General features: G+C 36.1%; 1 pseudogene; it reads left to right on the top strand.

Moving 5' to 3' along the window:
• Positions 1-32898: 32898 nt before the first annotated feature.
• Positions 32899-33936, top strand: LOC143405798 (ADP/ATP translocase 2 pseudogene; annotated as a pseudogene).
• The last annotated feature ends 38153 nt before the right edge of the window (positions 33937-72089 follow it).

The raw sequence follows: 72089 nt of genomic DNA, 5'->3' as shown, positions 1-72089 counted from the left end.
CTCCTCCAAAGCTTGAGAAGACCTCTAACATGAAGAGAAATCTTACAAAGAGGAAAAAGAAAGCCAAAGAAACAGTCTATTTGGTAAACAGAAATCTTAGAAAATATCCTTATGTAAATGTGTGTGTATAAAGATAAAATTGGTGAAAAATTCCAGAAAGCTAAATGAGCAAAAAATAGGAACATATAGTACAGAAGAGAAAATATATCAAATTAGAGAATCCATCGAGGAGTATCAATTTCAAGTTAAAAAAAAAATTCCAGAAAAACTAAACAAAAGCCCAGAAGTGAAATTATATTTAAAAATCATGCACACTTCTTGTAACCCAAAGTAGTTTCCAGAAAAATTCAAAAGGTACTTTAAACAATGTTTTGAAATTTACATACATCAAAAATCATTTTGTTAAAATTTCACAAAAGTGGATATAAAGCAAGCATTTTAAATTCTTAGGGAGATAAAAAGGAAACATCTCCAAAGGACAAGGATACAGAGTGCCCCAGACTTCCCTTGGAAGCACAGGGAGTAACACACAGCACAGGGAGTGACAGCTGAGAAGGGATGGGTATGTCCATCCTGACCACACACCGCATGTGAAGATGGAAGGAAAGAGCTCACACATTCAAGGTCTTAGTGCAGAAAGGCAGTAGCTTCCTCGGGGAAAATAAAAGAAAGAAAAAGAAAGAAAGAAAATGGACAGGAACCATGGAGCAAGAGAGAAGAAAGAGAAAAGATGGGAATCCTGGAAAGAGTGCTCTCCCACCTAAGGGGAATGACAAGACTTCCCAAGTCCATGGTGAGGAGAAGGGGCATGAAGCCCCCGCAGGCACTGACAGGCTGGGGTGGGGCCAGAGGACGCCAGGAGAAGTGCCTCCAAGAAGCAGCTCAAGGGAATTACATGGATGTGTTCTGATTCATCCAGAAGACCTGTCTAGAAGGTAAGATAATGAGGGCACACTGGAAAGAGGACAAAGGGAAATTACCTCCAGGAGAACAGAGTTGAGCAAAACAGGAAATGTAAAGACAAGATACTGCAGGAAATCTGCCGTGTGACCTGGCTATAAATAATATTTCCATAGTCACAATAATACCAATATTAACTATTAGCTCCTTGATTATAAACATCTACCAGAAAAATGTGTGTGTGTGTGTGTGTGTGTGTGTGTGTCCACGTGCGCCTCTGCAGGTCTTTATGAATGAATGATTTGACAGTTTGACAAGAAGAAGGAAAAACAAGAAACCCCAGTCCTTCTCTTCTGTTCTCCACTTCTATAGATGATACCTATGATTGAATAATCAAGAACGGAATACACATGTGATCTAGAAAACACAGAAGTGAGTAACAGGAGACACAGAAGTGTTGAATGTTGGAACTCTGAGACTGACAATTTGGAGAATGGAAGAGTAGAGCAAAAACCTGTTGCAAGATTCATGGAACTTCTGACGTTTTTCAAGAATAACAATATAATTTTGTTAAAAGTAATTTAAAGAAAAGGTTGATAGGCAGAATATTTCTGAAGACAAAACTCAGCTCTCATTTGACGTCTTCCAAAGAAAAGGAGCAAGCCATTGTGGACACAGTCTTGTTTGTCATTTGCCACTTTTTTTTGTGTCTGTAAAAAAGTATGCCATAGAGAGGTGGGAGGGATTGGGAGGGAGAAAGGGAATTGTACGGAAGATGGAGGGAGACCCTCATCATTATACAGAATACATGTATGATGATGTGAGGGGGAAGAAAAAGAAAGAGAGAAATGTGTCACAGTAGATTGGGTAGAGAGAGGTGATGGGAGGGGAGGGAAGGGGAGGAGGCATAGGAAGGGCCACAGAATAAAATAGACTCTAGTATTGCTGTATGTATATACGTGGCCGTATAACCAATGTGATTCTGCAACCTGTACACGTGGAAAAATGAGAATTCATACCCCATTTGAATCAAATGTATGATATGTCAAGATCATTGTATTGTCTTGAGCAACTAATAAACAAAAAGTATGCCATGTGCTTTTGAAAAATATTAGAATAATATGTAAAGAAAAAAAAAAAGATGAGGACCAGCACCAATTAATCCCTCTGCAAATATGTCATTTTAATGAATTGGTACCTGGAATTTATGACCCAAATAGACATTAAATATGTGTGAAATACCTTGAAGAAAATAACATGTAATGAAGTTTTATTTTTCCATATCATTGTCACTTAATTATTAATAGACGGCTTAGAAATTAAAAATAAATATTGAAATTAATACCTTCAAAAGTTTTACTGAACACTATATGTCCTTTTCTATTAAATAGAAACAAAGGATATTAGAGCAAATGATTATAAAATGGATTATTCTAAAAATCAACGTTTAACACTTGAATATTTTATACAACAAAGGCATTCCATTTTTAAATATTATTTGTATTCTACCAAGGGAGTTTGTAAGCAGAACAAGTATTTATCCCAGGACAGCAGCTACCTAGTAAACAGGTCCAGATGTTTAGGATAACAACTTTCCACCTGCATATCTTTAGGATCCTTTTGCCTTCCCCCTCTCTATCTCCCACCAAGTTCCCTTCTGTCTTATTTTATTTAATATAGCAGATGTGGATTAACTGGGAGCAATACAACAGCTTTTTTAGAAACTGAACAATTACAAGTTTTATTCATTTGATAATAAAATGTTATTGTGTCTTTCAAGCTCAGGAGCCTTTTAGATGTTAGAAAACATTTAAATCAGTTTATGATTTTCACATTAAGATTTGCTGGTTTTTCAGTGAATAGTTCATAAGACAGCCATACAGAATTTTGGCAATGGGGATACCTTCTATCTAAATATAGTGGCAGCATTTTAAAACCAAGTCAGGTGACAGAGAGAGGTTTCATTTGCTAAGTGTGACGTAAACGCAGCCCTTGAAGGTGGCATATGTGCTGTGTTAACACAAGGATCAATGTATCTTTGGGGAAACCTGCCCTCTCCAGATGAAAGCAACTCCGATGATACCTAAAGTGTTCCCAAGGCTGATCTCTTGTTATGCAAATGCCATAACCAGGGTTCTGTGTGGCCAGCACCCCTCCATGCAGGATGCTGGCTTCTGTGCCAAGCCACTGAGGGAAGGAAAACTGATTACCCTATATGTCCAATTGATTTTGCCTCTCTTGTGGAGTGTGTCAAATAAATTGCATTTTTCCTGAGCCCATTTAGATGGAGTATTATCCTGCTGTGTTCCTTTGGATCCTGTACAGATTTCTGATTGCTGAATTGTAACACTAATCATAATAATTATCTATGTAATAAGTTCACAATATGAATTGTTACAGATGGTCACATTTTCTATCACAGAGCAATCAAGCCTATTTGTACAATCTACTTGCTCCTAGATAAAACAAAAGGCGACATGTAAGTTTCTGTATGTTCATCACACATTGTAAGTGGCAATTTAGGTCTAGTACATCAAAGAAAATGAGAGATGATAAGCGAGAGTGCTGAAGAACTTTTCAATAAAAGCATATTTGGATTTTGCTATTAGTTTTACAGATATTACCATGATATAGCCAATTAAGTACTAAAGATTTGTTGTTTTTTCACAGCAAACAATATCTTTTTTTATCTAAAATCTGAAATTCATTTTTGACAATAGATGACTTGCAAATGAACTGTAATTCAAACATAATAACAATATAATTTATTGGAATAGAATGTGAAGTATCTTTATGACCTTCACAAAAATGGTCTTTTAGCATTTGATGCAGCTGGAAGTAGCTCACCTTCTCTCTCCCTTTAACAGTTGCCATGTGGGTTTAGTTAATGAGCTTAATCTGTTCACCATATACTGTTGGGCTCTGAACTGTGGCACTGATTTCTCCTTGCTGATTCATTTACTTGGCCCAATTTTTCTTACCAACATTCTCTACTACATGCCAAAAAAGATCATTACAACAAAGAGAAAATTGCTTCTCCTCTGACTTTTATTTAATATTTCATCTAAATCAAAGCAGACTTTTGCTTTATGAGGGTAAGTGCATACAAGAACATTCTTGAAAAGGCTACAACTCTAGTTGATTGTCTTACATTATATATCTTGTGTTTATTTGTGATCAAATAGCATATATTAATATGAATTCATTATCTAAGCTACCTACCTAGATATCTGTGTATATCTTTTTCTATGTATATCTATACATGTATAATGCACATACATGTATAATTATATGCATCTATAAGTAAGATTATATTATATTTACTTCCCTATCTCTCTGTCTTTCTCTGTCTCTCTGTCTCTCTGTCTCTCTGTCTCTCTGTCTCTCTCTCTCTCTTGTTTTTGTAATGCCTGGAATCAAACTTGGGAACTTGTACATGCTAGGCAGGGTCTCTGAGACTGCTTTCTAGTTTTACTACTGCTTTAACTTTTAGAGACTAAAATTGTACACTGGTCTACGCTGAAATAAAACCAAACTGATCTTTCTATATATTTTACTCTTTGTCTTGCTTTTTCAGTATTACTTATTAGAAGTGTTGGTAGTATAATTGTTCAACATATCTTTATTTATTTATTAGTTATAGAGGGACACAATACTTTTCTTTTATTTATTTATGTGGTGCTGAAGATTGAATTCAGTGCCCCACACAAGCACTCCACCACTAAGCCATAGTACCAGCCCCAATGTCTTTTTAAATACACATATATGAGTTAAGAAATTTTAACCTTTGTTCCAATGTATGATATGTCAAGATCATTGTATTGTTATGTGCAACTAATAAAAAAATAAAAACAAAACAAAATAAACCAACAATAATACTACCAAAGATTAAAATATTTTTTTTAAAAAGAAATTTTAACCTGAATGTCAATATTGATTTGAATTGACATTCAACAGCTATATTAATTGAGAAGTGAAGGATTCAAATAGTCTTCAGAAAATGAAAATGTGGACTTTCATTTTTAGGCTTATCTTATAGTTTATTGGTTTCCCATTAGTAGCCATATGATAAGTTTTCTAAAGCAAATACAATTTTTAGCTTTCTTTCTTTTCTTTTTTTTTTTTTGAGCTAAAATCCTGATTTGTTTATACATCCTAAATGTAAGTTTTCCTCCTTTTGTAAATAAAAAATCTATTAAATTCCAAACTTTCTAATTTGCAAACCAAAGAAATGAAGACATACTCTGAGAGAGTCAGAAAACATTAATTAATTAGTTAAATCTCCAATAGAAAATAACAAAGGTAATGGGAGTCATGTTCCTTTTGATGCCTGGGCCATAGTTAATGAATGATGTCAAAATGTTCAAATAAAATAAATAATTCACATTGATTGCTATTTTTATTAGATAGCAAAGGGTGCACAGTACAGCATAAAACATAAATATTGCACAGAGATTTCCAAAACAATGTGCTTTTTTCCCTCTCTGGCTCCAAAGATGGCTGACAAAGCAGTAGAAACTGTATCTTTGAGGTTATCCTTTCCAATGCATATTTTATTTACATCCCTAGTAGACCATAAAAAGTGAACATGTAACTTTCAAAGACTAAGCCCTTAATTAATAGTAAAAGCTGAACAAAGGTGCGTCTTCTAGATGACGACTTAATCCCGTATGATCTCGCCGACAATATCTCTGCCCTATCTTGACCCTTTTTGAATGTTTTGATGACTTTTCTGTGCACAATTAGCAGTCCTCATTCCTGACTCCTTGCTCAGAGCTTGATGTCACTCACCCTGAGCTTCCTGCTCACTCAGTTTGTCCATTAAACCCTCCTCCCTCTGCTAGCCTGCAATTTCCCTGTAAATATGAAGTATGAGTTTCCATTGTTATTCGGCATCAGGAGAGCACTTTCAAACTGAGACATCACTTGTAAAAAAAAATAACTTCTTAAAAGTTTATATCCATTATTCCTTTGACTATATATTACTCTTCCTTTTTATTTATTACATTTTTAAAATAAACAACATTTTATCCAGATATTAAAATATTGGTTTCTTAGTCTCCCTATAAGTTAATCCTTTAATCTCTTACATTTTATTATTTTGTTTTCTAAGAAATTCCCTCATTTGATCTTTAATTTGCTAATATATCCCTCCTCTGTATCCATATAATTTAATTCTATTTGCTTTTCTTCAACTGTTATACATGTGATCAATATTGCCCCTTTTCTCTTTTAGGGTTTTACTTGGCTAATTTTAAATATTGATAAATATGTTCTAATACTTCTGTTTCTGACAGAATCTGTCATTTGCTTCTTGGATGTCTTGTTATTTGTATCTGTGAGTTTGTTCTGTCTTGTGAATGTAAGCGAGTTTACCAGTGCATATGCAGAAAAGACTAATGATAAGTGTCAATTCCAATGTGCCAAAGCAATTTTAGGGGTAAGGGAATGGACAAGTCCCAGAATAGAAAATGCCAGTCACCAATAAGCCATTAACAATGACTGATCCCCATTACATAATTCCTTAGGTAAATGGTTTCACCCTTCAACTACCTGGGAGAATCAGCATTAGTACAGATGATCTCTAAGATCCATCCTAATTCTCCAACCCGGGAACCTTGGAGTAGGTTTAAGGAAGTGCTTCTTCTTCCTAAGCATGGCTTTTCAGGGTGCTTCTGATGGTATTCTTGAACTCATCCATAATAGACTCTATGTGGTCATGGGGTGGGGCAAGCACTCTCAGCCTGAGGCTTCTGGGAACAACTGAAGCATAGCTCTTAAAGACCCCTCCTGCATCTTACTCTGACAGGCTGTTCTACTCAAGCAAAGCCAACCCCCCTCACACTCACCTGTTCAAACTTCTGTCACCACAAGATTTCTAACATTATTTTTCCAGTTGTTTAACATGTTTTATGATTTTACTTTTATAAAATTTGGTGAAACAGTTCTTAAATTCAAGACACACAAGTTTATGATAAGCAAGCAATACAGGTACACTATTTCACTATCAAGTTCCTTTGAACTGAAATAGCAGTTCTATCAATGGAGATGTTTTATAGTCTAAGGACATTTCTTGGCAGTTTTTTAAGTGCTCTGCATTGAAGAAAAAGAAAAACCCACATATTCTTTTTTTTTTTTTTTTTTAGTGGCTATGACTGTATTATACCTGGGAAATGCAGCAAGAATCTTTCACATTAATTTAGACCTAGTTGAAAGGGAGTCTTCACATCTTGAATGATTTCTTATTCAAACCCAGCTGGAGTTCTAACAGCAGAATGTTCTGCTCTCTTGGATCTCCAGTCAAGGGATCCTTTAATTCACTCTGTTTCATAATAAATCTAGGGAGAACCAGTTATGACAAAACACATGACTAAATGCCCTACTTGAACAGTGCATGGCTTTCAGTTGTGCAATAGTGTATATTTCCCACCCACCGATTTCAGGCAAAAAAAAAAACATGTAAAATAATAGGTTAATGATATGTTCCCTGAATTGACTTTAAATACATTTAAGCTATTCTACGCAATCTTATGGTAAAAATTTCCTTGCATTTTGTATGGTTTATAAACACTTGAGCTACTTGATTATTGTTTCACAGAGTGCATAACTCAGGTTTTTGTGTTAATTTCTTTGGAAGCTATTGTTATTACTTTAACTGAGTCTATATATGCTACTTCCCTCCATTTTTATATATTTTAAAATATTCATAGCATGTGGTTATGTGAAAAAAATATATATATACACATATATATATATAAACATTCATGACCTCTTTTTATGGAAAAATAATATACAAAGGTTAAATATTAGAGAAACGCCATACCATGGCACAAAGATCAATCAAAAACATAGTCATATGGAAATAAGCTGGAAAGCGACTTGTATTTGATGTGAGATGATTACCATGAACTCTGGAAGACTTGATTCTTACTCTCCATAGGATGTCCATCACTGTTTATCAGGATGCTATGCATCAGAGCTGCTAGTTCATTGGAAGTGCTGATGTGAATTCTCCATCTATGCATGACAGCAGTAGGTGTTTCTCTTATATCAACTCTGGCAGAGGCAGAAACGAAAAAGAAAGAAAAAGAAAGTTCTAGATAAAAAGGATGGGAAAGAAAATGGTTTATGCACAGGTGCTTTAGTGACTATTGTACTTTGTGTTTCAGGTTATAATGCATGTCTTTAACACAAATCCCATTTTTCACATAACATAATAACAACTGCTGTTATATAGTGATTGGTATTATAAAATGTGCTGTGAGATAAATGCTGTTATTATGAAAATCCTATTAGCAAGTCCCTGTGTACTGTACATGCAGGGCAGATTTATTAACATACCCTCTGTAGTCACTTTTCTGAAAACAGTTTTACCAGCTATGAAATACTATACAATAATGCCATTAATAAATGTATCTAATTGCAGTATATAAAAGTGAAACATTGAATAGCTTGAAATGGCTTCTGTGAATGAAGAGATTATTTCAAGTAGGTGCACTGAGCAATGGATACACTCTGTTCCCCCTTTTTTATATGGCCACATGTCAAGTAATACATCATTTAAGTGCATAGTCAGACAGTTAGGCTAATGAGAAAATGCCGGTTCTTTTATCAAAAGCTGTCAGTAGATGGCAATGTGACTGTTTTATAAGGCATTTTTATTCCATATGGAACTGAAAACTTGAGATCATTCACATTTGCTACCTAAATTACTGTAATTTTCCCCCCAAAAAAGAGCTCCAAGAGCCCTTTTAAACTATTCTTTAAATAATTGATAGTTACAAATGAAAAGCCAAGCCTAGAATTTCCAAAGTGATCAAAGTTGTTTTAATTTTCCATTGGTTGGGGTTGCATAAAAATAATATTACAAACTATACCATCAATAACCAGGGTTTGTAGAACTTCCACTTTGAACTCGAGCCTTTTTAGCAAATCCATAGGATATCCTCACTTTGGCACTGCAGCCAGCCATGGCCCATGGGTGCCTGTTTATTACAAGACTCAGAAGGATGGTGACACATTGAAAGTCGTTCTGACAGGATTTCATCTTTTCTTCTATCCTCTCGACATTCTCCTAATCCAAATCAACCACTTTTGTTGTTTTAAGTGATATTTAATATAAATACACAACCCATATGCCATATATATATATATATAGATATATATATATATACACACACACACACACACACACACACACACACACACACACACACATCATACATATGATAATATATAGTATTCAATATCCCTGAAACCTCAAGACACACTTGGCACACAGCATATACTTTAAGAGGCCATGCCTTCTGATCTCATTGCAGGTTATTCAAATCAAGTAAGAAAAATATATTCTGAAGAGAAGTCCTGGAAGTTGAGTATTGGCTATTAGAATTTATGGAAATTCCAAGATTGAGGGAAAACCTTTTAAGATTCTTGAACAATTCTGGTAGATAAAAAAAAAAAAAATTCAGCTGTACAGATCTATTTTGTTTCATTGAACCTTAAACTTGTGAATTATTTTTAGGGTATCTGAGAGGTAAAGATATAGGTCTAACTTATATCTTTATTTTATTGGGGATGATATCCCATGAATTGGCAGTAAGGCAAAATGAGGAAACATTGATCAGTTAAGAAATGTGAGGACTAGTCATAGTTTGACCTATGGAAATCAACTAAATCATCTGGGTTGCCATTTTATCTGTAAGATGATACACATACTTTATGACCATATACTATTTCTTCAGCTTTGATCAGCAACTGAAGGTCTTTGCTCATTTTGATCAGTTAAGACACACCAAGGTGGAACAAATTCTGGGGATATAATCCATACAGGATCCCTGAAACCTAGTTGCAGTGCATCCAAAATGAACTGAAACTATTCTATTCAGGTCTCATAAAGTGCAATACAAGGGGTGGGCTCCATCTTTCTTTAACTTCTTAGAAGTCTTCAAGGGATCTTTGAATCTGTATTTAAATGTCTAACATACAAAACAATGGGCAGTGTTTAAAAGTAAGGATAGCATTCCTTGTAGAAATATACAATTTAAAATTTACAGATATAAAAAATTAAAGGAGACAGTAAAGTTATTTTGAAATTTTGATTTTAAAACTTAAAAAATCAGTACTTCTTTTTAAATGATTTACTTAAAATAAATCTTAGTGGGTGTTTGTATTATAAGTATAAATACAAATTAAAAATAAGAGACTTCACTGTTCCTATTTTAAAATGGGAGAAAAGACGTCTCTTTTCTCTTTTCCTCTTTTTCTCAGGGAATTTAAGCTTAGAAAACTTGTAATTATAAGTATTTTCTCATCTCTTTGAAATGTATATAAATCCTTTTGAAGAGAAGATAGGCCATTGTCAGGGACCTTTTGAGTCAGCTTTATGACTCAGGAATATCTTTTTTTTTCAAAAACTTGGGAATCAACTCTTTGAAATGCAAACATCAAGGGAAATAGCATCCCTGGCTACCAGTTTCTGTGAGAGGGTAGGGAGGAGTGTAACATCTCTGGGGGTCACCATTGCTGTTGTAAGATGATAAGAAATTTGGTGTTGTTTGATAAAGCTGTATAGCTGACATAGATGGCCATTCCAATTTCCAGGTAAAGTTAGGATGGTATGTGTCATAAATGGTGTTGTCTATATCTACTCCCTCCCGTTGTGTAGAGGATTTCTGGGTGTCCGGGTTAGATTTTTTTTTTTCCTTTTAATTATGTGTCCTCAACAGTATTTAACCTGAATTTTAATTTGGCTTTCTTGCTTTGGATTTTCTTCTTATCAACTGAATTCAACCTTAACTACAGCCCTGGGCAAGAAGAAACATATTCTTATGCTGCTTAACAATTTCTGTTGAAGACAGTTGCAATTTATCTTCATGTTTTTCATTTTTAGTAATTATACTCCTCACACTATGCCATATTCTTGCAAATAAAGCAATCAAGCAAGAAAAAAAAAGGATGTGAGCTATTAAGGGAATCTTAATACTTTAAAAATAAGAAAGCAAACACTTTAGATGAATTTTCATTAAAAAAAATCTTAAAGTTGTATAGAAAATGTTCTAGTCAATAGGAATAGTTTTGCTTGTTGACATCCCTGGCTAAAACTATCTTAAAAAAAATGAAAAACTTACAAAATACTAGTCAGAATCCTTTCTTTGCATTTGTAAAGACAATGCTATTTATCATCAAAAAATAATTTACATGCATTTATTATTAAAATAGAAATTTCTCTTCAAGAAAACATGAGGAAGCAAAGATTGAAATTCTTTTGGATATAGATATTAAAAATTATTGAAATCTATATATTTTAAAGTATCTCCCTTCAAACACCCTTGTAGTTGCTCTGTAATTGATAGTTTTATGAGACATTTCCCCATCTGCCATCATTACATGAAAATGCAAGTGAGAAAAACCTGTTCTGTGAAGTGATACTTTAATAATTATTTCTAAATCTAGTGTCTAGATGGAAGGTTATAAATCGTCAGTCCTGCATATTTTCTTAAAGATCAATTAAAACACAAAAATATATTTTCCTGTATGAATGATAAGTTTTATCATTCTTGCTATGCTTTTTTTTTTAATAAAATGGTAGGTAGAGACATGACCCATCCTTAGTTTCTTAATAGAATTTGATCATGTTTCTTAAAGTATAAATTTGATTTTTCAAGAAGAGGCAGGAAAAAGAATAGCATCTATGATCTAGGTATTCTTAATATCCAACCTCCACGCCACCTAGGCCTCTTATGTGATACGGTGTTGAAAGTTGGATTGAATGTCATTCAAAAGACAAGTTTCTTTGGACTGGTAATAATATCATAGACTGTCCCAATACCTCAGTCATAGTTATTATCAGCCTGCTTTAAGGAGAGATGTTATTTATAAAAATGTCTGAAGCTAAAGGAGAAGAAAATTTGTATCCATATTTTTTTTTTTTTTTTTACTTTCCTTACTTGAGTAGTTGTCTGCAACATATGTACTCTTATTTGTTCTGGAAGATTCCATGATGTCTCAATGGTGAAATTTACTAATTTTAGGAGATTGACATTTAAACTCTGATTTAGATAATGAATTTTTTCTGCATGTAATCAAACTTCATTGATGTCTATATTATTCTAAACATCATGACAGTAACTATTAGTTGCTAAACATAAATAAAAATTCTGTCAGGTTGTGCTATTTAAAATGAAATCTTCTTGACTTCTCAATCAACATATTTGCTCAAATTTTTTGATGTAGCTTTCTTTTTCTTTTCTTTTCTTTTCTTTTTTTTTCGTACCAGTGATTGAACTACTTAGGGACATTCAGCCATGAGTCACATCCCCAGGCCTATTTTGTATTTTACTTGAGACAGGATCTCAAAGAGTTGCTTAGCGCCTTGCTGTTGCTGAAGCTGGCTTTGAACTCTGGATCCTCCTGTCTCAGCCTCCTGAGGTGCTGGAATTACAGGCATGAGCCACTGCAGCCAGCAGATGTAACTTTCTTATATCACCGAAGAATAAATACCTGATGGATGAAAAAATTCAGCTGGTTTATTCCTTTGGTCACAACTACATTATCTCAGATAGACAAAATCACTCATAAAATATTTTGAAGAATAACAACCTGAATTAATGAGTAGAAATCCTGAATCTAAGGATACTGGTCACATAACTAAAGCTGTTAATTAAGAAAATGTTGTTAATTCATTTTCTTTTAGTTAGAGTGAGATTTACTAAAAGCTTCTTTGATAGCATGTAATACAGTCAATAAATTATAATTCTCACTCTGACTTTCCTATTTAAATGAATACTTTCTATTTTATATAATTTTATCATTTAGAAGGTAAAAGTTTTAATTATTTTTGAAGACCCATATATTTTAAAATAATATCTTGATCTCTAATTCATGTTTAGGTACATATATATTGATTTGTAGGAAAGATATTTAAACATTTTTAGTTGTTTTTATTCTGACCAAAGTCTTTTGTCTACAAAAATATAGTTAGTATCTGTCTCATTAACCAGAAAAATAAATTATACTCAAGCTTAGATATATATTTTTAAATTCTCTAAATTAAGATATTCCTTGAGACTAAGAGATTTTTATCTAATAAGAGTTAAATCTACTTACATAATAACTAAGACTTTTAAATTCATAATTATTATGACCTCAGATATTTATTATTCTTCCACCAATTTGTACTGAGTATAAAGATAAAAACCTCTTTGTATTTAACATCTGCAATCGACTAGATTTTATGTTCTCTTCCTATTACTGTTTGGGGCAAACTTTGTGTTATGTCATCAAGATGTGATAAATGGTGAAATAATTGTTTACTTAGGACTGACTGGCAAAATAAACATGAAGTTGGAATTCTCACACTACAAGAGTGAGCGGTGTGCTGATGTGCTCTGGACTCCAAAGAACCATTGTGGGCCTGGCAAACCCAACAGTATTGGCTCCTGAGTTTGTGGTGAATCTTTGGCTATTCCATGATGCAAGCTTTTAAATATTTCTTTTAAGAAAATAGTTCTGTTTCGTAGTATGTTCTTAAAATAACAGTTGGTTCCTATTGTGCTCAAAGCTTAGGAGGACTTACCTATGACCTTATCCTTCTGGAAGGTTGGAAAAGGAAGGTTCTCATGTACAGGTATTCCTGTTTGCAGAGTAGCTGATTCACGGTGTGCAAAGAATAGTTGTACAGCTGCCTGGTGAACAAGAAAGTGCTGGAAAGACACACTGTAAATATGAAAGGAACACAATATGGGATTGTGAATTTTCCTATTTCTGTATCTGAAATGAGCATGAATTCTTAAATTTATGTTCATCTGAAATGAACATAAATACCAGAACAATATTGGTATGCATAACTGAACAGATACGCATTCCACACATATTATTTACATTATGATTTGATTATTACTTTTAAAGGTCATAGTGTGTGGATTGTAAGATATTTTTATAATTTCCGCATTTGCTAATGCATGTTTATATAGAAGAATGGAAAATATTCTCTCTTGCTGGCATCCAACTGCAACATTTTCGCTATAAAATTTGAGAAAATTAACTTCTATTTTGCCCAGAACTATTGTCTCATTAACTCTTACATCATGAATTTACAACAACTACAGGTACACAATTCATCACCCATAATTTGGAAATCCCAAACAATCAAAATCACAAGTCTTTGGGGAGAATGATTTTGTAACAAAACCTGCCCTGAACTTATTTATTGCTATTTATAGTGTTTACCTATCTTCGAGTGGATATGCATGAATTTCATTGCATGCAAATTAAAATTTGATTACTATGTGAAGTGCAGACCCTACCATGAGAATTACACAATACACAATATATGCATCAAATTAACCTTAAAAAACTGTACAAATTTTGAGTTATGAAATACACCTAGTCCCAAGTGCTTTGGATAAAGAATTGGGACTTGTGTTATTTAAACCAAGGTGAGATCTTAAATCCCTCTGTTCAGAAGTTGCATATATCAAATTATTTTTGCACCATCTATTTTTTATGAAGGTCAACTGGATAAACAAAATAATTGTAAGTCACTTAGAAGTCATCCAGTTTAATACCCTCTATTTTAGCCAAGGAATCTGATAGCCAAGGAAACACACCATTTTTCTTAACGTCATGCAGTTCACGAGTAAACAATGTAGGGGCTGAAACAATGCTGATATTTTCACTTTGCTAGTAACAAAACGTACACAAGCACCCATGAGGCATTCACGTAAAGATGGTAGGTGACACCTTGAACTCTGCAGGTTCAAAGTTTTGCCATACTCCCTCCTCTGGTTCCTAGACCTTTCCTTTCACACTGCATGGGTTAAAGGCATCACTGTCTTCTTGTGTACTCACTTTTGAAACTTTACTATTGCTGTGTTCTCTTTGCATTTTTCAGGTCTGTATCCGTGCAGTTAATGAGTAGACTCGAGTTTATCTTCATTGCTTTCCCCCATTTCATTCCAGTTTTGTGGTGTTCCCCTTCGTGAAGACAAGGCTGAGGAGTTTATTGTTGAGGTTGTTGCAAGACTGTAGGAGCTAACTCTAAAGATTCCTGTCTGCTACCTCTTCTGTGTTTTTCCATAACTAACACTCAGAGAGCAGCATGTTACAATGGTTCCTCTTTTATGAAATTCGTAATTGTTAAAATCCTATGAAAGCAAAGTAGGATTTCACATATTAGTCAGCATTCAAAGATAAAGAAGTCAGAGTCTCTGTCCTTGTCAGAACTGCCTTGGCATTCCTTAGCAAGAGCACCCCTAAAATCAGCATCTAAATAAATAAATAGCTCTCCAAGATGCAGGACATGCAAAGTTGTGAAAGTGAGAACTATTGTTTCATGAACTCCTGTATCATGAATTTACAATGCTACTGTTACACAATCCATCATCCATAATTCAGAAATCCCCAAATAATCAAAATCACAAATCTGACCAGGGGCTTGCTTAGATGGAAAATAGTGGATATTTCCACTGTTGCATTCCTATGTCCAATAGAAAACCCCATTTGAGAAGTTGAAATAACCCTAAAACAATTTAAAATGATTTAAAATATTTGTATAGTGAAAGGGTTCTTACTAAATAATAGATACTTCTGTAATATTTTATATTTGATATATTTTAATGCACACCTTAAATATATACAATAAAAAAAAGAAAAAGAAATATAATATTTTTCTTTACCACAAAGTGTCATAGTCCTATCCTGGGGATGGCATTTATCCTTTGGAAAACTGTGTATGCCACATGTGTGTGTACTTATTTCTCCTACCTCATTCTTACAGAACGACAGGAATGATGAGCCTGCCCAGCTGCTTCCATTTGCTGGCAGAGAAAGTACTAAGAATATATGTTAATATATTTATATTTGATATATATTTAAATTTCTGATGTGAAAGCAGAAAGATGGATGGATACAAACTTCTGCTGTTAACAATGATTATTACAATTATAAAAAATAAAATTATATTTCTACCGTGGGTAGGAGAAATTGGGTAAATTACACTGCAGCTGGAAAATACTTTATGTCTTTTATTTTTAAAAAAGATATTAAATATCTAGTAATTGTGAGGGTATAGAAAAGAGGGAATTTTGTACCCTGTTGGTGGGAGTGTAGATTGATGAATTCAATGTGGAAAACATTATGGAGGTTCCTAAAGAAATTAAAATTAAAATTACCATAGGAACCAGCCATCCATCTCATACTCAGAGGAAATTAAGTCAGTACTTCATATAGATTCCACACTCCCCTGGTCATTGCAGAACTATTTATAATAACCGAGATAAGAAAACAACCAAAGCGCCTTGAGAGGATAAAGTGTGAATTAATGGATTATTATTCTGCCTTAAGAAAGTGGAATACCTACCATTTATGACGACATGAATGAAGCTAAGGACATTATGCTAAGCGAAATAAATCAGACCCAGAAAGAAAAATACTGCATGATCCTGCATGTATGTGGAAATAGTTTTAAAACAAAGCCTGTAATTAATAGTTAACTGTGTAAACTGCAATATACACACTGCTGCCTGAGGGTCACGGATATGGTTTAGATATGAGGTGTCTCGGAAAAGCTCATGGGTGAGACAGTGCAAGAGGGTGTAAAGGTGAGAAGATTGTGTTATGATCACAGTGGTGACTGGAGGCAAGTTGGGTGCAGCTGGGTGGGTGTGCCAGTGTTCCCATAGGTGGCACAGCTAAAGACATTACAGACAGGCACTGCAATCGATGCGTCCATGGGCAGATCTTCTCTAAACACTTATTTTTTGCCTTTTAATTATTCCATGCTGATAGTCATTCATGCTCGTTTATGTTAACATGTTCATTTTCAGTCAACATTTTAGTTCTCTTTAACTACCTCAGCCCTTCAATAAGCCTAATGCAGTCACACAGTCTTTGAGTTTGACATTTGGGGGAATAAAGGAACAGTAGCAAAGTTTGTGACAATGAGAAATAGAAGAGTGCTGTCCTTAAGAGAAAGTCTCCTGTCTGAATTACCTAGATGGTGTTTCACACCTTGATAACCCACACTTTGTTTATGCCTTCTGATTTAGCAATTTACTCTGAGAGATGTAAGAATTGAGATGTGCTGCTAGAAAGAGAAGAGCAAACATCTGACTAATATAAGTGGAGGAAAGTCTGTTATAGCAAGGTGTTATCCTGCCATCCAACGAGGAAAACGGCCTTAAGTCATGAACAGAAATCAATTGAAGATAATTCAGGATCCTAAATGAGAACACTATACTAATAAAGTTTTAAGAGGAAGAGAGAAAGGCGTAGTAGAATGTCTTATCATAGATGCAGTAGGATACAAAAGCACTAACCATTAAAAGATTGCAATGTGACAACTTGGTCTTAAAAAGAGAGATAATCAAGGATTCTACATCTGCAGAATGAAATGTTTTATTAATGTACATTTGGTACATCTGATCTACAAAACAGTTGAACTTCAGTATTTCATTGTAGATTTTTAATCAGGATGATGGATATATTACAAAAATGGAATGTGATGTTCCCAACTCTTATGATACTGTAATCTATCTCTCTTTTGATAAAATAACACGAGTTTTATATAATCGGATGCTCCATTTTGGGGTGAATGTAGCTTAATAATTGTTATTGACCCCTTTATCATTATATGATGTCCTTCTTTGCCTCTGTCCACATTTAGATATACAAATCAATTTTAACTGACACACATATGGCTACTGCTGCTTGAGTTTGGTTTTCATTTGCAATGGATATATTTTTCCAACTCTTTACTTTTAGTCTATGTGTGTCTTTTATGGTTGAGATTTTTGTAGGCAGAACATAGTTCGATCTTTTCTAAAAACTCATTAAGCCTCCCCTATAGGTTTTAACTGAGGAATTTAATCCAATTACAGTCAAAATTATGACTGATAGTAATAACTCATATGATTTTGTTGTTTTCTGATTGTTTTGAGTAGTTTTTCTTCCTTTTCATCTCTTACTGATTAATTTGTGTTTTGATGGTTTTGAAAGTGATAGGCTTTGATTTTCTTTTTCTCTTTTCATTTGTTTATCTGATTTACCAGTAAATTTTATTCTTTTGTGTATTTTCATGATGGTTGTTATCATCCTTTCACTTACAGACATAGGATTTCTTTTAGCAGTTCTTATAGGGCTAGTCTAGTGTTGATAAAATCTTCAGTTATGAAGGATATCTTCTCTGGGTAAAATTTGACAAGAGAAGAAAATAAAAGGCATCTGAATGGAAAAAAAAGACATTGAATTATTCCTATTGGCAGATGAGATGATTTTATAAATTTATTTTTTATTCTAATTGTTACAGCAGAATGTATTACAATTCATTTTGCACATATAGAGCACAATTTTTCATATATCTGGTTGTATGCAAAGCATATTCACAATCATTTTTGTCTTCATACATGTACTTAAGTAATGATATCCATCTCATTCCACCATCCTTTTTGCTCCCATGCCTCCTTCCTTCCCTTCCCACCCTTTTGCCCTATTCCCCCCATGCTCCCACTCCCACCCCACTATGAATCAGCCTCCTTGTATCAGAGAAAACATTCAGCATTTGGTTTTTGGGGATTGGCTAACTTTACTTAGCATTGTATTACCCAACTCCATCCATTTACCTATAAATGCCATGATCTTATTCTCTTTTATTGCTATGTAGTATTCCATTGTGTCTATGTACCACATTTTCTTTATCCATTCATCTACTGATGAACATTTAGGTTGGTTTCACAGTTTAGCTATTGTGAATTGTGCTGCTATAAACATTGATGTGGCTGTGAAAGAAATTAGAGGGGTACAGATAGGAAAAGAAGAACTCAAATTAGCACTATCTGCCGATGATATGATTCTATACATAGAAGACCCAAACAATTCCACCAGAATACTTGTAGAACTAGTAAATGAACCCAGCAAAGTAGCAGGATACAAAATCAACACCCATAAATCAAAGATATTTCTGTATATCAATGACAATCCTCTGAAGGGAAACGAGGAAACCGACCCAATTTACATACAATACCCTCACAAAAAATAAAACCCTTGGGAATCAACCTAATGAAAGAGATGAAAGACCTCTACAATAAAAACTACAGAACACTAAAGAAATAAATCAAAGAAGACCTTAGAAGATGGAAAGAGCTCCCTGTTCTTGTATAGGCAGAATTAATATTGTCAACATGACCATAGTACCAAAAGCATTAGAGAGATTTAATGCAATTCCAATCAAAATCTCAATGACATTCCTCATAGAAACAGAAAAAGCAGTCATGAAATTCATCTAGAAAAATAAGAGATCCAGAATAGTAATAGTAATCCTTAGCGAGAAGAGTGAAGTACATAGCATTACTATACCAGATCTTAAACTATACTACAGAGGAATAGCAACAAAAATAACATGGTATTGGCACAAAAATAGACTGGTAGAGGATACAGAGACTAGCCAAATAATTACAATTATCTTATATTAGACAAAGGTGCCAAAAGATTACATTGGAGAAAAATAGCATCTTCAACAAATGATGCTGGAAAAATTGGAAATCTGTATGCAACAAAAGGAAATTAAACCTCTATCTCTCACCATGCACAAAACCCAACTCAAAGTGGTTCAAGGACCTAGGAATTAAACCAGAGACCCTGCTCCTATTAGAAGAAAAACTAGGCCCAAATCTCCATCATATCAGATTAGGACCCAACTTCCTTAATATGACTCCTATAGCACAAGAATTAAAATCAAAAATCAATAAATGGGATGGATTTAAACTAAAAAAAATTCAAATTCAAAACTAAAATTTAAACTAAAAAACTTCTTCTCATCAAAAGAAACAATCAGTGAGGTGAATAGAGAGGCTACAGAATGGGAGCAAATTTTTACTGCTCACACATCATATAGAGCACTAATCTCTAGGATATATAAAGAACTCAAAATGCTAAACACACACACACACAAAAAAAAAAACACACAAATATCCCAAACAAATATCCCAATCAATATATGGGCCAAGGAACTGAACAGACACTTCTCAGAAGATGATATATCAACAAATATATAAAAAAATGTTCAACATCTCTCTCTCTAGCAATTAGAGAAATGCAAATCAAAACTACTCTAAGATTTCACCTCACTCCAGTCAGGTGATATGATTTCATATAGAGAAAAAAACTAATGACTCCAACAAAAGACAGTTGGAATTTACAAACCAATTTTGTGACATTTAAATATACAATATTAACATGCAAAAGAATAGAATTTTTGTGCATCAGTAATTTATTGAACACCAATAAAGAATTTTTCAAAACAGGAGTTCAACTTATAATATTCATGCAAAAATAAAATACCCAGAAATAAATTTAACCAAGAAAAATAAAAATCTGTCCAATAAAATTGTAGCTACTCATGAGAGAACTTATGCAGGATATAAAGAAAAATGGAAAACTATCTTCATGCACATAACTTGAAAGAACTAACATAGTTTAAGTGTCTATGTTGCCCAAAGTTATCTATAGATTTTATGTGATTCCCATCAAATACTAAATAATATTGGCATTCTTCATAAAACTAGGAAAAAAAGTCACAAAGTTCATATGGGACCAAAGCAATCCAAAGTAAAAAAGACAACAGCATGTTACCAGGAAAAAAAAGAAAGAAAGAAAAGAAAAGAAAGACACAAAACTCACTAGAACAAAAAGAAAATTCAGAAATTAATCCACATATTTGTGGCAAATTGATTTTTGACAAAGCCACCAGAACACACATTAGAGAAATGACAGCCTTTTCAACAAATGTTCCTGGGAAAAGTGGGTATACAGATGCAAAAGAATGGAACTAGACCCCTGTCTCTTGACATGTACAAAAACCATCTCAAAGTGGATCAAGGTCCTAAACATAAAACCTGAAACTATGAAAATATTATAAGAAAACAAAGGTGAAACACTTGAAGACATTGGTATAGGCACATTTATTTTTAAATCTAGGAACTCCCCCTGCCTCAAAGCACAGGCACAAAACCCAAAAGTGGACAAGTGGGAGGACATCAAACTAAGAAGCTTCTGCAGAGTAAAGGAAATAATCAGCAGAGTCAAGAGACAATATAAAGAACTGAAGAATATTTTGCAAACTAGTCATTAATATTAAGGGTTAATATTGCAGGGGTATAACAAACTCAAATAACTCAATCACCAAAAAAAAATATCAGATTAAAAAAATGTGCAAATAACCTGAGTATACACTTCTCGAATGAAAATATACAAATGACCAACACACACACACACACACACACACACACACACACACATATATATATATATAAATGATTATCTAATTACAAGCAAATTCAGATCAAAACCACAATAAAATAATATCTCACGGTTGTTAGGATAAGTATCATCAAATAAAAAACAATAACAATTGCTGATAAATATGTGGAGAAAGGGAACACTGTTTATGTAAATTAAAGGAATACACTCATTATGTAAAATAGTATGAAGTTTACTAAATATATTGAACTAGAGCTCATATAATCCAGCAATCCTTGTACTTGGTATTTATCCTTTAGAAATGAAATCAGGGAGATACCTGCCTACCATGTTTATTGCAGAACTATTTACAATAGGCAAAATATAAAGATGTCAATGGGTGAGTGGGTAAATTAACCGATCTGATCATTATATATTGCACAGAGGTATCAAATTATCAAATTAAGTAATATATACAGATTTACATATATATTATATGTATATAATATATATAATGGAATAGTATTCAGTAACAAAGAGGATAAAATCTTATCATTTGTAGCAATATGCATGGAACTGGAGGCCATTATATTAAATGGTATAAACCAGGAGGAGAAAGTCAAATATCACATATAGCTAAGAATTGCCGCAGTCTGGCTGCAGCAAAATAACCGGGGGTGGTGACGAGCAACTTGTGTAGATTGATACAGCAGGAGTAGGAGCCATTTATTGTAGGATCAGAGCAATATTTATACATTCCACACAGCTTATCTTAATTAGCATAAACTAGATACAGCAGTCAAACAATAAGGAATCTGCACACTTAATGGCTTGCTTTTGTTACTTTACAAACCACTCCCTCTGGCATTTTGCCAGGCACCATCCAGACTTGTTTACAGACTCCAACATTTCTCTGGCAAAATGCCAGGTGCCATCCTGACTTGTTTACAGACTCTAACAAAGAATATTTGTGGAAATTAAGAATGTTGGTCATAAAGAAGTAGAGAGCAGAATAGAGATTACCTGAGTCCAGGAAGAAGGGAGGATAAAGGTATTATTGAATAACAAAACATAGCTTTTTAAAAATTTATAAACTAATTTATTTTTGTAAGGCCAGGAAAAAGTAGTTCTGATGCTAGGTAGCATAATATAGCAACTATATTGCAATAATTAATTATATATTCCCAAAACAGTATAGGACAAGAATTCAAGAATTTGAAGGTACTAAGCACATAAGAATGTGCTAATTAACCGATCTGATCATTATATATTGCATAGAGGTATCAAATTATCATTGTAACCCACAGATGAATACAAATGTTATAGATAAAATTTTAAAAAATGGAAGAACTTGAAAAAGGAGAACTATTTACCTAATAACACAGTAAACTGCAGAATAGGAAAAAAGATCTTCACAAATGTCTGACAGGTACATATCAAAAATGTATACAGGGGGCTAGGGCTGCTGCTCAGGGGTAGAGCATGTGTTTTCCAGGTGGGAGGATCTGGGTTTAATCCTCAGCACCAACACACACACACACACACACACACACACACACATATGTATACACACACACACAACTTATCTGGATATACACTTCACAAAAGCAAATATACAAATGACCAACAAGTAAATAAAAAAATGCTTATTACTAATCATCAGGCAAATTCAAATCAAAACCACAATAAAGTATCATCTCACTGTTGTTAGGATAGCTATTATCAAAAAGACAATAACAGATGTAAAGAGAAGCAGTTGAATTCACCTCACAAAAGAGGGGCTCTCCCTTAACCCACTGCAAAATAATAAGTACATGTAAGACAGCTCAGCAATATCAATCTTCAGGGACAGAGAAGATACTACTGTACCTGCCAGAATTGCTGGCACTTAAAGTGTGAAGAACAAGTCTTGCCAAGCTGATGGAGAAACTGGAGCATCCATTCATTCTGGCAGTAGTTCAGATTGGCAAAGTCACCTTGGAACAGTGTCCACAATATTTCTGCATCTAAATTTGTATGTGCTCTTTGACCTAGTGTTTCTCTTCCTAGTGTGGGCCCAAGAGGACCATGTCAGAGTCGCTGTGTTTTTCTTGCTCCTCCTCTAGTCCAGCCCTGAGCATCTGTCCTTCTCTAAAGGTTAGGGCTGCACCAGGGGTTCTGGTGCCCCTTCTGGTGATGGTGCATTTCCCTTGAACACATATGACTCATTTTACTCCCCAGAGGGCCCACATTCTTCCTTGAATGTGAATCTGCTTCCCTAAATAAGTATGTCTCTAAAAAAAAAAAAAGAAGAAGAAAAAGAAAAAAAAAAGAGTTTAAAATCCAGTTTTATTTACGACATCTCAAAGCTGAAAATGATTCAAATGTCTTGCAACAGGAGCGTAAATTATGATATATTCACACAATAGAATGTAGTACCATGATAAACTAGTGCGATGATGCTAACACAAACATGGGTGAATGTCATGAGCTTAGACAAAAGGAAACGTACTATATGTCTTCAATTACATGAAGTTCAAGGCTAGGAAAGATTGATCAACTATAGAATTCAGAAAAGCCATTACCCTGGAGGACCCAAGGGAACTTGCGGGGTAAGGGAAATATTCTACATTGAGCAGGGTGTAAATAAAGTGTGTGGGGTGTGTGTGTGTGTGTGTAAGCATGTGTGTGTGTGAAGCTTAAAATTAGTCACTTAAAACACTGTATGGATGATAAATCAACATCAAAGGTTAAAAAATAATGGAATTAAATTCATTTAAGTGATAGAACACAATTCAGAGAAGAAGGAGTTTTGAACTAAGAATTCTCCCATTCAGTAGTCATTGTTATTAGGAAACCAAGAAGGCTGAGACACAATGGTTCCCCGGAAGAAGTTCAAACTCTGGCGATGAGTTGGGAAGATGGACAGGGTTCTGAGCTGGAAAAATGAAGTGTGAAAGTGCTATATGTCTTATTTAAGTAATGAAAAATGGCTCCATTTGATGGGCTGCTATTTTCAATTACTAACATTAGGATCCTCAAACTGTTTCTCTACCTAGAATCTTTTTTCTTTTCCTTTCTTTGACCTTCCATTTCCTCTTCTTTTCTTCCCTCCTTTCTCTCTCTTCTCTGCCTCCTTCCTTCTTGCTATTATTCTTTCCCTTTTGTAACATCTTTAAATAAACCTTCATTGAATCTCAGCTCACAAAATTTATGTATTCCAATGGGCTCATTATATTAGACGTGTCTCCAAAAAGAAACTTAGACAGAATCCTAAATTCCTAAATACCACCTAGCCCCAGGCTGCTGGATGGCTTTAAGTAATGACATGCATAAGGTATTGTGAAACACTATTAAAAGGTCGCTGAAAGCCAGTGAAACTCCTTTCCCTGGTGAACCCGCCTGGGGTGGACAGAAGAGGAACCGTGATGATTGTAAGACTTGGCTAGAGGTGTTGGGTCTCCCTGCTGCAAGCCACATCCTGAAGTGGGGAAAAGGTACTGTATATCCTGTGACCTGGGACAAAACTGGCACCCCACCCATCTCCACACCTTGCCAGTGCAGGGAAAGGTTAGTGAACATGGAGCAGCACGGCTCATGACTTGCTATCACGATTCTGAAGATGGGGAGGCTTGGATTCAGAGCAGGGCTCTGCTGTTTGACCTTGAGCAAGTAGTTTAACCTGCTTGGCCTTTAATTTCACTTTTTATGGATTAAGAAATAATATTTATGAAGGACTTCCCATAGACCAACCATTGCTCCAAGAATTCTATGGATTATAACAAGCAGGACATTATTTTCATTTCCTTATAGATGAGAAAACTAAAACACAGGTCTGGTAAATTGCTCAATGTTATGACCATTTTAAATGACTTAAAAGTCTGCTTTTAAAATCTAGCCTGGGCCCAGACTCCACATTTTCATGACTGCTTTGAAATATTACTTTATACTATACTACAATTATGAGAAAAACAGTAGTACCTAACTCATAGAATTATTGTAAATATGCATTCAATTAATGTATATAAAGACTTTAAAACATTACTAGCAGGAAATATTCAACAAGGGTTAGTAATTTTTAAGTTATGATAATAATACCATCATTTTCTAATGAGTTCTAAATAAAACTTACCGATGCATACAAACTACTTGGGAATTTCAACATGCTTATATTTTATTATTATTTTATTGCTATGACTATCAGCTCTAAAGAACAGTATTTAAAAATAAGGAAAGGAAATTAACATGAATCTGCTTTGCATTCTGGGTACTACCTAGTAAATTTAAATAATTTCACTAAATATTATAGATCTTGTTACATTTTAAATTAAAATTTCCTAAGTCTGAGGAGATTCAGTTTATTTTTCTTAGATGAAAATATGACAGTGCCAAATTAAGTGAGAATATCATGGGAGAATAAATCAGAAGCATCTGCTGGGAAAATGTCTTTGTTGGTAGATTCTTCAGTATTTTTGGAGGATTGTAAAGCTAAATATTGAAAATATGTGTGGATTTTTATTTTGAAGTTTTCTACTCATTCAAAGTTAGAAAAATTGACAAGCCACACAAAGCAAAGAAATTCATAATCATTTTCATAATTAAACCTTTCTAAAATTAATTTTAAAAATATATTTCTAGACCTTCCAAAATAATTTAACTGTAATTTATGTCTTCAGCTGTTTACCCCATTGATAAAAGTAAAATGAAAAAGAAACAAAAATGTCTTTCCCTTCAATCTTTTTAAAAATTATTTGTTCTAATTAGTCATACATGACAGTAGAATGCATTTTGACACATTGTACACAAATGGAGCACAACTTCTCTTTCTTCTGGTTGAACGTGGTGTACAGTCACATGGGAGTGTAATCATATATGTATATAGGGTAATAATGTTTGTCTCATTCTACCATTTATTCCATCCCCACAGCCCACCCCTCCTCTCACTCCCCTCTACACAAACCAAATTTCCTTCATTCTTGTCTATCTCTCCATTCCACTATGGATCAGCATCAACTTATCAGAGAAAATATTCAGCTTTTGGGTTTTTGAGGATTGGCTTATTTCACTTAGCATGATATTATCTAGATCCATCCATTTACCTGCAAATGCCATAATTTCATTCTTCTTTAAGGCTGAGTAATATTTCATTGTGTATATGTACCACATTTTTTTATCCATTTATCTGTTGAAGGACATTTAGTTTGGTTCCATACTTGAGCTGCTGTGCTTGAACTACTATAAACATTGATGTGGCTATGTCACTATGGTATGCTGATTTCAAGTCCTTTGGGTATAGACCAAGGAGTGGGATAGCTGGGCCAAGTGATGGTTCCATTCCACGCTTTCTGAGATATCTCACCATCTCCTTTTAATCTTAATGCCCTGCCTCAGTAAATGTTACCACCACTGATCAGGGCAACCAAACCAGAATTGAGGACACTTTCCCTTCCTTATATCAAAGGTATCTTGCAAAATGCCTAGTTTGGAACTTATACTTGCTACTTCCAAAATGAATGAGTAAATAAGTGAATGGATAGAAAGCTATGCAGAATTTATTATGGATATTAGATGAAAGTAAAGTGGTAGTTTATCATTAAAATAAAATAAAAAATTCCCCAAGAGTATGTAAATAAATAGATCCACAAGAAGCTAATTTCTTATTCAGGTTAGTAATTAAAGCAGGTAATTGAGTCAAGCAATGGACACTATGTATCCACTACATTCTGGATCACCTTCTCTTTCTGCCCTTTCTATGTGTCCCCTAACAAAGTACAACAGAGTCATGATGAATGGAGTGACATTCTGACAGATGGACAATAAAACACAAAAGCTAAGAGGAGAAAGCTTAGTGCTGCAGTCAAGCTCAGCCACGCAGGCACGGGCACAGGCACAGAGGAGAACAGCTTTCTGCACTGTGCTCCGCCCTGTTCTGCCCGGAACCCTGCTTATTAAATTATATGTCTCCAGATAACTCTTTGGAAAGCAAAATTTTAGGAATTTTAACAAAATTCACTCAACCACAATCGACTTTTTGTTGTTGTTGTTTAATTAGAAGGTAATTCTGACACATCTAATCCAAAGCACTCATTAAATACTGGCAATAAAAGCTTTAATGTCAATCATGTAGAAACGACGTGGATGTGAAAGATTCTTTCTAATTGTCATATAAACATTTTAAAGGCATAATTTTATGGCTGAGAAATTCAAATCATGTGAACCAATTTGTACATACATGAACAATTGTAGAAACTACATTAAAAATCAAACATGACCAAAATCCTTCTTGGTAACAGAGTTACTTGCTTACACATAAACTAAACAATTATATATTTGTTTTATTCTATTGCATATTTATTATTTTTCATACATTTTCATTTACTGTCATTTTAAACTTTCCATCAAGTTGTATGGTATTTTTCTTTATAATTTAATATAAAATGATTTTTAAAAGATGTATCTAAAGAGAAAAGTGGCTAGCCATATAATTCGAATTTTAATGAATTTTCTTGGCCCTTGTGTAGAAAACATTATGGAGTAGAATAATTTACATTGTCAGGAATACCTTCCTCTCTGTTTTCAGTTAATCAGAACATTTGTGACCCCTTAATCCAATATTGAATTACTTTCCTAATTAATGTATATGGTTTAAGAAGCTTAAGGTTTTCCGTTGGCTATTTCAAACCTACATTTCATGTACTGTGAGGTGATCCATCTACATGAATAGAAAATTAATGTACCAATGTTATAAGTTATATATTTGTAAATTTATTTATAAATGATTAAAATTCTTTCAAAAAATTTTCAGAACCCTTACTATAGTTCAGATTAAAGAGATAAGACTGAGGATTTTTCTGTAGAAAGAGCTCCTCTTTCCAAAAACTGCCTTCCTTCAACTTAATAGTAAATTTCTACTTCTGATTGCTTCTGCTTTTCAAAACAGGAAACAAATGAAGCCTATTATTTTTAATGATTTAGATTGACTCAGCTTTGGAAGCTATTACCTATAATCCAATTAGATGCTTTGAGATGTTATTTTAGCTTTCAGTTATTTCAAAGCATGTTAAAATACAAGATTTCTCTCTTCCTCTTATATTTGGCTTGGGATGCAAAGAGGAGTAAAATTTTGATAAATAGAGATCAGAATGAAATTCTGGTTCTTTTGTAAGAAAGGCATATGTTGCATTTTAGTTTGAGAATTTGGATAATTTTAAACTGTGAAAAACATCAAACATTGAGATATGATTTAGAGCTATGTACAACAGTGCCAACTCTTGTATACAAAACACTTCAAAGCATGTATTCTGTTTTTAAGAAACTTGGCTCATTGAATTCTAGAAATGTGGAAATACCGCCACAGTTTTCCAAGATCAGGGATTAATTTAGGTGCTGGTAACATTACTTTTTTAAAAAACATTACCTAATAAGATCATCTGTTTACTATATTGTATTCAAACAAATCAAAATAAAAAGGAAATAAAGATCAAACTTAACCCCCCCAAAAAAAGCATTTCAATATATCTCATAGAAATACAAGAACCAGCACAGTGAAATTCATAGTGCTACTTAGTTTTCCCCAAATATTGATCTCTGAAGCCAAATTCCACATTCAATGGAAAAACAGAAATTTCTAGTAGGTAGCTTTAGTTTCCGACAAACACAGCTCCTGGCTGCCATTTGATTTTATTGCAATCTAGAAAGAAGTTTTCCTGGTTGATTTTTCCATTATCTTTACATTGGCTTCCTGATCTCTCATAGAATTAACACCAAAGATGGGTGAAAAATTGTTGGTGACAGCTTGTGCAAAGGAATTGTTAATGCGTTATTGAACTCTGTCATTCACCTTGTCTTTATTGGCAAGTCCCAGGGATTGATTTTGAGGTATATGCCAGTTTTCTGTATTTTCTCTGTGGTGCAGCCTAAAAGAGATGCCAGGCCTGAATCCATAATACTGTTTTTAATGTGGTTTATACAAGACAGTGGGGGAGGAAACTAGACATGCCACTTGCTATTATGAGAAAAAAAAAAAAATAGCTGAATGTCATACCCTGCAGTTCAGGGATTATTACCAAATGCTAAGGTTGGATGTCAGGTTCCCAGCAGGAAATGGATTAGGTTGTCATGTTGGGAATTCGACAAGAGTTCAGCGAGAGTATTGATGAGGATGTAGCAAAACTTAGCAAAATCAAAGGACATCATGTAGGAGTATGATGCACTGTTGTTATCCTTCAGCCTGAAAAATAAGATGAAGTTACAGGACTCGAGAGAAGGCACCTTGCAGAGACCCGTACCCTTAAATTGAGGGACTTACCTGGGCTTGAAAAACTCCTGAGAGAAAGGAACGGGTTCATGGGGACTGTGATCCTTTTCCTGTTCCCAATTTCCTGCAGGTTCCCTTATAAAGAATGCAAACAATAGCTAGAAAGCAACAAAGTATGTTGATGTATTGCCATTGGACATAGGCAGAGCCTGGAAGATTGGAATCGCTGAGTCATGTAGGGAAATACCTAACTTGATGTGGGTACAGTGGTTTCCTGTGGTGAAAAATTTGGATGGCTAGATAATTTTCCTCTGGAGAAAATTGTTTCTATTCTTTCCACTAGTTCACAGAATCTCCAATGTGAAGACACTATGTTTTGGTTTCAAAGACAACTTAGACTATATTGTTATATGAATTTGTCCCTTAAACCTGCTCTGGAGTAGAAGTCCAGTAATGTTGAACTTATTTTACAAATGTTAAAACAAGATAGCAGAGAACAGGGAAGTGACAGAACCTGGAGTCAACCTGATCTTCTACTTTTTAAGTTCAGTGTTATTTCTATTACTTCACGGTTATTGAAAATACTTGAGGTATCGCATTTCTTTCTATAGTAAGTACTAAATGCAGTGCTGATCATAATACCTAAGGTACCTGGTATAAAGTGAGGTAGAATCCTTCATGAGATTGTGTTAAAAAATTAGTGACAGAGAGATGACTTACCATTACGGACTGTCCTTGGTTAAAGCTATGTTTTGGTTATGATTGTCACAGCAGAAGTGCTCTAACTATTGCAGCCCCCGGGTATGTCTCTCAGTGTGACATGGTGGACAGAGTTCTGGGTTCCAGGTGAGCACTGCATCTGGTTGGGACTCTGGTACTAACAAATTAAGAGAGTCTGAGCTTCACAACCTATCGCACTTTCTTCCTGAAAAATCTGGCGTGGAGTTTCATCTTCTAAAAATGACCTACCTCAAGCGTTCTTTCGTTTCAGATTGCTTTTCTATTGATTTCATGTAAAGATGGCAAGGAATCCTCATGTGTTAAGAACAAGTGAAATAAAAGTTAGTCCTACTCCCTGTAATGAGAATTGGTCCTATAGTAATTAGTTCCTTTGTTTTATATTAATTAAAATGTACACTTTTGTTGGTAGCAGTGATATAAATGACTGCTAATTTAATTTCTATTTTTTTGTTAACTTTATATTTATTTGGAAGAAAAATTATGCAGTAGCAAAGTAAATGTTTCATATTTCACTTCGATGTAAGTAAATACTGTGTATGCAACTCTATTTCTTGGTAATTTAGGATAAATGCATTAGGTTTCACATAGTCAAAAAGACTGTAGTACTATTGCAGAGTGGTCTTGACAGGTTTATTCAAATACTAACTAACATTTATTGTGTTAATTTTAATAAAGCATAGAAGTAGCATTAATAATTTAAAAAATATATTCTATTACTTAAATTAAAGAATTATTTAAGCACTCTTAAATTGTAACAGGGTTTCTAGTAGAGCATTGACCAAGAAATCATTCTCTAAACACTTCTTAAAGAAAAAAAAAATGTTCAGTATATAACATATTTTTGTGTTAAAAATCACCTTGCAAAATTACTGATTTTCTTAATATGTAAAATTTAGTTGCATGTAAATCTATTAAATATCAAGCATATTGAATTTAGTTTGCATTTTAGATTTCTATCTAGGTCATTCTATAGAGAGTTATTATCCATGTTCATATCATCCAGATTTGGGGAGCATCTGACATCAAAAAGGAAAAGTGAGTGAAGTTTCCTGTCCCCTGCAGCATGTGGGACATCCTGAAGGAGGGAGAAGGAGCTCTCCAGTCTGGTCACCCTGACCATTTCTCAATTGATTGTTATGTTTGCAGAAGAATCTCATCTATGTGGTCTCATCTATGTGGTTACTACCTTGTTCACCACTGAACAAAACTTTGCCCCAATACCCTGGCTCCATCTCTGTCTTCCCCTTTCTGCTCTATTCCCCTACTGGAGGTGGGGTAAAACATCAGGGGACTTTCATACCTGTGTCCGAATCAAGCTTAATGCAGTTCCATGGGGACATGGAGTTTCGTCAAAGTTGCAGTACTTGGAACAGTTTCCCACGCTGATTGAACATTTTTTATGTGAATGTGTCTGTCTTTTCTTTTTTTTTTTTTTTAATTCTCTGCAAAGATACTTTCTTTTGCATTGTCTTATGCTTGAGTGTTTAGAAAAATACTAACCTAAACTAAAACTAAGTACTAAACTAAAAATCTAACTCTAAATTCAACTCTCTTAAATTGACCAGAAATAAATTTTCCTGAGAATATTTAAGATTATCGATATATAGACTAGCAATGAATCTGTAACAATATTTCTGTTTGTAAAAACATAGGTCCTGTAATTTCACAAATTCCATTGTAGTTCTGAGGAGACAATTATCTTTTTCTAATATCCTTTTTAACTTCTCTAAACTCAAAGTGCATGCATAATCCATCCATGCCTTGAGTTTACAGATAGAATACTTGCTACAGCATTTTTTTTTCATAGATTTCAACCCTTGCAATTAAAAAGAAAACCCACCTAGGAAGAAACCTAAATCATTTGATTTATTTAACTCTGAATTTCTGTTCTTTAGAATTGTAAATCAGACACTTATTGTCACTTTAATGTAGAAAGTGTTCTTTTGTGTTCATAATATAGATCAAGATGTGATTTAAGTCAAATCTTGTCAAGGTAACTCCTTTCTAAATTATGAGAAGAGAGTTGGCTGGAGTCCAAAATTAACGAGAGTCATATTTTATAATAAAAAGCAATATGTTAGTAATAGAAATGTTGCTACTTCTCACAGTCACCACTAGAACAAATTTTTGTCAGTTTTCACGGCTAATGTAGTTTTTTGTCAAGTCATAAGCACGTTAAAAAAGTCTCAACTTAATATCGTGGAAGACAGAAATTCTAATTTTCCAAAGGAAGCAGAGAAAATAGAGATCTTAGCCTGGAGGAATAGATATAAGACGCCTGACTATCAAAGGAATCCCATTTTGAAAAGAAAGACCATCAGAAAGTAGAGTAGTGTGAATATGAAATTGAAGGAACCTTCAAATTGAACATAAAGGGGTGTCATAATGTCCATCCTTTTCTTCTTTCCCACATTTTATAAAGGGATCTTTCAACTGATCAAATGTAAAAAGATGACAAGAGGTAATTTATATTGTTCACATCTACTATTTAATGACTCGGCTGAGAAATGAAAGCTAATTTCTCCTGTGTTTGCATACACTGCAGACTTGTCTCATGTTGCATGTAGCGCTTGGAAGGCTATTTGTCTATCATTATGTGAAGTTAGATATTGATGTGCAACTATAGCAAAAGTTTCAGGAAGTCTAGTTGCTTACGCTTTTAAATTTGTGGCTTTCAGTGTGTGAAACTTATACATATTAAAAAATACTGTTATGAGAGGCTGGGAGTCAAGGCTGGTTCCTAGCCCAGTCCTGTCTTCCAGTTGCCTGCCTTGTCTCCTTCCAACATGACAGATGGTGCTGCGTCCTTCACCAAGGACTTCCCAGCTAATGGAGTGGCTGCAGCCATCTCCAAGACCATGGTAGCACCCATTGAGCATGGTCAATCTGCAACTTTAGGTGCAGCCCAGCAAGTAAGTCATGCAGACAGGCAACATAGGGCCATTATAGGTTGCCTGTCCCCAAGGAGCAGGGAGTCTGTCCTTCTGGCATGGTAATCTGGCCAATGTCATCAGATACTTCCCCACCCAGGCTCTTAACTTCATTTTCAAAGATGAAAACTAGCAGCTCTTCCTAGGTGGTATGGGCAAGAGGTGCTACCTTGCAGGGAACCTCCCATCATGTGGTGCCTCTGGGGACACATCCTTGTGTTCTATGTATCCTCTTGATTTTTCCAAACCTGTGTAGCAGCTCCTGTGGGGGAAATCAGAGCTGAAAGGGATTTCAATAGGCCTCAGTGACTGCCTGGTGGAGATTGACAGATCTCTGAGATGAAGGGCCTGTAGCAAGGCTTTCCTGTGTCTGTGCAGGGCATTATCACCTGCCAAGCTATCTGCTTTGGTGTCCATGACACCATAGATCCCAGGGTGCTCACATCTTCTTCAGCTGGGGGATCACACAGCTGCGTTGGCTTCCTTTCCATTTGATACCATTCACCTTTGCATGATGTAGTCAGAGCGCAAAGGAACTGACCCCAGGTGCACAGACCCTTGAGTGTGGAGAAAGATTGCTCCCGGTGAAGGAAGCAAAGCTTTTCTCCAAGGTGCACGGTCCAGAGTTCTCAGAGGCATGAGTGGTGCTTTTGTGCTTTTCTCGTATATGAAATCAACAAGTTTACACAAGTTATTTCCAAAGCCTTTGTCCCTGCGGGCAGCCATGATGTATTATATGGAATATCTTCAGTATTCTGGACAGAATCCTGGCTGGCTGTTCACTGGTTGAAAAGGGGGAGGAGTATTCATCCGGCCAATTCTTTTAAAGATATTTCCATGATAATGAAGATACTGATGGCACTCAAATACATTCTTTATTTCAGTAACTACTGATAAATAACAAATTCAAAGAAATAAAAGTATCTGAACACACACACACACACACAAATACTATTGTGAACGATGAAAGGTCAAGTAGGGGAATCCGCTTTAAAAATTAGGGATCACACTAAAAACCATCTTCCTAGAAAAGTAAGTCAGTATTATTTGTGAATTTTATGAGAAAGAAAGGCTAATTCAACTTAGAACTTTAACTTACAGAAACTCAGTTGATTTTCAAATTTAAAGTAATATGTGAGCTATCATTTGCCTAAAATAAGTTTTCAAAGAGATTCGATATTTCAAAGCCATTCATGCAGCTTTTAATATCTTGTTTAAATTATGCAAATCCACCAAGCTCCCATTGTTGTGCTTGCCTTCATGGTGTCCTCCTTAGGAGGCTGCCAGCCGGGAGACGAACAGTATCTTTGATGTGTGTCTTTCTTCTAGAATCATCAGTAGCGAGTAGCTGTGACCTTTCCCCTTACTCTCAAGTGCTCTGGAATATATTTATTATGCTGCCGATGTCTTTCCTTTTATTTTCTCCTTGAATTGTGTGATTATACTGCTCCTTATTTACACGACCTAATTTCAATCACTTATTAAGCTTCCTATTTCAACATGATAAAATCTACCACTTTCTTACCTTATCTCCTTTTCTTTTTTACAAATTGGTTTGTAAGGTAACTGGAAAATTTTTATATCTAGGTTCATGTTGAAAACACTGAGGATCACATAATTTAGGTGAAAATTATTAACAAGATATAAATTCGGGCTCTTTAGTGAGCTTCTCTCTGCTCACAAAATAACGTCCCCATTATGTTGAAGACAAAGTGACCTATGTCTTAGGATCATAAGCTCAGCATCTAAAAGATCTCTAATTACTAGGAAGAGCAGTGAAGACCAGTGTTATAGGCAGAAAGTTAATTGCTATGAGAATGTGTACATGTCTGATGAAAAGGGAAATATCACATCAGACACTACTAAAATACAGATGATAATCAGAAACTATTTTGAAAATTTAGACTCTAATAAAATAGAAAATCTTGAAGACATAGACAAAATTTCTAGAGACATATGACCTACCCAAATTGAATTAGGAGGACATAGAAAATTTAAACAGATCAATTTCACGCAATGATATTGAAGATCCCATCAAAATAAGTGATCCAGAATAGTCAAAGCAATCCTTAGTGAGAAAAGTAAAACAGGAGGCATCACAATACCAGACCTTAAATTATACTACAGAGCCATAGTAACAAAAACAGCATGGTGCTGGCACCAAATCAGGCATGAAGACCAATAGTACAGAAGAGAGGACACAGAGACAAGCCCATATAAATACAGCTCTCTCATACTAGACAAAGGTACCATAAATGTGCAATGGAGAAAATATAACCTCTTCAACAAATGGTGCTGGGAAAACTGGAAATCCATCTATAACAAAATGAAATTAGAGCCCTATCTCTCACTCTGCACACAACTCAAATCAAAGTGAGCAAGGGCTTAGGCATTAGAATTTCACCAACTAGAAGAAAAAGGAGACCCAACTCTCCATGATGTCAGTTTAGGAACTGAATTCCTCAACAAGACTCCTAAAGCACAAGAAATAAAAGCAAGAATCAATAAGTGGGATGGTATCAACTAAAAGCTACTTTATAGCAAAGGAAACAATCAAGAACATGAAGAGAGAGTCTAAAAAAATGGTTGAAAATCTTTGCCACCTGCACCTCATATAGAGCATTAATCTCCAGGATATATAAATAACTCAAAAAACTTAACACCAAAACCTCCCAAATAATCCAATCAACAAATGGGCAGAGGAAATGAACAGACATTTCGTAGAAGAAATAAGGTCTGTCAACAAATATGTGAAAATATGTTCAGCGGCGTTTCTAGCAATCGAAGATGTGCAAATTAAAAGTACACTGAGATTTCACCTCATTCCAATCAGAATGGCAATTATCAAGAAAACAAGTGACAATAAGTGTTGGCAAGGATGTGGGGAAAAAGATACACTCAAACATTGCTGGTGGGACTGCAAACTGGTGCAATCACTCTGGAGAGCAATATGGAGATTCCTCAGAATACTGGGAATGGAAGCACCATTTGAACCAGTTATCCCACTCCTTGGCATATACCCAAAGGGCTTAAAATCAGCATACTATAGTGACATGACCACATCAATGTTTATAGCAGCTCAATTCTCAATAGCTCAGCTATGGAACCAAACACATGAATAGATAAAGAAAATGTGGTACACATACAAATAGAATGTTGCTGAGCCATAAAAAAAAGATGAAATGATGGTGTTTGCTGGTAAATGGATGGGACTGCAGATTATCATGCTAAGTGAATAAAGCCAATCCAAAAAAAGCAAAGACTAAATGTTTTCTCTGATATGCAGATGCTAACTCACGAATAGGGGAGGGGGAAATAGAAGTTCATTTGATTAGACAAAGGAGATATGGAAATGGAGGGAGGATGGGAATATGAAAGACAGTAGAATAAATAAAGCATAACTCTCTCATCTTCTTGTATGAATCCACGACCAGTGTAACTCCTTATCACATACAACCACAAAAACGGGAAGTTATACTCCATGTGTGTATGATATGTCAAAATACATTCTACTGTCGTGTATAACTAAAATGAACAAATAAAAATAAGAGAAAATGTACCCATGTGGATTGTTACTTTCCTGCCTTAAGAACCATGGTGCTCAATCAAGCATTTCAATAAAACCTGGAAAATGGCTTTAAATTTTCCTCTTACCTTTGCTTCAGCACCTCTGAATAATCACATGCAAAATAGAAATTGATTTTATTCAAAGGCTCTTTAGCTTATAACCTATAAGACATACTCACATCATTAGCAAAATAGTCTGGTACACATTCTATCTTCCTGAAATTCCTACAGTATTCAGTGTTTTATCTAGGGCATTTCTATCAGAAGTAATTTGTTATAGTTGTATAATATATTAATTTTTTATATATACTTACTGCTTTCATATTAATCTATTTATTATGTAATTTAAAGTCATTTAATTATTATATCTTATAACTCCATAGGCTCTTTAGGATCAACTGAGTTTGTTCTTGAGATCAATACTTGTTAAATATCATTAATTTTCCAGGAAAGGAAGTTACTTTTTTTGATTCGAGGTATATCCTAAAAATGGGTGAATCTAGATGGGTGCAGTGGCACACGCCTTTAATCCCAGTGGCTCCGGAGGCGGAGGAAGGAGGATCATGAGTTCAAAGCCATCTTCAGCAATGTAGTGAGGCGCTAAGCAACTCAGTGAGACCCTGTCTCTAATAAAATACAAAATAGGGCTGGGGATGTGGCTCAGTGATCGAGTGCCCCTCAGTTCAATCCTTAGTACCCCTACCAGAAAAAGAAGAAAAAAGGGTGAGTCCCTTCATTCAGACAGTAAAGTGAAAGAATATCGTTCACCTCCTTCCATGTCCTATTTCAACCTGTTTTAACATGTATTTGTTGCCCATTAATATTCTTTCTATGTAGTCTCATCCATTTCATAAATTCAGTGACCAGATGACCACATCTAGCCCGAGGACTCTTGATTTTCTGTCTCCAATCTGGAACTTGTCCTGAGCTGGAAGTCACATGCCCCAGGCCTGATCAGAACGCGCTACTTCATGTCTCAGAGGCAACTTAAATGCCTGGTCTCCTGCTCTTCCCTGCACTCCCCAAGTAGACCCTTCTCTGGTGATTTCAGTTTCATTAAATTCTAATAATATGCCCCATGTGGCCACCCGCTGCAGCTTGAAATCATTCTCTACAACTTTCTCTTCTTTGCTCTTTCTCCACCAAACTTTATCCTTTTTACTGATAACTGTCTTACGATTTATTCACCAGACCTATTGGTCCAGCCCCGTCCACTCTGCTGGCTTCCTTTACTCGCTCACCACTGCTCTCACCCGGCAGCGGCTGCCCTTCCTTGTCTGCACCTGGGCTGGAGTCCCTTGTCCATCCTTTTTGGCTCAGATTCAACCCTTCTCTAATCCACACGTTGCTCTGGTTTATAGAGTATTCATCCATGAATACAAACCTGATCAGATCGCTACCTTACCCAAAACCCTTCACAGTTTTCTGTTGCCATATTTTAAAAGATCCTAGGGCTTACTGTGGACAGCTGGTAAAGCTTGGTCTCTGCTCACCTCTTGAAGTCCGTCTCTCTATGCCATGGCTGCTTGTACTTTGGACAAATAGGACTTATTTCAACTCATGGTGCATAGATACTTACTGTTTTCATATCTAGACATTGAAGTAGGGAATTAGTTCTTCCTGGATCTCCTCAGATCCTGTGATTTTATTCAAAGGCTCTTTAGCTTATAACCTTATTTTGTGTTTTACATGTTAACTAAGCTCGCTCTTCCTCTCAGTAAATGATCTCTAGGCATTCCTTCCATGACATTCATCAAAATTGTAATTATATGTTTATGGTCTATCTTTCTCCCTAGAATTTCAATTCCATTAGGGCATAGATCAAACTTTCTGTGGAAGTCTTGGTCTCTGTCAGAGAGCCCAGAACAAGAAAAGCATGCAAAGAGCTTATGAGTGTTACCTAAATGCTATTGATTCCTGAAAACTTGTCCACTCTACTACTTATCTCTTGGAATGTCATGCCATCTACGCTGTGAACAAATGTGCATTAACATTTTATATCCAAGCACTTTACCTGTGGGTACTAGTATAGGTGTTTTGAACCTGGTATTTAATCAGCTGTAGATTGTGATTTTTAGGAACTGAGACCCTTCTCAAGTATGAAATTTTTATTTCCTTGGTAGTTTACTTTAAGACTTTAAAAATCATTTGCTGAATAATATTAAAATTCATAAAAGTAAATCAAACAGGGTGATCAAACAAATCTAAAACCTAAAGATTTCCTTATAAATCTCATAGATTGAAACTAAATCATTCTATCTCAAACTTGTTACACTTATTTTTTATAACAGCATATCTATGAAAGACGTATCCAGAATAAGACATAATAATTACATGTGAAAGTTTTAATTGTACTTATGAGGATGTTAATCTGGTGTGAATTAAACAAGAAGGTTCATTTTCTGATTATGGGACTAAGATTTGACATTTTCTATGTTCTCATCAAATTTACCCTGGGTTCTTATTTCCATTCTTTCAGCGAAATACAATCTACTGCTAATTATAAATCACCTGGAGATCTTTGGTGGCCCCATAATACGGAGACAGGAGAATGCCACTGAAGTTTTTCTCAAAAACATGTGTGTGACATTGCTGTGCTTCCTGCTATCACCAGCTTGGAGAGCACAGGAAATGGATCTAAGCAGCTGATAACACCCTGGACTCTCATAAAGCCAGAGGCCTCAAGAGAGGGAGGGTCCTCGCCCAGGGGAGTTTAAACAGTGCCTTTTGAAAATAATAGCAGTATCTGAGGAGTTCTCAACTTCAAGATGCTCCTTATGAAGAAAGCAGAACAGTTGACACCCACCCTTGGTGAGAATGCAAATGAAACAGCATGTGGGTTCATTTAAAACAAAACAGAACTACTACTTGGTCATGCAATCCCACTGTGGGTCTGCTGCAGTTTGGACCTGGAGTAGACCGGACAGGCCCATGTGCTGGAAGCTTGGTCCCTACTTGAGGCACTATTGGGAGCTGGTAGGACCTGCAGGAATTGGGGTATAGGGGAAGGAAGCCGGATTCTGGGAGGTCCCAGTCCCTCTCCGTTTCTCCCTTTGGCTTCCTGGCTGCCTTGGGGTCGGCAGCTTCCTTCCTGGAGCGCTCTTGCCATGATGTCTGCATTGCGAGAGGCCCCAGGAAATGAAACCAAGTGACCATGGACAGAAGCCTCTGAAACACTGAGCCAAAATAAGTTTTTCCTTGTTTTAAGTTGCTTCTCCCAGACATTTGTTACAGTGGTGTAAATCTGAACAACACAGGGGGACATATCCAGAGGAAGTGAAATCAGTGTGCCTGTTCTCGACAGTGTACCTGTTCACCGCAGCATCATTTACAGCAGCCGACACATGATGATGACGGAAGCATCCTTGAAGAGGTGGAAGACTAAAGAAAAGGTGGCGTGGATATACCCAACGAGATGATCAGCCACAAAAAAAAAAAAAAATGAAACTCTGCCGTTTTTGACACCATGAATGAAGCTGGAAGACTCTGTCTTAAGTGAATAAGCCAGACACCTAGGAAGATAAATACCACAGAGTTTCATCATTAGGACCAAAATACACATCAAGAACCGTTTAGAGGAGGAAAGTTTATTTCAGCTTGTGATTTCAGAGATCTAGTTCATGGTCAGCTGATTCCAGTGCTTTTGGTCTGAGGTGACCCAGAACGTCATGGCAGAAGGGATGGCAGAGGACAGCACCTCACCTCGTAGCAGCCAGGGAGCAGGGAGAGAGAGAAGGGGGTGGGAATAGAATAACCCTTGCAGGGCACACCCCTAGTAACGTACTCCTCCAGCTAGGTCCACCTGCAGTAGTCCGTTCAGTTATCAATGGATGAATCCAACAAATGGGTTACTTCACTGATTAGTCAGAGCCCTAATCATTGCCTAAAAACCCCACCTATGACTTTTGCTTTTTTTGAGGGGGGGGCACATTCGATATCCAAACTATAAAACCATACCTAGATGAAGAAAGAAAGAAAGAGAGAGAGAGAGAGAGAGAGAGAGAGAGAGAAGGAGGGAGGCAGGAAAAGTTGAATTATGAAGTGAAAAGAAGAAAGGAAGAAAGTGGTTATCAGGGACCAGGGGGTGTGGGAAGTAGTCAGGGACATGTTGCTTAAAGGATGCAAAGTTCCAGTGGGACAGGAGGAATGACTTCAACAAGCAGACTGTGCAAGATGGTAACTACAGATGGCAACAATGTTACTATATTCTTGAACATTATGAAAAGAGGGTATTTTAGTGTTCTCAATGCGAAAGGATGAAAAGTGTGAGGCCATGCGTGTTTTCATTAGCTCAATTTTGCCATTCCACTTGCATGCATATGAAAGCTGCACATTGTACACAGTAAATGCACAGATTTTGTCAACTTAAAAAATACATTGCAAAATAAAAGTGGAAACATACTGACATGGCAAAACCTTCTAGCTTTTCCCCTGTGTCCATGCCACATTACTCCCGTCTACACTTGACAGAGTAGACTCCACAGGTCCCTGGGAATTCACTGGGAGCCTGCATTTCCCAGCTTCCCTTGTTGGTTTGCATATGACCAAGTCCTCACTGGTGGGAAATGAGCGTCTACCAGGCAGATAAGCCTCATGCCAGTAACCTCAGAGAATGCCACTTCCTCTCCATTACTTACCTTGAGGTTGATGGAATGAACCAGCTTGAAACACGTGGATGGGACAATTGGGTGGCAGAGTGAAAAGCTAGAAGAAACTTGGGTCCATAGAACATCTCTGGAGACAGTGGGCTGCATGCACAGGGACTGAATCATGAGAGGTATGATTTTTGTATGTTTTGATTTGTTAAATAATACAATGAAGGTATGATAAATACACATATGTATACTTATGTGTGTGCACTTATATAAATATATGCATATATATTTATATGTATATATCTCTATATATTTTAAGATCTGCTGACATGTAGCTTAAATAATGTGTTTTGTGTCACATTATGGGCAGAAGAAATCCTTGAAACTGTAATAAAATTAGAAAGGGATTATCAAGGAAAGAGAATTGAAAAATTTTAAAACTAATTACATATTTATTTCCTCTTTTCAGCAGGAAATGTTTGGATACAGTCTATGGTGTTTTAGAAAGCATAAATAGACTTAAAAATTGCATCTGCTACAGGCATGTTGAGTGCTCTCTCTGTGCACAGCACTGCCCAGCCCTCAACTGGGAATAAAATGTTGATGCCTCTCTGGATGCCAGTGAATGAGGGATTTATCTTCATATAGAATCTGAATAAAACTTTATTCTAAAACATGAAAATAAAATACATGCTTTAGAATGGCTTAGTAACACTGACCGGAATTCTAGCTGTAACTCCGGATCTCCAAAGAAGCAAAAGCAATATTTACCACCTGAATATATTGAGGACTTCTTTAATTTATTTTTCTTTATGTTTTTGAACTTATTTGTGGTCATTGCATGCTAACTTTCGGATAGAGCTAACCTCAATGGCATTCCTAGTAAATGTTACTCAATAGAAATGTCTTTATATCAAAGTGTTCCATAGTGTCCTGAGCTTTCCCCCTTTAATCCTGTTATTTGTTTTTAATGTGTGGCTCGAGAGTCTGTTGGTAAGCCCCCAGGAGTCATCTCCAAAGCACCAAATGTGTATATGTATTATCTAAGAAAAGTCGTTACTTCAGGGGTCTCGGAGGTACGTTGGAAGATGTCTGCAACCTTAGAAGGCAGAATTTAAATTCTGATTTCATAGAGGTAATGAGAGCACAATGATCTAAATGGGGCTTTCCAAATCAGCATCATGACCAGAAAGCGTAAGTGCCCACGAGATGGGGAGCTGACTAATTGATCCTGTTCAGTCACTTCCCAAATTAGGTGCCACCTTTGGAGACTTTGGCCAGGTGAGATTGACAGAGGCCTCTCAGGGAACAGGGCGGAGGCAGAAGGGAGATCAAATTCGGGCCGCCAGTCCTTGTCAGGCTTGCTTTAACTTTCTCTCCCTGAAGTTCTTTGTCTTTTATTCTCTCTTCACTAAAATTGTGACACAAAGGTTGTGACAAGCATGTGAAAGTAACAGTGACTTACTAATGTGTGCTGTGGCTGAGTGTCAGAGCAGGCGGCACAGTGTGCCTTCAGTGACTGCCTTTCCTTCCTCCCTCTGTCGAGGCCAACCTCCAGAGCGGTCCAGGAGTGTCAGATTCCTCCAGCGAAACAAGATCAGCACGTCAACACGCTGCCCCACCGCCAGGCTCAGGGTGCCTGTCACAGGAATTCTCTGTTGAAACCAACTTTCCCTGAAATAGAAGAATGCAAAGTGCTCACTTTCTGGGACCCCACTGCAGGCTTTTGCCCCAATATTCAATTTATGCATTTATTGAAATAATGGACCTGCTTAACAGAGTGTTCATTTATTCATTTCCATCCTAATGCAATTGAAAAGGCAGCACTGAAACAGGGTTATGGTTAACCTCTTTCATTCAATTATAAACACTTCCCCACAAAATCTCTCTTCAGTCTTGGGAGAGGATTCTCTTTATACTCTCAGCTGTTTTATTTTGTTTTAATAAGAGTCATTTTTCCTCTGGTTTCAATTTGAGTATGCACGTGTTTAGGTTGCTTTTGTACATTTATAGCTTTTTAGTTTCTCCTTCCTCTAGAAGTTTAGGACTTAATATTGTCAATAATAATAATAATAATAATAACAATAATACAAACTTTGGTGGGATAAATCTACTGTGGCACATGATGGTGTTTCTGAATTTAGAAGATGGAATAATTTTAAGGAACATGTCTTATTTACCTTTGAAGGAAGTGGAAGATGATTAGTAACTTCTTTCCTCACTTTTCCTTCTTCATTCCTGGCTTTATTATCCACCATTCTTTCAAAAGAATGTCATAGGTTTAATAAAAGCATACTTGTCATTTATGTCTGTCTCACTATTCTTTCTGAAAAAAAAGTTTCTCTAATAGTGCTACATTTTTCTATCTATATTTCTACTATAAATATTGTTTGTGATTGCAGAATAAGAGAGAAAACACATGTCCAAGGCTTACATTTCATAGAAGTTATAGGAAAACAAACTGAGCACATCCTGCTTCAGTACATAGTTACTGATGAAAAGTGGCCATCACATCTAGACTTCCTACTCCTTAACCATGTGGAAGCATCCTTGTAGGCACTTCTATACACGATTTCGGATTAGCCTCACAGGAAGCACTAGCAGAGGTTTCATTATTCCAATTTTCTAGATCTTATAACTTGCTTAAAGTATAAAATAGTTAACTGATAAGGGGGCTAATATTCCAATCACACAGAATACAGAATTTGTGATTTTATTTATGCCTGCTGGTTCTCATGTTGACTCACAAGAAGAGAAGATTTCATTGTCACTTAAAGCTCATACCATACAATTCTGATGACTGCATAATTTTAAGTCTAGCAAATAGAATAGATTTGACTTATATAAGTAAATAAGCACTAATATCACTTCTTGTCTTTGTAAAGTGCTATATTTTGACTGAATATCTTAAGTTCATGCAGCCAATGACATTTTCGACTGCTGCTGATGAAATCAAATAATACTTTTATAACTTTATATCCTGTGAGCTGCCCAGCATAAGAACTAGGAAGGACATAAATACAGAGAGAGACACATAGAGTTATGATGAGGAAACTGAAGCTTTCAGAAACTGGGTTGCTCCATTTCTGTCTCCCTCGCCATCTTAGTCATCTTCCCCTATCCATCCCCTCCCCCGCTCCTCTTCTTCCTCCTCCTGCTTCTTCCTCTCCCCACACCCCGGGGATCCAGTGCAGCATCTTGTACATGCCAAGCACACACTCTGCCACTGAGCTGTACCTACAGGCCTTGGTTGCTCAATTCTGATGTCTAAGTGCCTTGGTTTATCATTTCCTTTACACATCGATTTTTTTTTTATTTGAAATCTTAAACAACTGCAGCCCTTTGTGCTAGATGTACCTAGGAATTAATCTTGTTCCAATTTTTAATTTTACAGAGGAACTAATTAATACCCACAAAAAGAATGTGACTTGCGATTGCTTGCCAATCGTTCCAGTTCTCCAAGCTGATGATCTGTGGCATGAGAACTTGTCCATGAACTTCTGGTTCTTTTGCAATGGCACTGTGTGTAGTGCATTGCATTTCAAGGCCATGGTGTGAGAGTGGAAACAAGAATAGATTTAGGGCTCCTTTTCTATTGTTCCTCTCACTGCGCATGTTCTTTGTTTGAATTTGTGTGTGTGCAGCACTGAGATCAACTGGCTCATCCCAATGCTAGGTGAGCACAGAATGTATGTTCAGATCTCTCAATATTCAGAGTTGTGGGAGGAAAAGAGAGATTTAGGGAAGCCCCTGGATTTCTCAGTCCACTCTGAACCTTTCTGCAGTGGAGGACCTCAGATTAATATCTCATCTACAAACTGAAATGTTAGCACATCATCTAGCGTGACGTTTAACACCAATGTTTAATTTACACAGAATTACACAAGAGTAATCTGCTTTTAACTGTTTCTAAAATGTGTACTTAGCTTTGAATGTAAATTAACTTCCTTTGTCTTCTGTATAAAATCTGTTCCATGGAATGAGCACTCATCTTCTGCACGTTCTATTTGGCACTTTGTTGTGGGCTATTTGAGCCATGCTCACATGCAGAGGACCATTCTTTTCTGTAAATCAGTGTCATGTGTACATATCATACTGGCCAGCCACTGAAGTACATGTGTGATACACAGAGTTTCTTGATCACCTCATGAAAGTGCTACAGAAAAAACAAGTATGTATTGAGTGATCTTGAACAATTCTCTTTTTACTTAGTTACAGGTACTGGTAAGCTTTCAATGAAGCCTCTCTCTCTATATATATATATATAGAGAGAGAGAGAGATCACACACACACACACTCATACACACACACCACACACTTGCACACACATATGTGCAAGACTAGCCCTGTACACAGAAATCATAAGCACTCAATAAGTGTTATCTCTGTGGTTTTTCTCATGAAAAAGTTTGCATATAAAAGCTAAATTGTCTCTCTGGGTACTGCCATTATTGAGAAAAATACTAAATTTTGTTATAGTTTGTAGTAGTTTTTAGTCTATGCAAGACGGAAATACCTCTCCATTGAAATATGAACAGAAAATTTTATTTCAAGAAACTAAACAGACTAAAGAGAAGGCATAAACAGTCAGTAGGAAGCATAACCAGAAATCAGGGTGGCATGGATTTAGCTTTGCTCTCCTACTCCTGCCCACATCGTTCATATTTTTCAATGAAAGTTAAAGTGTACAGACCAAGGACTAATGACCACTGATTTCCAGTCATTTCAATATCAGTGGTCACCTTCCTCATTGACCACAGGGCATTTGTCAAAACATTTGCCATGTGTTCATCATGTATTCATAGTTTGGATATATGCAATAGTTCTATTGGTCTAGAAATATAAAAAATATTTCTCTATGTTGTCATTTCCATGATTTTCTAAAATTATTTCTTAGAAACTTTTTTTCCCAAAGTTTTTAACTTTTGTTATGCTTGTATATTCCTGTAATGCATTAAAATGTTCAGTGAACTACAGCAAAAGTGACTTAATTAAACCTTATTTACAAATGTTCATTAAGCAGCACAAGGAGACGCAGTCAGGTCTTGGCTACAGCAAGTCCTTGCACTTTCTGGCTTCAAATTATCTGTATTTTAGCTCTACCTTGCTGCCTTCGGAAAGAACTTAGGATGTAAATGAGGCACCCAATAGCCACTTGGAAGTTCAGGGTGTTCATAAGACAAAAACAGAAGATGTAGTTTATGACTCAATTCTTTGATAGTTCTTTACTGAATTTTAAATGACCACGGTCCTGTTGTCAGATAACGTATAACAAGAAATCTTACTTCAGTTAGCCAGATGGTGCAGCCAGGAGACAGAGGGAAGACCCAAGTAAATTAGGAACGGAGCTAGAGGCAGACATATGATCCGAGTGCTCGGCCCATCCTCCACCCATGATGCTGATGCTGGCTTGCTCTCTCCAAATGTTCTACACAGTTGCCAAAAAAAATCTGCATAGAAATAATATTCATTTGTGCTTGCAGCACTCATTAGTTACCCTGCATTTTCTCTGAATATCAAATACATGCCCAAGTGAGATGAGATTTAAAAGCAGCAGGCAAAGCAATCTAATTATCCACAGAGTAACGCCAGTCCTCAGCACGGCCCTAAGTGTGGCAGAACCTCGGCACTTTCACACGTGGACATCTGATGATTTTATTTTGGAGTTTGGGTTTGTCCTCACCTTAAAAGGACCTAACGGGTGGGTTGTCTTTAACACTTTGCTTTTTGTAAACCCTCATGAGCATTTGTACTTCCAACATAAACCTCATGGATCTTAGTCTGTAACAATTCTCTGCTCACATGTCCTATGACCCCCTGTAGGTGACCTCATATTGCATCATTCACAGGGCACTTTTGTATTGCCATGTCCTGTTTTCTTCTCTCTGTAATTCTAGCCAACTTGCATTATTTCCTAAGTGACAGCATGCCTCAACATGTTTTTGATTGTTTACTGATTCATTTATTCAGCTGAGCTACAGGGTGTCGGTGAATTGACTACAAGATGACGTATAATGCTGATGGGCAAGTCGTGAGGAAAATCCAGGGAATACGGGTGGGCATTCCAGACTGTTCAATTGAGGGGATCTATGTTCCCCAATCAATATTCTTTGCTTTATAATTGTCCCTGGATTTATACCGAGTGACACTATCCAGAACTGTATATTTCCATCTGTGCTTATAATTGCAATTTTGGTTTTTATTTGGATCATAAACCTATCTCTGTTGGGCTTACTTGTGTGGCTTCATATTCTGGATGTCAGGAATGAGATCTATTTGATATCATAAGCATATTGCAGTGTAAAAAGCACTTTTGCATTCCACCCTAGGACAGGTGGTTGTATTTACATTTTTAAAAACAAGGAATTTGAGGTTATTGATTATTACTTGGCAAGCAAAATCCCAGCCCTTCCTCAACAGGTAGTAAGGCTACTGAGATGATGCCTGTTTAAAATTACTGACACTCAGCTTCATTTCTAACAATACTCTTCTTCACGCAATAACTATTTTCTAGGAGGCTTCTAAGTACGAAACTTTGTGCCACTACTGAATAACACACGTGTCCAAGATGCTGTTGCTCACAGCACTACTTCATTTATAGTTGGACAGTCACTAGTGCCATTTCACAAGCGGTCCAGTTCTTCTGGGTGTATGTCAGAATTCCACTTCCTGTCTCCCCGCCTTTGTCTGATGTGCATGACACGCTCAGTTCAATAAGTTGTAAGCACATGTGTCACCTTGGGTTGTGTGTCCTCAGAGACGGATCAGCATCCAGGTAGGGGCTATTTTGTCAGCCCGGCCCTGAGAGTGAAGATAGTGACAGCAGAAAGAAGAGTCCACATTGCCCTCACAGTGAGCATTAGGTGTGAGAAGAGATGACATTTTGTTTCCTAGCATTACTGAGACATGGAGGATTATTGGCTGCTCCTTCAAACCTCTAATCTCATGACTGATACAGAAAGAAATCTTGGAAATTGAATTCCAATTTTTATTTCAAAGGCTTTTCATTATATCTGAAATAATATACTTTATATACACCATGTAACATAGCTTATATATGATGCATTAAACGATCATGTTTTATGCAATCATATATTATATATACTAAATGTATATATAAAGGGTATGTGTGGTCAATATTTCATACACCAAAGCAAATAACAATCATCTGATTTGGGTTGTTTTTAAAATATTCCCCTTGGGTTGATCCCTAGAGAAGGAAGGATTGTAAACCAAACCAGAAAGTTGTTTCTGCACTTGGTCTCTGACTCATTAGACATGGTAGCAACTGTCCTGGGAGAAGAGCTATTTCAAGGTCCTGAGAAATTCCCAGGGAGTCAGGGATTCTGGGCCAGTGGGGTCCCTGGCATACCTGAAGGAAAAGGATTTCAGCAATCAGAGGAGGCCCAGAGACTTTCCTAGGAAAGCTGAGGGATAGATGGATTCCTGTCTCTTCTTGTACAGGAAACTTGGCAAGAGGTGGATACAGGAAGTTATTTGGGGATTACATCAGTCAGGGGATCTCAAGGTGACTTATGGTGGTCTGGCCAGTCTTAGGACCTTTTGACATGATCTTCACTATCTAATCAATAGCACTAGAAAGTCTCACAAATTATAGGTTTCTCAAAATATTCAATCTTCTTGCTTAATCTACATTTTGGTGGGCAAATTAACAGTGCCCAAGGGAATTATCACAAGGAAGTGAATTTACAGTTAACTTTGATATTTACAGATTTCTTAAAAATTTGGGGGTGACTGGCCTTGAAGGTATATAGAAACTCAGATTCAAATTAAATTTCCTTCTCCTTCCTTTATATCTCCTTTTTACCTTTAAAGAAATTTCTTCTATGCTACTTCAAAATGAGCCAATAAAATATAGTTCTCTCTATTGAGTATCTATATGCCTACTCCCATATATTAACACCAGGAAGAAATTCCAAGGTCATATATATGTACTGGAATCATTGATTTAGGCAAAGAATATTATGATTGGCTCCCAGTCATCCCAAAGATCTATAGATTGTTCAAATAATTCATAAATAAATATGAGTAAAACAAATATTATTTTTCTTAAAATTGAAGTTTTGCCTTTTAAATCAGTCAGTGGGGGAAGGTGTGTGATGGTGCTAGTTGAGTTATGCAAAGTAAGCTGGGCACAGAAAGACAAATATTGGTGATTCACGCACACATGGAACGTGCAAGAGTTGGTTTCATGGAAGTTGACAGAAGAATGGTGGCCTCTAGGGAAAGGAGGGGAGGGTGGAGGGAGAGGCTGGGCAATGAGTACCTGTCACAGGTGGAGTAAGAAGTCCTGGTGTACCACTGGACAGTAGGAGGAATCTAGATAATGCTTATATACTGTGCATTTCCAAAAGACAGAAAAAAATTGGGGGCACATCAGCCTGTGTGGGACCCAGGCTTACAGAAGGCCCTGGGTCCACCCCAGCACCAATGAGGCAGACACCCACCAGAGCCTAGCCTCTGGTACAGGACCACCTCTTCTAACCAGCAGACTACAGTGGGAGATCAACCCCCAGCGGCCCAAATCCATCGACAGCAGCCTGTGTGGGACCCAGGCTCACAGTAGGCCCGGATCCAACCCTCCACCAATGGGGCAGTCATCCACCAGAGCCTAGCCTCTGGCACAGAACCACCTCTTCTGACTAGCAGACTACCACGGGAGCCCAGGCCTGACCCAGATCTGTTCACACCAACTTGCGCAGGACCCAGGTCCAGGGTAAGTTCGAGTTCGCGCCCCCACCTAGGAGCCCAGCCTAATCCACTTCCATCTTGGGACACTGCACTCATTGCCATAGCCTTCCCCAGGTAGTAGCCCCTAACTTTTTGACAGTAGACAGGGCCTAGAAGTAGCTGCATCTCAAAGCAGGCATCCCAAAGAGAGTGTGAGGCCCACCCTTTCAGCCCCATCTCTGTAAGACATTGCTTCCATCTTGGGGCCCCTTAATTATTATCTCGAGTTACCTTGGCTCTTACCGCCACCACCTTTAGATGCAGTAGCATACATTGAGGGACACCAGCAGGGCCTAGAAGCCCAACATCAAGGTGAGGTACAGACAATCTGCACAGGTACTACAAGAATAGACAGTAGAAACTGTAATATCTCAAATCCACACTGCAAGAGAGGAAGACACATAGACAACATGAAAAAACAAGGGAGGAAAGTGCCCCAAACAAACCAGGATACTGTAATAATAGAACCCATGGACAGCGCAGTTGATGAAATGTCAGAGAAGGAGTTCAGAAGGTTCATAATTAAAATGATCTGTGAATTAAAGAATGACCTAAATGAGCAAATACAAGCAAAAGTTGATCACTCCAACAATGAGATAAGAGAGCAAATACAAGTAGCAAAAGATTACTTCAAGAGAGAGATAGTGACCCTGAAAAAAAAAACAAAAACAAACCAGTCAGATCCTTGAAATGAAGGATACAATAAATCAAATAAAAACTCAATAGAAAGCATCACCAACAGACTAGATCACTTGGAAGAAAGAATGTCAGATAATGAACACAAAGTATACAATCTGGAAAATAAAGTTGATCACACAGTGAAGAAAGTTAGAAACCATGAACAAAACATCCAAGAATTATGGGACAGCATCAAAAGACCAAATCTAAGAATTATTGTGAGAGAGGAAGGCACAGAGTTTCAAATTAAAGGAATGCACAATCTCTTCAATGAGGTAATATCAGAAAATTTCCCAAGCATGAAGAACAAATTGGAAAATCAAATACAAGGGGCTTACAGGACACCAAATGTACAAAACTACAACAGATCTACACCAAGTCACATCATAATGGAAATGCCTAGCATACAGAATAAAGATAGAATCTTAAAAGCCACAAGAGAGAGGAATCAGATCACATATAGGGGGAGACCACTTCATATCTCAGCAGATTTTTCAACCCAGACCCTCAAAGCCAGGAGACCATGGAACAATGTATACCAAGCTCTGAAATAAAATGGATGACAACCAAGAATCTTATATCCAGCAAAACTCAGCTTTAGATTTGATGATGAAATAAAAACCTTCCATGATAAACAAAAGCCAAACAAATTTACAACTAGAAAGCCTGCACTATAGAACATACTCAGCAAAATATTCCGAGAAAAGGAAATGAAAAACAATGATGAAAATCAGCAGAGGGAGGGATTATACTAAAGGAAAATCTAATCAGAGGAGAAACCAATCACATTAAATACCAAAAATAAACAAAAATCATGAGACAAATCATGTCTCAATAATTACCCTGAAGATTAATGGCCTAAACTCACCAATCAAAAGACCTGTGTTAGCAGATTGGATTTAAAAAATGACCCAATAATATGATGCCTTCAAGAAACTCATCTCATAGGAAAAGACCTCCACAAACTGAAGGTAAAGGGTTGATAAAAATCATATCACTCACATGGACTGCAGAAGCAAGCAGGGGTTTCCATCCTCATATCAAATAAAGTAGATATTAAGCTAAAATCAATCAAAAGGATAAAGAAGAACACTACATACACTACATACTAATAAGACTTAACAATTATAAATATATATTCCCCAAACAATGGAGCATCTATATTCATCAAACAAACTCTTCTCAAGTTCAAGAGTCAAATAGACCATAACACAATAATTCTGGGTGACTTGAACACACCTCTTTCACCACTAAATAGATCTTTAAAACAAAAGCTGAAGAAAGAAACTATAGAACTCAATAATACAATCAATAACAGACTTAACTGATATATATAGACTGTTTCATCCTTCAACAAGAGAATACACTTTCTTCTCAGCAGCACATGATTTTTCTCTAAAATAGACCATATACTATGCCATAAAGCAACTCTTAGCAAATATAAAAAAGTAGGGATACTCTCCTGCATTCTATCAGATCATAATGAAATGAAATTAGAAATCAATGATAAAATAAGAAATAAAAGTCATTTCAACACCTGGAGACTAAATAATATGCTGCTGAATGAACAATGGGCTTCTTCATAAAAGAGACAATCTGTGAGGTAAATAGAGGGCCTACATCTTGGGAGGAAATCTTTACTTCTCACACATCAGATAGAGCACCAATCTCTAGGATATATATAAAGAACTCAAAAAGTTAAACATTAAAAAACCCAAATAACTAAATCAATAAATGGGCCAATGACCTGAACAGACACTTCTCAGAAGATAATATACAATCAATCAACAAACATATGAAAAAATGTTCATCATCGCTAACAATTAGAGAAATGCAAATCAAAACTAACTCTAAGATATCATCTCACTCCAGTCAGAATGGCAACTATTATGAAGACAAACAACAATAAGTGTTGGCAAGGATGTGGGGAAAAAGGTACACTCATTCACTGCTGTGTGACTGCAAATTGGTGCAGCTAATGTGGAAAGCAGTATGAAGATTTCTTGGTAAATTGGGAATGGAACCACCATTTGACCCAGCTTCCTCACCTCTGTCTGTACCTAACAGACTTAAAAACAGCATACTACAGAGACACAGCCACATCAATGTTTATAGCAGAAAAACTCACAATAGTTAAACTGTGGAACCAACCTACATGCCCTTCAATAGATGAATGGATAAAAAAATGTAGCATATATACACAATGGAATATTACTCAGCAATAAAAGAGAATAAAATCATGGCATTTGCAGGTAAATAGATGGAGTTGGAGAAGATAATACTAAGTGAAGTTAGTCAATCCCAAAAAACCAAATGCTGAATATTTTCTCTGATATAAGGAGTCTGATTCATAGTGGGGTAGAGAAGGAGAGCATGGGAGGAATAGAGGAACTCTAGATATGGCAGAAGGGTGGGAGGGGAAGGGAGGAAGCATGGGGTTAGCAATGATGGTGGAATGTGATGGACATTATTATCCAAAGTACATGTATGAAGACATGAATTGGTGTTAATATTCTTTTATACAACCAGAGATATGAAAAATTGTGCTCTATATGTGTAATAAGAATTGTAATGCATTCTACTGTCATGTATAATTTAAAAAATTAATTTAAAAAAATTGGAAGTTTTCACCATAAACAAATGATGAATATTTGAGGAGATAATAAGTTAGCCCAATTGAAACATCATTCAATGTATAATATGTACATGTATTGAAACATCTCATGGTATCCCAGTAACATGTACAGTTTCTGTTTTCATGGGTAACTTAAAATTAAACATACAAGTTAAGATAAAGTTCTCAAAGAATACAGTGTATTAAAATACTTTGTATAGAATGCATAATGTGTAATTAAGTAGACCTGTGTACGCATTAAAGAGGCAGAAAAGCTTTCCATGCTCACTTTTGCTCCATCTGTCTCTCAAATTTAGATGATAAATATAGATAATAGTTGGACACATGCACTCCTCCTCAATGGGGAGCAGGTTTATGGAATGCAAGAAGGCTAAAGGAGGAGGTCGGAAGAGCAATGAGAAGGCAGAGATATTGAATAGATTAATCCTTGAAATGCATCTGAAAAGTTGGTAAGGTTTGAAGCTCTGAGATCTGTGGAATTCATGGTGTAGACCCCAGTCTGTGTCAGAAGGCTGAATCCCAGGCATACCGAGGACAGAAGTTTGATGCCCCACTTCAAGCACTGAGCTAGTGAGTGACCAGGTGGATTCAACTTCCTCTGCTTTTTATTTTACTCAGGTTCTTACTGGATTGGTTGATGCCCACCAGTCCTCTAATCCACACCCTCATGCATTCTGGGAAACTCTCTAGACATACCCAGAAATGATATTTGGCTACACATCCACACATCCTTGGACACAGCCAAGTCGACATGAAGATTAATCGTCAAACTGCATAGGTATGACTGCATTTAAGTCTCAAAGTTATGCTGCAATATGAGTCTATTGCTCCCCTTGTTTGGCCTCCTCTAGCTAATAAATAAAGACTGCAATCCCCTGTCATTACTGCCTGACTGTAAAAGCTCCTTCTTTCTCCAAGGAGGGCACAAATAACAATGACTTGTTAGCAGAATAGCATTTCTATCGCTAAACTACTGAGAACTAAATCTTATCTTTAATGCAAGCTTTCCAGTTTTTTTTTTTTTTAATTTAGAAATGTTAGAAATTTTCAAAATATTTCTGTCTTCACAACATCTGTATTTCATAATGGTTAAGGTAGCTTAACTAATATCAGCAAGGCTGCAGTAGGCGATTTAAAATAACTGAGGACATGGTTAGTAGTGTGCATTGGCAGCGAGTCCAGACGATGGGCTGTTGCTCCCTTATTCCATAAATTCAGCAAGAAAACTCAATTGTGGTCCCTTTTCTCATAGAGCACCCAGACTCTTTTTGCATAAAAGCAAGAGACTCTAGGGAATCTTATACATTAATATCCATATCAGGGAGGGGAATAAGAGCCATATGGACAGCAGCATATAAAACTGGGGCCATCTGAAAGATTCATGGGTCTTCCCTGTCGACTGAAAACATGCAACTTGTTTTCCTTCATGCTGAGAATGAGAGGATTCAGTGGAGGCTATTACTGGGTGTGTCACTAAATAACTTGTCCCGTGATGTGGTGTCTGGGGATGTGACAGGACGTCATATTTCAAAATGAAATTAAAACAAGATAAAAACATAAATGAAGGAAAAAGACCCTTTTATCTATTTTGAAATTTGATGAACTGGGGTTTTATCCCCAGACAGCTTTATAAATCAATTTGGTGAATTCGACTTTATTCGTATCAGAAATAGTATTCGGCTTAAGTTTTCAGTCCTGCCTTAATTCCTCCCAGGTTTTTCTGTACTCCTGCCAAGGAGTTGTGTGTTGGAGCAGCAAGTGACAAGTGACTGAAGCTCCCTCCCTCCCTTTTTCTGGCCTCAGTATTTCCATTAAAATAGTGGGACTAATTAAAGAGAGAAAAACAAAACAAAACAAAAAAAATCCACTGTTTTCTGCCACCTATCTTGTTTGACTTTTAACTTTATCTTTTAGGGTAATAACACTTAGAAAAAAAAAAAGGAAAGCATTATAAAATGTATCTCAGTAATTTAATAGAGGTTTTCCATTTTAATGAAGCCAAGCTCCCTGAAATGAAGTATTCCAGTCATTTCTCAGGATGGTTTTCTAATGTCACTATTCCCTTTCACTGTAATGGGATTGTGTGTCATTGACATTCTCATGAGATTTTTATAATATAAATCCATAGACATGATGTTTGAATGTCAAATAAAATAAGCCAGCTAGTCTGTGGAGATATATGTCAATGATGCAAATGTTTCTACCTGTAGATGTAGCAATGTGTCAAAATGATGGCGAATAATATCAGGGGATTTCTGTGGATACTATTTTCTGAAGAAAAAAAAAAAAAAAGGATGTCAATGCGATTCTACCGTGACAAGGATCTGATTATAGCAGCTAGATAAAAGAAAGATGGCCCGTGTTTATGATCATCTGGGTGGTTTTTTTCTCTATTTGGGAAATTGAGATTTTTGTATGCCCCATTGTAAAGTACCCATTAGTACGTGTTAGGAGTATTTCTGGTCTTATGGTCCAAGTCAAGAGAAAGGAGGCTACATGGGATTTTAACATCAGGAGAGCATGTATCATTTTACATTGTGCTTTGTCTGAATTTGATAACTACTTGTTGAATTTATTATTAATATCTTAGGCCTTTGTGCCTGTTTTAGGAGTCTTTTGACTTTGTCAAAATCTGAGTTTGTCATGGTCAAAGGAGTTCATAAAACTTCCAAAATATGATTTTTAAAAATGAAATGTGACCTTAATTAGATAAATGAAAGAAAGAAAGGAAAAGGGCTCATTAATGATTTATCTAATTCTTTACATATATTCAAGATAATGCCCCCAAGGAGAGAAATTTGACCATATTGGGCAAAGCAATTTATTATAAAGATATTTTTGGTGTCACTCATTTAAGTTTCTGTGCATGAGTCGAGTCTAAAATAAAATATTGAAATTCTTGATTCTGAATTATTTGAGCTATTCAGTCACTGTAGCTGGACAACCGAGCATGAAGAAATTTCCAGCAATGGAGTTGGAAAGATGGGAACGAGGCCAACAGAGCCCATCCTGGACACCACTTGCAGAAGTCATCAAAATAGCATCAGAGTCCCCCAGGAAGGAGCTTACACACACGTGCACACATACACACACACACACACACACACACACCCTTCAAAGAGCTCAGAGTACTATCAAGTTTGTTTTATCATAATTTTTGTATAAAAGAGAAAAGGTCAAGGTTTATTCTATTTTGTGTGGAGAAATGGACACAACTCACAGTTCATTATGATAATCTATCTAAGTACTTATGTCTAAAATGTCCCAGTGTTCACTTCTTTCAGGATATTTCAGATGTGCAGCTGAAATCAGGCCACTTTTCTATAATATATGTCATTATTTTTACTCAGCAATTATTATGCTCTGTGTGCTTTTTTTCTTGCAATAGCATTTTTTAAATGAGGTTATGAACTCTAATTTTTGAATATGAAATCTGAAACTTGGAAACAGTAATAAAATGCCCAAATTAAGCAGTAAAAAGAGATGGTTTTCAAGGTATAAATCAAGTCACTGTGGAGCTCCAAGGACTGGACACTTCAAGGAAGGTCATTCAGCTTTCTGTCCACCCGCCCTTCCTTCCTCCATCCACCTTTCCTTCCATCCATCCACCAGTCCATCCACCTACCCATCCACCCATCCATCCATGCATTCTTTATCCTTCTATCCATCCTTCCTTCCATCCATCCATCCACACATCCATCCATCCACCAGAAAACAAACTTACTAGTGAGAAAAAAAGTTGTTTAATATTCCATTATCTTTATTTATTTATTTATTTATTTATTTATTTATTTTTTAAGAGAGAGTGAGAGAGAGAGAGAGTGGGGGAGGGAGAAAGAGAGAGAGAGAATTTTTAATATTTATTTTTTAGTATTTGGCGGACACAACATCTTTGTCTGTATGTGGTGCTGAGGATCGAACCGGGGCCGCACACATGCCAGGCGAGCGCGCTACCGCATGAGCCACATCCCCAGCCCCATTATCTTTATTTAGAGAATGAAAAAACAACAACTGGACTTCCTGTCTTTGTTTCTACCACTCAGTTAATTGTGCGATGTATTATGGTCAACGATTAAGCATAACAAGAAATGTTGAATCTTTTGTACAACTTTTATATTTAACAGTTAACCAACACACTACATTCATTTACAGGTAACTGTTAGATTTAGCATATGAGGTCATGTCTTTTTCTATCTCATGTTACCCTTAAGTTTCTATTATCTTCAACAGATGAATATGCCTGGATATTATATACTTGCAAGTGGAAATTCTTTACTAATAAAAAATATGTCAAACTACTAAGATTGGCACATTGCCTTATTGTAGGGTTAGTTGACTCATTGTTTAGAATAAAATTATGTTTATTCTGATTTTCAACATTTTCTGATGCATGAAAAAGACTTTTTTAAACTAAATAACTGCATAATTATAAGAAAAATATTTGTTCTGAAGAAATAATTTTGCCATGTTTAAAATACATTTTGCTGCCCATAGACTTAAATTAACAGGGATGATGCTGAAAGTGCAGATATTTATGTAGAAATGGGAGATTCCATAAGCACTATTATTTGATATAATGGTCTCCTATAGGATTTTATGAAGACTTATAAAAAGAGAAAGCATAGATGAATGAAGAGTATCTGCAAGAATTATGTTTGTGAGGAATTGAGTGAAATTGTATATTCATGTTTGGTTTGCACAACTTCAAAGAAAAATAAAAGATACTACCTCATGACTCCATATGATCCTACCTAGCAGGCCTCTAGGAAGGATTTAAAATGTCAAAAATCTATCAAATACTTGCCTATACTTCCTTTACATATGATAAAACATTATTTCCTGGTTGAAATGATGATTCTTTTAATTCTATTTATTTTTGGCCCAAAACTGCAGAGTTTTACACCAGTTATTTCTTGAACGGCATCCCTTTATGAATCTCTCAACACTTCTAGGAGTACCAGTAACTGTCTCCTCACCCAAACATTTCGTACTCAAAAGTTTTTATTCATATTCCTATCCTTATCTACACTTTTTATCTTCAGAAAAATACTCTTCAGCAAATACCACTACCCAACCCCACCTCTTTCTTTTGTTTCTTGGAATCCAATAGCTTCTGCCCTCTCCAGAGGCTCCCTCATGGCTTCTGGATTCCCTGTGGGGTCATCTTTACACTTGTCTCCTCTAATGTGTCCATCCCCTTTGGTAAGGACATGCAGTCTGCTTTAGCCAGTTCCAGAACCAGCGTTGAGTGTAAAATAGAAACACAGACCCATTGTTAAAGAACCTTTAGTGATTTCAAGATGGTGGCAGCAGAGGCCTGGGGCTGTAGCTCAGTGGCAAAGCGCTTGCCTAGCATGTGTGAGGCACTGGGTTCAATCTTTAGCACCACATAAAAAATAAATAAAGGCATGTTGTCCATCCAAACTACAAAAAAAAAAAAAAAAAAAAAAAAAAAAAAAAAAAAAAAAGATGGTGGCAATAGAGCATTAGGCCAAGTGCAAGGCCCCTCTCTATACAGGGTCTTGTGTATAGGCCAGCTGCCTTGAAACTGTTTCTAGCCGTGTCCTTCATTTTTATGTTCCAGAACTTTCTTTGTGTTTTGAAAACATCCTTACTTTATATATTTCATCCCCACATCCCAATTCCTTTTTTCTTCTCTGCAAGATGGTTTCAGAGGCTGAAGCTGGTGAGAATTTTACCTCCTTTTTTTTTTTCTATTTCTTGAAAGAAAAGTCGGGAAGGAAAAATTCTTCTGAATTTTTCTTAGAACGTTTTTAGCATAAAGCATCACCCAAGACATTCTTGGTATTAAATCTACATTTGGTAATTAAGGTAGTATAATTATACTATCAAATATTATAATGCAACTTAGTTTTGTTGGCATAATGAGTGCCTGCGTACTTAATGTATGTATCTGTGTTAGTCAACTTTCTCTCACTGTGACAAAAAAAAAAAAAAAAAAAAAAAAAAAAACACATCTTATAAGTAAGAAAGGTTTATTCTGGCTCACAGTTTCAGGGATTCAGTCCATGATTGGTTGACCCTGTTGTTTTGGGCTAGGGTGGCAAAGCACTTCCTGGTAGAAACACACGTCAGAGAAGTTCTGCTCAGACCATGGTAGCTGGAAAAGAGAGTGGTGGAAAGGGAAGGTTGGGGAATCCAATCTCTCTCTAGTGACCTAACCCCCTTCACCAATCTCCCATACTGAAGTTTCCACACACCCCCCCCCATGTGACAAGCTGAGGACCAATCTTTTCATTACAAGGGCCTTTGGGGGGATATTCCAGATTCAGATTATGATAACATCTTTTCATTGTTTGGTTAGACACATGTGAAAGCAGTTCATTTGACAGCAGTGTCTATGGCATGGAATGGCAGAAGTTCTAGAGTCAATTTAAAAAATCAGAGTGCTAAAATATTAGCGTGTGTTATCACCATTAAAAGAACACCTTCCTTTGTTTCTGTGTGCCTGTTTTTAGGGTCAAAGAGTTCACAGCCTGCTCTTCCTGCGTCTAGTTTGGGCCCTGGATCTTCTGAGATCCGCCTTCTTCACTGTCTTCTTTCCATCCAGCACCCCATTCTTCCTCAGTTTCACATTTCTGTTTCTAATGTAACAGTGATTAATCTGACAACCCATCAGAAGACCAGGAGATACCAAATCATCTGTTCTTGTTTTGCCCATGAAATAAATTGCAGTTGTTTCTCATTGTTTTTCTGAGTCTGTAGATCACATGATGACTTTGAATGAATTTTCTGCCTCTGTCAAAGAATGCTTTGAGTAAAATTATGAATTTAATTTCAGTTGAAAATACAGGTGTGATGACTGCAGTGGTAGGTATGAGGAGACATTTCAGACATTTCTCCAAAGTGAAGTTTTTTTACGTCATAGGCGAATTCCTCTGTGGTTCAGCTCAATACTAGATTCACCAGAGGTGGCAATGTGGAATATTAAAAATCTAGCAATTCTTCACCCTGTCTTATATTCAAGGAGGATGTCAGTGTATGCTTCTTCTAGCACTGACAATAGTATTTCAGTCTGTATTTCCACTTAAAATGGGTTTTAGATCATGTTTCTTCACTCAAATTTTTAGTTCTTGCCAATGCTTATGTTATCTTTTTTCATTTTTAAATTTGTTTTAATTAGTTATACATGACAGTAGAATGCATTTTGATATAACATACATAAATGGGGTATGATTTCTCATTTTTCTGATTGTTCATGCTGCAGAAATTACATCAGTCATGTAGTCATATATATACATAAGATAATAATGTCTGTTTCATTCTACTATCCTTCCTATCGCCGTATCCCCTCCCCTTCACTCTCCTCTACCCAATCTAAAGTAACTCTATTCTTCCCTACCGCCCCCCCCACACCTTATTGTGTATTAGCATCTGCATATCAGAGAAAACATTTGGCCTTTGGTTTTGGGGGATTGGCTTATTTCACTTACCAACTCCATCAGTTTACCCACAAATGCCATAATTTTGTTGTTATTTAAAGCTGAGTGATATTCCATTGGGGAAAAATATACATATATCACATTTTCTTTATCCATTCATCTATTGAAGGGCACCTAGGTTGGTTCCATAGTTTAGCTATTGTGAATTGAGCTGCTATAAACATTGATGTGGCTGCATCACTGTAGTTTGCTGATTTTAAGTCCTTTGGGTATAAACTGAGGAGTGAGATAGCTAGGTCAAATGGTGGTTCAATTATCTTTTCTTGAATGAAAACAGACCTGATTTAAACTGAGTAATACTTTAGCTAAAAGACAAAAGACTTATATACTGTTAGAAAAGCAAAATATGAGAAATTGGTGTAGAAAGTAATGATGTGTTGAAGCTTGGCGATGTGGCCCACGTCTGTAATCCCAGAGGCTTGGCAGACTGAGGCAGGAGGACTGCAAGTTCAAAGCCAGCCTCAGCAAAAGTGAGGCACTAAGTAACTTAGTGAGACCCTGTCTCTAAATGAAATACAAAAATGGGCTGGGGATGTGGCTCAGCGGTCAAGTGCCCCTGTGTTCAATCCACGGGAGAAAAAAAGAAGAAGTAAAGAAAGCAAATAATGATGTGTTGGGATCTAAAAATAAGGTGGTAAAACAATTTATTAAAAGTTTATACGAAATCACATATACAAGGTTGTGAGGGGAAAGCGGGCGGGGGGGGGGGAAGGGAGAGAACGGAACAACAACAGATGAGGTAGAGAGGGAAGATGAGAGGGGAGGGGAGGGGGGATAGTAGGGGATAGGAAATGAGCAGAATACAACAGTCACTAATATGGTATTATGTAAACATTGTGAATGTGTAACTGATGTGATTCTGCAATCTGTATTTGGGGTAAAAATGGAAATGCATAACTCATTTGAATCAAATGTATGGAAGATGAAATAAATAAATAAATAAATAAATAAATAAATAAATAAAAGTTAAAATGTACTTAGTAACCACACCACATTTGGTAGATAAATATAGACATTAACTATTAGTTTGGGCTCCTGATATTTCATCCTTTTTTTCTTTTAAATATATACATTTTTAGTTGTAGATGGACACAATATCTTTATTTTATTTATTTTTATGTGGTGCTGAGGATCGAACCCAGTGCCTCATGCATGCAAGGCAAGCGCTCTACCACTGAGCTACAACCCCAGCCCCTGATATTTCATCTTTATATCATTAATTTCATTTTACATATATTGGCCTCACTTTTCATAACACTATTAAACATAGGATATTTTTAAATAGTATTATTATTATACTAAAAGTAGTTTTAGAACATAAACCCTTATTCATCACAAGTAAAATACTTTATCTTATTGTACATTTCCAATTACAGTTATCTGTTGCACTTTTTTTGTTGCATTTTTATGAGTGTCTTTGTCTTCTATTTCTCTAGCTATCCTAGAGCATCCTTGTATGCCTCCCACATAGAATGTTTTTCCAATAATTCAAATGCCATCTGAATATTTTAGGTGAAAATATACATTTTTGTGTATGTGTTTATGTGACTGAATTTTAACAGTTGCCTCCTTTCATTTGTTACATTGTCATTTATGAACAAATTTAATGTTATTAATATTCCAACATATTTGGGGGAATAAGTTAAGTTACTATCAGATAAATATCTTTATTTTGGAAAAATATAATGCATTAAAAAAAATCATAAGATACATGAATACTAAGGTCAATATTTCAGCATAGCAAATTCCATATACAAAAAATAATGAATTTAAAAGTATATTAAGTTTTACTCCATGTGTGTATAATATCTCAAAATACACTCTGCTGAGCAGCATACTACAGGGACACAGCCACATCAATGTTTACTGCAGCACAATTCACAATAGCTAAACTGTGGAACCAACCTAGATGCCCTTAAGTAGATGAATGGATAAAGAAAATGTGATATATGTATCACATTTATATATGTGATATATATATACACACACAATGAAATATTATTCACCATTAAAAGAGAATAAAGACATAGATGAATTCTAGATGGGGCAGAGGTATGGGAGGGGACGGGAGGGGGCAGGGGATTAGCAAGGATGGTGGAATGTGATGGACATCATTATCCAAAGTACATGTATAAAGACACGAATTGGTGTCAACATACTTTATGTACAACCAGAGATATGAAAAGTTGTGCTGTATATCTGTAACAAATATTGTAATGCATTCTGCTGTCATTTATTTTTTAAAGAATCAATTCAAAAAAGAGAGAATAAAATCATGGTATTTTGAGGTAAACGGATGAAGCTGAAGAATATTATACTAAGTGAAATTAGACATTTTTAAAAAACCAAATGCCATTTCTCTGATTTAAGGATGCTGATCCATAATATGCTTGGGATGGGGGATGGGAAGATTAAATGAACTCTAGATAGGGCAAAGAGGAAAGGGGGAGGGAAGGAAAGGCAGGAGGCATATGGGAAGGAAAGATAGCCGAATGCGATGGTCATTATTACCCTAAGTACATGTAAGAAGACACGAAAGATATGACTCTACTTTGTGTACAACCAGAGATATGAAAAATTGGGCTCTATATGTGTAATTTGAATTGTAATGCATTCTGTTGGCATGCATAGCAAATCACAATTTTTTAAAAAGCCAGTAAAAATAAAAATAACAAATAAGAAAATAAAAAACATATTTTTAAACATCTGTTAGTAGGTGAGCAAAGAGCTCTATCTACATAACAAATAACTAGAATAAATTAATTAATGCATCTGAACTTAGTTTTAAACTTTCCAAGCTGAATATCTATCTAGAAACACTTACTCATGGAATAAAGCAAGTCACATTTTTTGTAGATTGTTTTTGTGAATCATGCATAGAATATGTTTAGAACCCAACTGAGATAGATACTTTGTCTGAAGATAGCTGTAAAATTTCCAAATAAAAATGTTTGACTTACATTTATTTTGATTGATGCATGATGTTTGAGTGTTTTGTTAGTAGCTCAACTGGAACGAGTATGTATGGTTGGCTCAACTAAGAATCAAACAAATGTTTTTAGATGTTTTGTAACTCCTTAGTCAAGTGGTATTACTAAAAAAAAAAATGTATTAGCTGAAATTTAAATTGTCTTCAAAAGAAACACCATCAGCCTCTGTATCCCTGAGTTTGGCATCTATAGATTCAACCAACCACTGATGGAAAATAATTGGGAAAAACAAAGAAAAAAAGGTGGGGAGGGAGGGAGAGAGGAGAGAAGAAAAACATGTGGAGTCTACTGAATGTGGACAGACATTATTTTTCTTGACATTATTACCTAAACAATACAATATGGTGACTATTGCATAGCATTTCTATCGTATCAGGTATTGTAAGTCATCTACAGATGGTTTAAATTATAGTACATTGGAGGGTGTGCTTAAGCTATTTGCAAATCCCACCCATTTTTACATACAGGACTGAGTATCTGTGGGATTGTTGAGGGATGGTATACTAGACCAATGCCCACTGAATATGGAGGAATGACTGTGATTGAACTATTATTCCCAAGATTTAAGATGATTTCATCTTTTGGTGAGAAAACCTTAGCATTCATAATCATTTTCTTGTAATATAACTTGTTATAGATGATACACCATATAATTAATTTGAAGTGCCTTTGGTGATTCAAAACAAATTTTACAAAGTTTTTAAATGACTGTTTTCATTTTGCTTTAAATGTTTTAATAAATCACTGTTCTTAAAGGAAACCACATGGTCTAAGATGTTGATAAGGAAAATTAAACTGAAAGATCTCAAAAGTGCAACTTACATTTAAAGATTGACTAAAGATGGGGTTTGTGGTTATAATTTATTGAATAAGCCTATAAATAACACTAGAAAAAAATCTAGTTACTTATAAAACTATTTCTTTACATTAAGTGCCATAATATATATTTTTTGGATGATTCGGCTAAGAGGTGGTGAGATATTTGCAATTACAGATCATCAGGATAAAGTAGGGACACTGTGGTTTAATCATGTTATTTATTCTTTGAAATGTGTTTAATGGAAAGAATGAGTAACTGCTTTGCTTCAAAATTAAATTCTACCGCCTTGAGTGAGAGCTTTGAGTATTAGCATAACATTCTATTTATGAGAGTTATGCTGTGGTTTTTGTCATTTTTACATTAGAGTGCAGGGAATGGGACTGATTTATTATTGCATTTTTAAAGGGCAATGCTCTGCAGAAACCAGAGACTGGAGGAAGCTAAAAATCATGTTTGTCAAAAACTCGGACTTGACATGGTTTATGATCACTGACTATTTGCTCTATTTATAGGGTTGTATTTAAAAGTAAGCTAATCCAGAAAAATCAAATATGATTGATGCTTGCCTGTTTATTATTGTGCAATGTTTCTTCTTTTCTTTTGGGGGGTTTTAAGATGGTATAAGATATGAGATATATTAAGTTATGTGGAAGTTGAAGAATGCACCGTGCTTCTCCATTTTCATTATGTTGAAGAGAATTATTTTCTAAACACTCAGCTTGGGTCCTATCAGCATTCACTACAATCAAAGTCATTTAAAAATATCAAATGAATTATGAATACCCTCTTCAGCCATGCAAGCATGATGTTAAACGGTTGTGTGAGGATTTGAATGCTGTGGTCTTGTATATAAGGTAATTATCACCAATGTGAAAAACCTTCCTGCTTATCAATCACAAAGGCTTGAGAACTTGAAACTTTTATAAGTAAGATTGTTACTCAGTAAAACAACAGGAAATACAACCTAACCAATGACTTATTTAACTAAATATCTAAAAATATAGGGTGTGAACCTGTTATTTTTCAAAATCTTAAGTATACGAAAATATTTGTGGTCTGGTTTAAAATCGATTTGTTAATTCCACATTTTAGACTCTGTTATGGTTTGGATCTTAGAGATCCCTTAAAGGTTCACTTGTTGAAGGATTCAGAGGATAGTGCTACTGGGAGGAGGTGGAACCCTTAGGAGGCGTGGCCTATTGGAAGGAAGCTAGGTCATTGGGAGGTGGGGGGTGGGGGGTGCCCTGGAAAGGGATATGGGCATCTGAGCCCTTTTTCTCCTCTCTCTGCTCTGCAGTTGTCATGGGGTGAGCAGTTTTGCTCCCAAACACGCACCCCATCATGACATCTGTCTCACTACAGGACTAAAGTTTTAGAGACAAGTAAATAAAGACTAAAACCTGTGAAAGGGGGGATCCAAAGAAAATCCTATCATCTTATAAGTTGATTAAATCAGTTGTTTGGTCACAGGGATGGGAAGTTGACTAACCCAGAGGCATTGAAAATAGATAGGAACAACACCCATATTCACTTCTGCTTTTAAATAAATGCTTATCAGTAAATGTTCAATTCTGATTGAAAGTTTTAATGTAAACAATAATACAACATTATTTTGATATATACTTTCAAATAAATCATATATCTTTGATATTCCATACAACACAATGTAATTATCTGAGATGTGGTCAGGGAAAGAATACATAGCATGTTACTCAAATTTTAAGCCATTCGGTGAGGAGACAGTAGAATCATTTATTAAAGGGCACTAGTCCAGATCCAGCAAATTCAGCCTTTGGGAGAAATATGATATAGATGTGAAGGTCTGATTTGCTGCACACACCCAGTTAGCTGACTGAACCAGCTATCATTAATTGTACAAGGGGAGTTTTCATTTTATAAGAATTTTTCGCCCTCATTTGGATGGAGAATGAAACTAAGCCAAGACACACTTTCTAATCCATAGTTACCTTGGGTGACAAACTCTACCCTGGGAAAAAATGATTTTGTGTTTACTATGTGACAATTCAAGTGGTTAGTGTTTCTAGACTTCAAAACACAACAGGACTAAGAGTGAAAAACATTGAATTAGTAAAGCTTAATCTATAATTACTACTTTCACCAGGAGAGGAAAATATTTTTTTTGTAACTGACCTGAATAATAGTGGGGGGTGGAGGTAATGAAGCCTATTTATTTGAGACACCCTGTGAAAATCATGAAGCACAAAGGGGAAAAGGCAGCTTCATTGAGAATAAAATATTCATGTTGATAACTTACATAAAACAAAAGATGGAGTGTTTTCTGCAGGGAAATTACTTTCTTTGATGAGCTCCATTTATGCATGATGGAGTTTTAAATTTTTGAAAACCCCCTTGGTTATTTTTTCTTCCTTTCAGTTCTGGTGGTTTTAATTTCAGACATAAACAGATGTAAAATTTTCTCGCTAAAAGCTTCTTACTCTGTTTAAAGTCGAATTTATGACATGGGGAAAGAACAGAATGCCTTCCTACAATGACAGTGATTAGGAAATCAATAGTTAAGGCATCCGCCTTGTGAATTTCACGGTGAGCGGTGGCTCCATTAGTTTTCAAACTGCCCAATGATAAAATATATCTTCATTTACTTTGTTCATTTTTAACATTGTTTTGATTGAAGCATATTCTTGAGGGATGCTGAGTGTTACCTCTGCTAACTAGCAGCTTGAGTTTGGAAGCAATTTCATTCGAGTGAAATCTACTATATAATGAGTTTGCTTGAGTGGCTGCAAGCTGCATGTGAAGGCTCAAATATTTACTTCTCTAGAATGGAAAGCTATTGCTATTACCTGGTGATTTAATATGGGAGTCATTTTAGAAGTTGCACTGGCAAGCTTCATATACTGCCTATAACCCTAAACAAAAGAGAAGGGAAAATAGAAAGCAGCTCACCTCTAGAGACTTGGGTTCCAATGGCAGAATATCAGAGTCGAAGGGAAAATAAATGTGTTGATATTAGCATGTAAACTTGTCTGGTTGTGCATTACAGTCTCCATGGCATCTGACACTGCTTGAAGGGGATTTCAAAGAGCGAGAATAAGAATGGGCCAGAGAATGAATGTTTACAAGTTGATGTACATCAGCAAGGCTTCCACAGTGTGGGTTTGCACGAAACTGTCTGATCCATTAAGAGCAAACCTTTAGGGGAATGTACTTAGCAAAATATCTACAAACAAAGCTCTACAGAATTGCCAAGTGTGGTAAATAGATACCTGTGCTGGCAGAATGTCTGTCACACTGGAGGGATTAAGAATTTGCTGCCTACATTGAAACAGGTTGTAAACCTCCCTGGTGGCCCAATTCTGCACTCCTGGACAGCAAAAATCCAGCTCACAGAATCAGGCCGATGTTTTCACTCCTTATGATCTAACAGAACCTATTGACTACAACACATTCTCAAAACTCAGGAAATGTTACACATATAAATAAATACAAGCTTTCAACTGAGTGCATGTATATTATGTCTATACACACGTATTTGAACATGGTAGATAATTTTGAAATACATAGAATCATAAAAAAAAATACTGTTGAGAACATCAGCTTTCAAAATGTCTCTGATTTTGTTTTATTTAAGAGAGAGGTTTTGTCAAGCTGGTTTACATTTGACAAATATTGATTGTTACTCCCTGGTGATCCAAAGACAAATGTAGCCATTTAGACCCATGAGAAGCACACCATGGGCTAAAGTAGACAGAGAAGTCAATCAACACTCTTAAAGCCATCTGTCTAAAGTTAGTGCAAATTGTTACTGTGCTTATTTTGCTATGTCTAAGAAGTAGAGCTAGTTTAATAGATGGTGAGATTCGGTTCAATTCTGAGAAGTAAATCAGTGGAGGCTGTGATGGGGTGCAGGGATTGAAAAGACACTGGAATGTGAGAAAACTTGCAGCTTAAAGATGAGAGGGCATAGAAATAGTTCCGTATTTGTGTCACAAGTCAGCTGACACAGAGAAGCTTGCAAGCTGGAGCTGGGGTTGGGCCCAGACTCTGTTCAACCACTGTTTGGTTGGTATTTCCAATCAGTTAGCTTCTGAATCTCATTGTTCATCAGGAAAATGTGTTTGATGATACCTTACCTTCTGAGTTTCTGTGCTGTGGGTTTCCAACCTGGTACAGAGTGGGGATTCAATAAAAAGTATTTGAAGAGGATTTGATCATCAACACTGGCCTTAACCAGAGGTTTCCACAATGGAATTACTTTAGGTAACTTAAAAAATGCTGACATCTTCTACTCACCCTTGAAGAGTCTGACTTAACTGAACGCTGTATTGTCTGGATATTCGATTAAAGAGTACAGGAAAATCTAGGCCATGATAAGGGTCAGTCATCAAAAAGGAAAAAAAAAAATGGAAAAATGTGATCCTCTCCATAGAAGGGTATTCTGAGTCTGTGAATACACTAGGGAACAGATTCCATTCATTCTGAAAACAGAAATAAGGGTTTTCATCAGTTTCAAAGTAGTTGACTTTTGTGGGCTAAAGGGCAAAGGTAGGATTTCTGCATTCTGCAAGCCGCTTCTCATTTGGAGCACAATAATTATGGGGGAAAATATGGCAAGTTTTATTTCCTTGAAATGGCATAGAAGAAGCATGAAAGATGGGGTGAGGGAAGGAATCTAATTTTGAGGACAAAGTTTCTTAGAGCTTTTAAAAGTACCAGAGTTCAGTCTATCTAATTAATATGCATCTCAAAAGAGACCAAAGCCCTGATTTGAAGATGTGAAGTGCAGCAGAAGCAATTGTGCTTAAGCTTTTAACCACAGGTTTGATGACTGGCAATGATATTTTTAACTACTACATGTTAGGAGAAAAAGAAATAGGCTGAATGACAGCAGAGAGAGTTTAAATAGAGACCACACAGAGTGATGCGTTCCATTTAAGCCTTAAAACAATTTACTCTTTTATCCCCCTGGACTATCATAAACTAAACTCTGGTATTCTCTCTTGGCGCTCAGGAAAGAAATTTTGTAGTGGAAACGTCTTGTCTAATATGGAACATCAAAGAAAAGGCGAAATTCCTTTCAATAGATTAAGATTCTTAAGGTCTAGAGTTTACATTTCTACACAAATAACAACTGTGCTGTTAGCTTGGTCCCATAAATAAAATATAAAATATTTCACTTCTATGATTGATACTGAAAACTTTTAGAAAAGTGAATTATTTTACCCCTGCATTGTTTTTCCCATGAAAATACATCAGGCTAATTGGAAAATAATTAAGCACATTTATTTCCTCCCAACTGAGGTCTTTTAATACTACAGAAATATTTCCCTGTGAAATCTGATTGCTTAAATATTTCTTATCTAAAATCATCCTCACTACTTTGTGCTATTTTGGGGGTGGAAATACATGAAGTTGCATCACCTTCAAGAGAGATTTTATGAAAGATCTTCTTTAATTCAGTGCCAAGCTAAGTAGCAACTACAAAATATTTTAGGAACAGAAATTAAGGACCAGACTACAGAGTACATGAGAATAATCACTGTTGATACAGATGAGCTTCTTGCTCTTGTTCACAGCGTCTCAGATTTGCAAACTTGTGTGGATGTGGTTTGTATTTTTACAGTTGGTATTAATACAAGATCCCATTGTGGTCTAACATTACCTTCAGTCATTCAAATGGGTTGGGTATTTGTTTGTTTGTTTTGTCTTTATTTGTTTGTTTTTTGGTCCTTGCTGTTTAGCATGCCAATTATTTTCATGCAAGCAAATCCAGTGATCCCTTTTCAAAGCCTGTCTTATTGGATCTGTCATTAGCATTTCATGCCATTAACAATCTATGTCTTCCTTGATGCCCACCAGTAGAAGACCACCAAAGAAATACTTGTGGCAGAACAAACCTGGGCCTTTGGACAAGTGGTGCAAGCAAGGAGAATGGCCGTGTGGTGGGGCGTCCTTCCAGGAGTGTGTCACGATGGCTGTGTGCCCAGAGGAGGTGATTTGGAGGAAGCTTTGAGGAAGTGGATTCCAGACGGGGTGTTTCAGAAAGCCACGGTATTCCATGCTGACATTGTGACTTTTATTTAGTAGGTGGGAGGAACAAAATGAAGCTAAAGTCACAGCTGGTGAAGAAGTAGCAGTTGGTTTTCTGAGCTGGGAGAGCGGCTTTGGTGGACTTGCACCATCAGAGTGTGCTTGGTTTTGTCTGGGCTCACTCCACCCTGGCCAAGGTGTGGGCCCATTTCAGGTTGGGTTCTGTAGAATTGTTCCCATTCCAAGGAAAGCTCAGGACTTTGCTCTCAGCTGAGGCTCCAGGGACGAGTTTGCTTTGCCACCGTCAGGGTCCCCTTCTTGCTGTGGCTTTCCCTATTCCCTACCTGCTCCCTTCAGTTTTTCTCGTGGATCTTCTTCCTCTACTTGATCTTTAGCTCCCAGAGCTTCCAAATCTTACTCCTAAATCATCATTTGCAGTCTTCGACTCTTCATTTCCTATGCAATTTCATTCATTTTTATGACTTTAATTACTATCTGATAGCTTCAGGCCAGAGACTATTCTTCTATGTTCTAAATGATGTATTGGAAAACTATGGCCCACAGGCCAAATACAACCCTCTGCCTGTTTTATTTATTTATTTATTTATTTATTTTGTGCAGGATATAAGATGCTTTTTACACATTTAAATGGTTAGAAAAAAATCCAAAGAGGAATTTTTCATGACACATGAAAATTATATAAATTTCAAATTACCATGTCTATAAATGAATTTTTATTGGAATCCAGGCAAGCTCATTTGTTTAGATATGGTCTGTGGCTGCTTTCTTGTTCCAAAAGTAGTGTCAAGTATTTGCAGTTGACTGCATGGCTCATAGGCCAAAACCATTTACTATCTGGCCCTTTCCGGAGGAAGATTGCCAGTCTCTTGTTCTGGGCCAGCTGACATTTGATATTTTCTCTTGAGCATTTTATTTATCTTAAAATGTTTAAAAGAAAACTTGTATTCAGTTGCATTTCGTGCTCTAAAGGAACTGTTTCTTTCCTACTCTTGTTTACCATAGAAACCTTGTTACTCAAAGAAACAACTAAGTCATCCTCAGTTACCTTTTATTGTATATATTTATGGTGTGTGTGTGTGTGTGTGTGTGTGCAGGAATGAATAAATCAAATAAACATACCCATCACTTCAGATCCTAATTTTTTTTGTGGAGGGGACATTTAAAATCTACCTTTGAGAAACACTTTTCAAGAACCCAGTCCATTATTAACTGCGGCCTTAATGCTGTAACAGTACATCTCCAGAACGGATTCCTCCTAACTGAAACTTTGTGGCATTTGGCGTTTGGCCAACACGTTCCCCTTCCTCTTCCGGAAGCTTTGAGAATCGCCATTCTACTCTGCCTGTGTAAGTTTGGTCTTTTTAGACTTCATATGTGAGATTATGTAGTATCTCTGGGCCTGGTTTATTTCACTTAGTATAAAAATCTCAGCTTCATTTTGTAGCAAATGAAACAATGTTGTTCTTTATCAGGATGAATAATATTGCATTGCCTGTGTAAGTATTTATGCATTTAGAT

This window comes from Callospermophilus lateralis, chromosome 8 (assembly GCF_048772815.1).
Source record: "Callospermophilus lateralis isolate mCalLat2 chromosome 8, mCalLat2.hap1, whole genome shotgun sequence".
Lineage (NCBI taxonomy): Eukaryota > Metazoa > Chordata > Mammalia > Rodentia > Sciuridae > Callospermophilus > Callospermophilus lateralis.
Note: the sequence above shows the minus strand (reverse complement) of the source record. Positions and strands in the feature narration are given on the sequence as shown.